The sequence below is a fragment of the Neolamprologus brichardi genome, chromosome 7, assembly GCF_056152115.1.
Source record: "Neolamprologus brichardi isolate AB-2024 chromosome 7, ASM5615211v1, whole genome shotgun sequence".
Taxonomy (NCBI): Eukaryota; Metazoa; Chordata; class Actinopteri; order Cichliformes; family Cichlidae; genus Neolamprologus; species Neolamprologus brichardi.
The window spans coordinates 13568745-13628953 of NC_142110.1; the positions used below are offsets into that span (position 1 = coordinate 13568745).

At 39.2% G+C, this 60209-nt stretch overlaps 8 protein-coding genes across 10 annotated transcripts; 4 read left to right on the top strand and 4 right to left on the bottom strand.

Annotated features, from left to right (window-relative positions):
- The first annotated feature begins 3637 nt into the window (after window positions 1-3637).
- On the top strand, window positions 3638-22284 carry LOC102780768 (transient receptor potential cation channel subfamily M member 1). Its single transcript, XM_006789305.3, has 27 exons — window positions 3638-3763; window positions 10246-10322; window positions 11026-11221; window positions 11518-11731; window positions 12039-12163; window positions 12245-12416; window positions 12743-12917; window positions 13011-13134; window positions 14624-14696; window positions 14827-14927; window positions 15404-15580; window positions 15677-15811; window positions 15932-15982; window positions 16100-16240; window positions 16335-16364; window positions 16457-16749; window positions 16868-17096; window positions 17183-17314; window positions 17403-17534; window positions 17623-17751; window positions 17846-18097; window positions 18192-18366; window positions 19027-19047; window positions 19128-19272; window positions 19369-19574; window positions 20060-20192; window positions 20284-22284. Exons 1-27 carry the CDS (start codon window positions 3704-3706, stop codon window positions 21626-21628), a joined length of 5043 nt encoding a protein of 1680 aa, XP_006789368.2. The 5' UTR covers window positions 3638-3703; the 3' UTR covers window positions 21629-22284.
- LOC102781056 (ras-related protein Rab-8B-like) lies at window positions 21792-24801 on the bottom strand. The gene is made up of 8 exons (XM_006789306.3): window positions 24565-24801; window positions 24026-24086; window positions 23863-23923; window positions 23690-23767; window positions 23450-23539; window positions 23269-23334; window positions 23125-23175; window positions 21792-23029 (listed from the first exon to the last, which is right to left on the bottom strand). Exons 1-8 carry the CDS (start codon window positions 24686-24688, stop codon window positions 22937-22939), a joined length of 624 nt encoding a protein of 207 aa, XP_006789369.1. The 5' UTR covers window positions 24689-24801; the 3' UTR covers window positions 21792-22936.
- Window positions 24802-25368: 567 nt separating this feature from the next.
- On the top strand, window positions 25369-27502 carry rps27l (ribosomal protein S27 like). The gene is made up of 4 exons (XM_006789304.3): window positions 25369-25469; window positions 25933-26041; window positions 26637-26747; window positions 27302-27502. Exons 1-4 carry the CDS (start codon window positions 25464-25466, stop codon window positions 27328-27330), a joined length of 255 nt encoding a protein of 84 aa, XP_006789367.1. The 5' UTR covers window positions 25369-25463; the 3' UTR covers window positions 27331-27502.
- A 2-nt stretch (window positions 27503-27504) lies between these two features.
- Window positions 27505-30510, bottom strand: dnaja (DnaJ heat shock protein family (Hsp40) member A). Its single transcript, XM_006789299.3, has 8 exons — window positions 30391-30510; window positions 29919-30060; window positions 29287-29461; window positions 29077-29181; window positions 28762-28989; window positions 28435-28665; window positions 28214-28314; window positions 27505-28108 (listed from the first exon to the last, which is right to left on the bottom strand). The coding sequence occupies exons 1-8, from the start codon at window positions 30405-30407 to the stop codon at window positions 27893-27895; spliced, it is 1215 nt and encodes a 404-aa protein (XP_006789362.1). The 5' UTR covers window positions 30408-30510; the 3' UTR covers window positions 27505-27892.
- acsbg1 (acyl-CoA synthetase bubblegum family member 1) lies at window positions 29803-37483 on the top strand. Its single transcript, XM_006789301.3, has 16 exons — window positions 29803-29961; window positions 30398-30457; window positions 31209-31304; window positions 31925-31992; window positions 32079-32347; window positions 32454-32542; window positions 32695-32815; window positions 32889-32969; window positions 33059-33208; window positions 33397-33573; window positions 33838-34019; window positions 34127-34360; window positions 34489-34706; window positions 34877-35016; window positions 35178-35424; window positions 35592-37483. The coding sequence occupies exons 3-16, from the start codon at window positions 31270-31272 to the stop codon at window positions 35666-35668; spliced, it is 2088 nt and encodes a 695-aa protein (XP_006789364.1). The 5' UTR covers window positions 29803-29961; window positions 30398-30457; window positions 31209-31269; the 3' UTR covers window positions 35669-37483.
- idh3a (isocitrate dehydrogenase (NAD(+)) 3 catalytic subunit alpha) lies at window positions 36595-42723 on the bottom strand. 2 transcript variants are annotated; one of them, XM_006789302.3, is made up of 12 exons: window positions 42638-42723; window positions 42246-42311; window positions 41711-41773; window positions 41499-41582; window positions 41192-41306; window positions 40704-40891; window positions 38941-39074; window positions 38753-38855; window positions 38577-38641; window positions 37725-37809; window positions 37455-37607; window positions 36595-37363 (listed from the first exon to the last, which is right to left on the bottom strand). In XM_006789302.3, exons 1-12 carry the CDS (start codon window positions 42662-42664, stop codon window positions 37280-37282), a joined length of 1167 nt encoding a protein of 388 aa, XP_006789365.1. In that variant the 5' UTR covers window positions 42665-42723; the 3' UTR covers window positions 36595-37279. The 2 variants fall into 2 exon arrangements, with proteins under 2 accessions (XP_006789365.1, XP_006789366.1); XM_006789303.2 differs by lacking the exon at window positions 42246-42311.
- A 1015-nt stretch (window positions 42724-43738) lies between these two features.
- Window positions 43739-47198, bottom strand: lrrc61 (leucine rich repeat containing 61). The gene is made up of 9 exons (XM_006789298.3): window positions 46818-47198; window positions 45756-45851; window positions 45530-45676; window positions 45358-45418; window positions 45108-45193; window positions 44962-45027; window positions 44799-44867; window positions 44527-44652; window positions 43739-44422 (listed from the first exon to the last, which is right to left on the bottom strand). The coding sequence occupies exons 1-9, from the start codon at window positions 46843-46845 to the stop codon at window positions 44316-44318; spliced, it is 786 nt and encodes a 261-aa protein (XP_006789361.1). The 5' UTR covers window positions 46846-47198; the 3' UTR covers window positions 43739-44315.
- Window positions 47199-47808: 610 nt separating this feature from the next.
- Window positions 47809-56777, top strand: cib2 (calcium and integrin binding family member 2). 2 transcript variants are annotated; one of them, XM_006789297.2, is made up of 7 exons: window positions 47809-47856; window positions 47945-48172; window positions 49433-49467; window positions 51299-51410; window positions 54169-54316; window positions 54394-54589; window positions 56483-56777. In XM_006789297.2, exons 2-7 carry the CDS (start codon window positions 48122-48124, stop codon window positions 56502-56504), a joined length of 564 nt encoding a protein of 187 aa, XP_006789360.1. In that variant the 5' UTR covers window positions 47809-47856; window positions 47945-48121; the 3' UTR covers window positions 56505-56777. The 2 variants fall into 2 exon arrangements, with proteins under 2 accessions (XP_006789360.1, XP_087700485.1); XM_087844359.1 differs by lacking the exons at window positions 47809-47856; window positions 47945-48172 and having other exon boundaries at window positions 49292-49467.
- The last annotated feature ends 3432 nt before the right edge of the window (window positions 56778-60209 follow it).

A 60209-nucleotide genomic window follows, 5' to 3' on the forward strand; every position in this document is an offset into this window, starting at 1 on the left:
CCTCAGAACAGGTACATGTTATCGCCTTCTACACACGTAATCTAGAGCTCTTTATTTAATTTATTTTGTATCCAACTGTGTGCATCAGCCGACTGTGTTTGTCCTCCTCTGCAGTGCTGAGAGACTGAACACACCTGCAGCAAAAAGGTCTCAGGTGAGGGTGTAGTCTATTGCCTGGGCAACCGGGAAAAACACTGGCTGTTTGGAGACTCACAAACACTCAAGTTTTATCGCCTTGTTTGTGCAGGTCGCCGAATATTACACAGAAATGGCAACAAAAACACAGAAAGGCAGACACAAGAGGAAGGAGAGGCAGGTTGGCTTTGTTTAGTGTTTTAAACCTACAGGTTTCTGCAGAACTCTTCTTCCGTGCATGAAAATGTTTGGGTTTCCTTGCTGGGGGTAGTAAGCACGTTTAGGAAGAAAGAGGGATTTCCACAGCTGAAGTCTTCAAAGTGAAACCTCTCTTCTTCTTTAAGTGGTGTCTCCTTCCAGAAAATCACATGTGGAAGCACTTTAACCCTAACCTTCTTTACCGCTGCTGGCCTCATGCCATCTGGCTTAAGTGATGAGATTAGTCACATGAGACATTTACAAATTATCAAGTAAAACAACTGAAGGTACATTGAGCCTGATCTGAGGCAGTTGGCACGCGAAACGTCAAATGTGTAGCATGTTTTCTTTACCGCTCATGTGACACTTAATGGGAAGTGAGGACAGGTTTTACACGATCAACAGGGATTATACAACACACACTAGAAAGTGGGCATGTATGCTGTATGTATACTTATATGTATTCAGCATCTTTGTATTACAAAATCAGGGTATCTCTCTTTTTTACTGATTTGATAGTCTTAGGAATAAGGCAAAACTTTCCTGTATATGTTTTGTGAGATGAAATTTAATCAGAAACTCATTACATCAGAACATAATGAGCTTGTGTTTTACATATAACTGTGCCACTTTTTTAACCTATTGTAAAAATTTATTGTAACTCTTTGCACACAACTTTTTTCTTTTTTTTTTGGTGGGGCGGGGGGGGCACAGAAATATAATTACCCCAGAAAATAAAAGACAAATGTCAAATATTTGAAATATACACGGTACTTATTTAAAGCACACTTCAGCATCCTTTATATGCCATAAAGGCCAAGTTTACATGGGTCATACTGTCAGTGAGTGTCTTTATAACATTAGCATTTGTGTTAGATTCAAACACAGTTCCCAAATATTTTACACCCTTTCACTCATTATGTGTTTTCTGAGAGGAGGGGTCTGAGGAGAAAGTTAGCTCTCGCATAGATGGAACTAATGCTTTCTTTCGTCCCATGATTTTGGTTGTATTGATGGGTCTGATATATAAAACATACAAGGAAACAAACAAAAACATTTGACCCAATTAAAGTGATAACCACCTTGACTACTTTGAACTCTGTTGTTGTGCCTATACGAGGGATCAGAGTGCCCTCTTGTGGCTAAAGCTGGCACCTGGTTGCTGCAGAGAAATGTAATACATTGTGAGATACTGTTGCTTGTTAGATTAAAATGATCAGAGAATCTACTGAAATTTCATCACATTATTTGTTTTCTTCTCAAGTTGGGTTTACTTTGGATAGTATCAGCATCTTGTTGACACTCTTCTAGGGTCGTGCAGGGGAAACCCACGAGGTCCATAGTAGTCTAATTGTGATGCAACTGAGTAATCATCAACTGCAACATTATCAAGTTCTCAAAAAGCATATATGGGTCTTTAAAGTAGATAGTGATTGACTACAGAATTTGTTCAACACACACTTTTAAGTTGTGCTATGCAAGAGAATATCTATTTTTATTTTCTTTTTTTTTTAATCCAATCAAAGCAGTGGAAGAGTCTTATCAAAGATTAAAGATGAAATTTTTCTGTTAGGTTTTGTAAAAGCTTGCATGTATGTTGAGGGAACCTCTGATTTAAAGAAACTAATAGTTTAAAAAATCAATTTAAAGAATCCCAGATATCAAAATTTGTTGTTTATTTGGAGTTCTGTCTGACTTCAGTCGCATGTCTAAGTAATACATCTGGTTTGGGGTCTTTCATCATTCCTTCTTTCTTCTGCTCCATTCAGTGCTACAACTTCTCTCGGAGACAAATAATCTCCCCACACTGGCCAATACAAAGCCACCAGGAGAAGATAAAGCTCATTTGTGTCTGCTTACAAGGAGAAATTACACATAATCCATTCTAAGAGGCAGACAGCACCTAGACACATGGCTGGAGTCGAGCAGAGAAAAAGTAACCATTCATTCAAGGTTCATGTTTATTGTTTGAGATTATGACCTGATGAAGTCATCCAGCTGTCTTCACTGACACCGCAAGGTACAGTCGTTTCCCAAAGCTCATAGTTGTAAGAGTAAAGCAGATGCTTGGTGAGTGCATGCTTTGGATTAGCTGATTAGGTAGCTCATTACTTCACTCACACTTGTTGCAGTTTCCTGTGTTGCAATGTGTTTCTGTGGGAGGCCACTTCACTGTGACAGGGCTGTTTTGTTTTGGGTTTTTTTACATTAACAGTTTATTTTACTGTAAGGTAAACATTGAGTTACACAGGCTGTTACATCCAGCCTATGTGCATCATTTCTTGCCACTTTCAAATCTTGGTGAGCTTGGTAATCCTTTACTTATTTATCACCCTTAAAACTGTTCTATTTAGTGTCCAGCAGAGGGAGGTGCTGGACATGAAATTCACGCTCCTAAACTGGTTTCTCTTGGGTTTGACTTTCAGACCGTCTATAACAAAGTCAACTTTTTTTGTTTTGTTTTTGCTACAAAAAAGTGTTGGATTCTGTATAAGACCTAAAGGCTTTTGATTTTGTCGTCCATATTTTGAGCCATTTTAATGAATACCCCAAAAATATTTGCTCAGGGTAAGCTAAATGCAGTGTTTTTTTTATAGTGCTGACAAGTGATAGTTTGAATTTCCATTAATTTTTAAAGTCTTATATAAGAGGTCAAACTCTTACTAATACTATGAAACAAGCTGCTCCACATGTGTTGCACAACTACTTAATGTGGTGGGAAAACCTAAACGTAAGATGCTGAGAGATTAAATGTGTTGTTTTATTCAGATCCCCAAATATAAAAACCACTCAAGAGTTTTTATCCTTCCTTCTGTTTATTATTTCTTAATGAGTCTAAGTACTCTCTGCTTATGCATACCTATGTTTTTGCACCCTGATGGGACCCTCTTGTCTCCCTTGTCAGATCTCATCTGGTGGGATATCTTTTGGCTTTCTGTTGGCTAACTTTAGCTTCACAGCTTGCACGATCTCTCTCTAAGCCTTTTTGGGGGGTTGTGGTGTGCCAAAGTAGATTTACCTTCAATAACCATTTATTAAATCTCTATCCATTAGACTCTGAGGCTTCGTAAGAGCTGGCTGCATTAAGCCTGATTATGGGATGTTCGGCAGTGGAAAAGGGTCTATGTGTCAAGTGTGTCATCGAGTGATTTATATCCCTGGCAGGGATCTCTGTCTTGTCAGTCGGGAGTAAGCCGCATAGAGGAGAGAGAAGCATTGAAACCTTTACTGAAGTGTAAATCCAGGGCTTGGTGCCATCACCTGGTGCTGTAGTGGCTCTTGAGTGTTTCTGTCTGTCTCTAATGTCGACGTTGCTGGCGTCCCCTGTTGCCACTCTCCAAGGGTTCCTCTCTTGAGTTAAGTCTCCAGCATGGACACTGGCACCTTTAAAAGGTCCTCCCTCAAACGCAGCACATCTGGCTCGCAGAAGGTAAGATGAAGCATGCAGGCAACAATGTCACATTCAACAGCTATTCATTTTTATTACCTTTCAGACTTTTTTCCACTCTGGGATTTTAATTAGGATTAAAAAAAGTTTTAAAAGATTTTTTAAAATTGAATTGTAATCTATTATTAATGGAACTTTTATAAATGATGTTGTTCTCAAGAAAAATAAGTTTATCTTAGCTTTTTAGCAAACATTTTGCAAACACAAACTGTATGATTACTCAAGTCATCACTTTAAGGATATACAACATGGTGCCAACACTGGCATCTAGCCTCAGCCCTTCTCGTCTCGTTCCCCAACTTTGATAACCACTGACTTTTATATCTTTGTAAAGTCTTAAAAAAGTATTTAAAAGACCCTGAAAGCAAAAATATGTAATCATTCATACATTTCTCTTCCCAATATTTGAGCAACATATCCCAGAAGAAGAGCATGTGAACTGCAAATTAAGAGAGTTTGCACTATTTTTGTGGAGGCTTATGAGCACAGAATTTTCAAGGACAAATATAATTCAATTTAAATTTAAATGAAGGAGAAAGTTGGATTAAATAACTACAATGATTGTGGCATGGTTGTGCCAGACAGGCTGGTCTAAGTATTTCAGAAACTGCTGATTCACGGGGATTTTTCCCACACAACCAATGATCCTAAAAAGAAAAATTATCCATCGAGCAGCTTTTCTCTGGGTAACAATGTGTTGTTGATGCCACAGGTCAGAGGAGAATAGCCAGACTGCCTCGAACTGACAGGAAGGGAAAACTAACTCCAATAACCAGTTTTTTACAATGAAGATATGAAGAAGACTATTGCTGAGTGCTCAGCTAAGAACAGAAAAAGAGGCTACAATTCTCACAATCTGACCACAGAAGATTGAAAAGATGTTGCCTAGTCCGATGAGTCTCGATTTCTGTTTTAACATTCAGATGGCAGGGTCAGAGTCTGGTCTAAACAACATAAAAGCATGATGTTCAGGCTGCTGCGGCTGCTGGTGGTGGTGTAATGGTGTGGGACACTTAGGGCTCCTTAGTAGCAAATGAGCATCACTTAAATGCCAGACCCTACCTGAGTATCATTGCTGATCATATCATAAAGCTGAAATCATGGTGAACGCTGGCCTCTAGTCACCAGAGAGCACATGATATTCATGAATTCTCCGCAGGTTAACGGGGGTGACTAATTTTTGATGAGTTCAGACACTTAACATTAGTAATAAAAACTGCAACAACCAGTAAAAATCTGAATCTGTATATCCTACCAGATTCACTCTGGGTTTGCACCTCACATGAGATTGTGATGTATGAGTCACCCAGCCACCCTTCACATTCAGTTGTTCTTCTCTGATGAAATTAAATGGCATTTATTTAAGCGCACACCAAAAGAAAAGCAAAAAAGAAATTCTTTGAATACATCCCTCTCAAGGCAAAAACATGTAGAAACAACATCTGCAGCACTCACATAAAAACAAAGTTTTTAATTTATATGGCAGCTGATAAATTCAGAAGATAAATTTTAATGACAAAATCATCCTATAACGGCTACAAAATAATGTGAATTTTAGTGACGGAAAGCATTTGATCCCCTTGGAGCACAAGATTTAGTACTTGGTGGAATAACCGTTGTTGGCAAGCACAGTCTCTGTAGAGATATTCGACCACTCTTCTCTTCAGATCTTTTCCTAATGCTCGAGTATATGAGGTTGCTTGGATACACAAAAGTGTGGCTGTCTCTATAAGTTTTTGGATTTAAGGTCCAGAGACTGTTTAAACCACTCCGAAGCCTTAATGTGTTTCTTCTTGAGCCACTCCTTGGCTGTATGCTTTGTCTCATTTTCCCTGAGACTAAACCCATGATTGATAAGGTTAAAAGGTTCTAGTTTAGTGCTTTCACTGCAATAAAGTTATCTTGTACCACTGACGGGAAAACACCACCAAAGTTTAATGCTTGCACTGCCACGTGTGACAGTAGGGATGATGCTCTTGGTGTCAAAGTCAGCATTTTTTCCCTTAAGACACTCTGAATGAAGTTATTCAAAAAAGTTTTATTTCCTAACAAAGGTGGTGACTGTGGTCCCGTCTGCATTTTCCCATGCAGTGTTGGGAGTCATGCCTTGTCCTCCTTATGGTCATTAATTCTGCATGAGACAAGATCGTGGGTGGAGCAGCAGACTGAGAGTGACTGACCGTAATTTTGCGTGTCTTCAATTTGAGAATAATCACACCAACAGTTGTCAATGTGTCACCAAGATGCTTACTGGTGATCCATTATCCCATTGCAGCTTTTGTACTGGTCAACCCAGAGCTCTTTGGCCTTGGTGATGAGGTTAGGGGCTGCTTAGGGGCCCAGGTATACTTTTAATCCACACAATAGTGCAATCCATTGTGGATACTGGCTTGGTGACTGTTAATCCCCAAATTGTTGTCAATTAAAAACTTGGTATACTTGACCCAAATAAACAGAAATGCACATTTATTTCAAACGACAACAATTTTTTTCTCTTTTGTTTAGTTGAAAAGTTATCATTTACTCTTAACATGCATCTACAACTGAAATTGCAGTCAGCTCATTTCTTTGTAAGTAGTTCAAATCATGAATTCACCAGGGTGTCGAATCCCTGTAACATCTGTTGAGGCTGCTATGTATATAGAGTAAGGCTTATAAATGAACCCATGTAATCCTTAAAATCGTTGGGTAACCTGGTTATTTTTTAGTCGCGTGATTGATAATTATTACGTTACTTAAACCGTTGTAGCCACAATGACTAAGTTCCTTCACTTTCACAACAGAAAGATTTCAGATGTCGCTAGTTTTTTAGGAAAAAACTAACTTTATTGCGATTCCTTGATTTTGGTCTCTATTTCAGTCAGACTGCTTTAGGGAAAAAAGTGGAAAAACAGCAGCCTTAAAACATGTCTTATGACTCCCTCAACTCTCGGGGATAATCAGTGACATGTTGGACTCGTGATGGCTAACTGGATTTTTCAACTCAGGAGGACAAAGAGTGCATTTACAAACAGGGCTGACTGAAAACAGTTTGCTGCACAGTTAATGCAAATTTGCCCATCCAGACCCTGGAAGTGGAGTGTGCCACTTTGACGAAATATCTTTTCTCCTCGAGTAAAAACAAGTAAAAGGCAGCTTTATATTCAGCCCATGTGGTTTACCATGAGTCTGAAACCCTTTTTTTTTTTTTTTAGACAGTTAACAGAGCCTACATGGGTTTTCTTCCTGTCACAATGCATCAAGCTCTAACTAGCATGGCTATTCAATACCAATGAGGAGCAATTAGTTGCTTTGATCTTCAACCCGGGTAACATCACATTCCTTATAGGAACCCAAAATCCTTTCTTTCACTTGTGCTCACAAGGCTTTTGTTGTATGAATTCCATTGTTACTGCAATATTGTGAATATCTGACACGTTGATTTTCAACTGATATAGCTACAGAATTTAACCAAACACGTGCTGCCAGTCAGATATCCACATACAGATATAAAGTCATCATTATACCTTCTCTATATGAGCCTTTGGAACTGCGTAGTGTAATTAAAGCTTTACTGGAACAAATTAGCTGTGGTCAAGTTGTTGCTAAGCTGTGGATCAGGAGACCAGGACCATGTGATTCCAGTATAAAAAGGAATGAATGTATGGTATACTGTGAATGTGACCTTTGTATATACATTGTTGCTCTGATGTCCAATGTATTGTATTAAAGTGCTAAGCATGGTCAAAGTTTGAGAGGAAAACACTGCATCAGTACAGCTAATAATAAATATTTTTTTTTTAATTTCCGTCTCATATAGCTGTCTTTTGTTTTAAGCACTAATTTTCCAAAGTCTGCATGTTGGAATGAATGTTGTTGATTGTTCTGAGGCTTGTCTTAAGTCCTGTTAATTTGCTTGGTGTGATCGGATCCTGCATTATCTCATTCTTCTAGGGTTTTTTAAAATGTTTTTTTTTTTTTTTTTTCTTTGTTAAGTGCTCAAAGGCAGCTCTTAACGAGCCAGCTGGTTGCTGACTGGATTTTGGTTTTAATTGCTATGGTTAATGAGTTTAAGTAAGCTGAAATAACTGCGTCACACTGCCCAAACCCTTCTGGAAATGCGCTTTGTTTTGTCCGGCTATAATTAACATTGGCCCACGTGCGTTTTTTACTGGAGCACGAAGAAAAGTGGGAAACTGGAGGGGGATGCTAGGATTCTCTCTTTGTCTTTCTGTCATCTACCACCAGCCTCTGCTGTTTTTTTTTTACTGGAGCTAAAACTGCTCACTTCAACCATAAAAGGAGTGCTTATCAAATCATTCACATGAGAAAGGCTTTAAGCAGACGTCTGCTACTTAGTGCCAGTTCGCTCCATCTCTAGTTATTAAGAATGCATCTGCAATCCCTTTATAACTTGACGACTGTTTTTATTAAATACCCAAACAGGAGGATAAATATGATTACAAAAGGGCACTGGGAGTCTCTTTTTTTATGAAAAAAGGGTGTTTTTAAATGTAGACCAACTTAACATACCTGACATTAAACAGGAAGATTAAGGGAATACTGAATATCTGGACTGCTGCCTTTTCTTTTTCTCCACAAAAACATAGTGGGTGGAAATAAAGATTAACTGCAATTAGCACTGACTGACCCCCAACTGGAGACCAGTCATGTCTTAACAAGGCGCCTTCCAAAAGAATGCCTGCATCCAATTCTCTCAATTATGCAAATTGGGTTGAAATCAAAGTACTTGGAGGGGGTGAAAATTTTCAAACGAGAAGTTGGGGACCCTCTGAACGAGGCTGCAGAACTTTTAGGTTAGTCGCTCTTCTCCATCGTCTCACACTGGCGAAGTTCCTCCAAACTGTGAAGCGAGTACAAAGAAAGGAGTTTTACACAAATTGGGAGATTAGGAGCCGGTTATCAAAGTAGATTTATTGTGCCTTGTTCAAGCGAATGATGAAAATACCCTCTGGGCATGGAGAAAGGGTCATGGGACTCCCAAAAGGATTACCTTGAACTGGAGTCATGAGACTTGGGCGAACAAAGACCCTGCTCACATGCTCATCATATTAACTGGCCCTCATAAAGTGAAGAAGTTTCATGTCCTGTGGGATTCAATGAGGCCACTTCACTGGGAGTGCAGCACCAGGAGAAAGCTCTGGCTCCCCTGCACTCCCTAGCCTTAATTTCCAGCAGCACTAGGACCTCGAAGCTCCGTCAAGAGGATTGTACGTGAGTCGAAACCCTTTAAAAACTTTATTTAGTTGCATTATTAGGATTTTACCAAGCAGCGGCCGATGTTGTATTAATCGCAGACCGTGAAAAGTGAGTTCAGATGAGGTAAATGTGAGCAGGCAGCACTGCAGGACGTCTAGGTGCTTATTGATGCATGATGACACTGAGAAATAAAGATGGGAATATTTTTTACAAAAACTCATGCTAAATAAAAAGTAGTTGTTTTGAAGCTATGCCAAAACACCATTCTTGAAAGAGCACTGTAGTAACAGCAGATAATATATGTAAGGCTGATATCTATGTATTTGTATAATTTTAAATAATTTATACCAAATGTTTACAGTAGTAGTGTTGAACTGAAAAACAAGCGTTAAAAAACCCCACGAAGAATTACTGGTGGAAAATAGTCATAATGGAAAATGGCATACATGCAATAAAAACAGATTAAAAGTAATATGCAAAGAACATGCATCTATTTGCATTCGTGTATATTTTTGGTTTGGATGGACCATATGACATCTGCACAGGCAAAAAAACAAAAATAAATAAAGGCAAAGGTTTCCCTTTTTCTTAAAGCGGAGGTGAGTAGACACTCCGGGAAAGTCTGTGGTTTTGCGGTCCAGCTGCTCTCAAAGGGGGTCATTTGAGCAGAAAAACAGGGCGAGAACAGTAACTGTTCTGTGTTATGGCTACTTGTGATTATCACAAGACTTCAGTGAGGTTTATATAAGGTCTTTCATACTTACTCATCTGACCTCAGGCTTATTGGTAAAGTCTAAACAGATTTTTAATATGTTTTTACACAATAATGCTGTCAAGGGTTCAAATTCTGTTTTCAACCCCACTTCCTGGTGATTTCTTGGAAAGCTTTGCTTCCCCTGATTCGGTGTTAATTGGGCTTCCACCATCAACAATAGCCCTCTGAGAACCTTCGCTTTGAACTCGGGTTATTTTTGATCGGCAACTGGAAAAAGATCAGAAAGCAATCAGAACAGGATTTGACAAAGTGTGGGGGAATAGTACTTTTGTGCTTTTCACTGGCTGCTTATGAAACTTGAACAAACAATGGAGGCAATTTTACCAGCATCAGCTGTGGCGCAATAACATGAGAAATGACAGAGCATGCATGATTTTAGTGCCACAGTTCACCATGCTCATGTCTTTGTGCATATCAAGTACAACTTCTGGATTCTTCGAAAAACTGCTTTTGCATAACACTTTTGTTATGTTTCTTTTTGTCTTCCCAGGCACAGAAAGTATGGATTGAGAGGACCTTTCTTAAAAGAGAATGTATACACATATTTCCCAGCAAAGACCCAACCAGGTAATTACTTCAATTCTTCAAATTTACCTTGAAATTGTACTTAAAAAAATTACAAGTCAGAAATATAAGTCCTTAGATTGTAAGTGCAGGTATGCTGTTATTATCCACATCATTATTCCAGAATTACAACAGCTTTTTTTCTAGCTTGAAGCAAATTCATGCAATGTTCATTTTGCTTAAAGTGTATTTTAGCATATTTTTATAAAATGTATTGTTGTTGTTGTTGTTTTTTAAAGCTTTCCATATGCAAATTAATATCCATTAAATTATGTTAAAAAGTAAAAAAGCTGAAAACATTAAGAATAAAATGAGATCACATGCATCGGTGTACATTTTTCTTGTTAAATGGGCTATGTGAGTTATGACAGTGGTGGTTATATAAATAATGTCCTGTAAATAATATAATAGTATTTGAAGCTGGTATTCGGGTCTATATTAACTGACAAATATTTTCCTTATTAATTAATTAATTTCTGAAATCATGACACCCTTGACTTCATGCTATCCCGCATTTATCAGGATTTAAACAATGCGTCTGTAAGTCACGGGGAAAACTCCAGGGCTGCTAGAGCAGCCAGGCAGTGAGCCCTTTGTCTGCCAAAGCACATATTTGCCAGAAATGGGTAGAGCAATGAAAGTATATGTGCAAGGTGTGTGTTACTGGCTTCTTCAAGTTGCAGTTCATACCCTCTGATCTGTCTAGATGTGCCTGTGGTCAGCTGACAACTCAGCACGTGGCCATCCCTCCTGGTGCCAACTCCTTAGAGGAAACCCACCAGCTGGTTCACATTGATACCCCAAAGGATAAATGGAGTGTGATCAAGCACACCAGGACGTACCCGACGGACGCCTTTGGCATCATTGAGTTCCAGGGAGGAGGATTCATCAACAAAGCCATGGTGAGTCTCAGTCAAAAAGGTTCTGCTTCAATCTTCGATCCTGTGGATACAAGCGGTGCCTTAAAAACAGAATGTAATCATTAAAGTAGAATCTTAAAGTGTGGGGACCTTTCCTTTGTAAAGGAGGATTATTTATTCACATTTTTATACCGTTAGTTCTCTCACATCAGAAAAGTGAGTGGATACGATGCAGTGTTAAGGAGCTTTTCCACATCTGAACTTTTTAAATTGTACTTAACGCACACGACGTAGCTAGAAAAAAGTGATAATTAACCTCCCAACTTTGTTTTTTCTAGTATATCCGGGTTTCATACGACACCAAGCCTGACAACCTACTGCATTTGATGGTAAAGGACTGGCAGTTGGAGCTGCCCACCTTGCTCATCTCTGTACACGGGGGTCTCCAGAACTTTGACCTCCAGCCCAAACTCAAACAAGTGTTTGGCAAAGGCCTGATTAAAGCGGCCGTCACAACCGGAGCCTGGATCTTCACGGGTGGAGTTAACACAGGTAGGACGCTGATGGTTTAGTATAATGCTTTTAATGTTCACTTAATAACAATCAGCTTGTGACATTAGAAGATTACCTTTGCCCCAAATTGTTATTACGTAACACTACTCTGCAATTTCCTGGGGGAGATTTGACTAACCCATTGTCACAGGTTTAGGCACTATAATTAGAGCTTTAGTGGAAAATTCATTGCAAATGATTGATATTGCGTGAGGTTACCGCGATATTACCACAGTATGCTCCATAATTCAGCCCCATCACAAAAGAGCTTTATTTGTATTGCTCTGTTTTGCCAATTTTAACTTAGGGGTCATCCGCCATGTTGGAGATGCCTTAAAGGACCATTCCTCTAAGTCACGTGGAAAGGTGTGTGCTATAGGGATTGCTCCATGGGGGATCCTTGAAAACAAAGAAGACCTCATTGGAAAAGATGTAAGGATATTTGCACCAGCATGTGGTCTCCTTAAAAAGAAGACCTTTCAAAGTAATGTCTCTTCTTATAACTTTTTCCAGGTAACAAGACCCTATCAGACGATGGCAAACCCACTGAGCAAGCTGGCTGTGCTCAACAACAGCCATTCCCACTTCATCCTCACAGACAACGGAACCTGCGGGAAGTACGGCTCTGAGGTCAAACTCCGTAGACTGCTGGAGAAGCACATCTCTCTGCAGAAGATCAATACTCGTAAGTTGTTTAGTGCGCTGCATTTTTAAATAATCTGCCCACTGTGATGTGCATATGTGAGCTAAAATCTTGTTGGACACATGGATGGAGAGCTCCTCTGTGACATGTGGGCTTCCCTTTGTCATCCTATGCCTGGAACTTGGATAAGGCAGGGACAGCAAAGGGATGCTCAGCTGTCACCATTGACGTCACTTCCTCCTTCCTCTGGTTTGTCTGTTCACACATCGCATCGTAGCACAACATAAGCTTCATCATATCACTCTCAGACTGTTTTACAGAGAAAAGAAAGGATGGAACAAATGATTATTTCTCTCTATTCATTCCAGGTTTGGGTCAGGGGGTTCCTCTGGTGTGTTTAATAGTAGAGGGAGGTCCCAACGTTATCTCCATTGCCCTGGAGAGTCTGAGAGATGAGCCCCCCATCCCTGTGGTGGTGTGCGATGGCAGCGGCCGTGCTTCTGACATCATTTCCTTTGCGCACAAGTTCTCAGAGGATGGAGGGTGAGGTTTCAGTCGATTTGCCTTTTACACTGATATCAATCCTTTAAAAAAAACCAAAAAACAAAAATGTGCTTTTTTTATCCTGTCATGCAGCCTGGTTAACGACGATGTCAGAGACCAACTTTTAGTGACTATTCAGAAGACATTCAATTATAGCAAAAGCCAGTCGCAGCAGATCCTGCTCATGGTAATGGAGTGCATGAAAAAAAGGGAATTGGTAAGTAGAGGAACAAAGTGAGTGAAACCATTGTAGGAGTGAAGCCATGTATTTTTAAAACAACATGTCTGTGTCAATCAATAAATATTTCTGAGTTGTGAAGCATCTGGTCTCCATCGTCATTCATCGCCACTCCACTCATTTGTGTATGTCCATTAACATACTGAATAAACATAATCCCCGCTACCTGCATGTCATTTCACCTTCTTTTGTGGTCATGTGCGTTATATCGTAATCCGGGACTTTTACAGCTTTACTGTAGGATATTATTAACTGTTAAGGACGCATGCAAGTGCGTAGCTGTCAAATGGTGGTACTCCAACTCAGTTCAGCACACACCGGGTAAAAGTTTTCAGCAGAAAAAAAGAAAAAAAAAACAGAGCTGAGAGTAATTCTTCAAGATGAATGCCTAAATAATAGCAGCATTTGTGCATCTCTTGCAGATTCCCGAAGGCATAATTGATGCGATAAACAGTTTGTAACGCTACATAATCTCTATAATCTATACATTTGAGAGGAAAAGATCAACACACACTATCAACTGCTTAGCTCGTACTTCATCTACTCACAGGAAGCATACAGCACACAGATGGAGGAGAGGATCCAGCTCCCTAATCCTCAGCCAGGTTGCTCTATCCACTCCGCAGGCTTTCAGTCCCCAGAGTGCTATCAGTTTACCACTTCACTCTGAAACTCTCTATCCCAGATGTATTAGACTGCCTAATGCTCCAAAACACTCACATAAGCAACTTAAACTGCTTTTTGAAAGATATGAAAACATACTGAATTGTACTGTTTTTTTTATTAAACACTATTTAGTTTTCCTTGATTCTCTATCGAGACAAAGTGGCAGAACAACCAAGTTGTCTGAGCTCTTTATGTATAAATCTTAAACTAAAGGGCGGTAACTAACCTACAGGTGAATCAGTGTCACTCTCTAGTCCACACATAATCCTTTCATCCTAAGTGCATCCAATGTGAACATCTGGCCTGAGCAGATAAAAACACTGATTTAGAGGGCTACATTTTGCTGTGATGTAACACCAGGATGCAACATTTAACCGAATTATAAAATTATTATCATAAAAGTGTCCGCACGCACACAAACAAGGCAGGCTGCAGCTTCCTGAAAGAGAAACAAAAGTGTTCAGTGTTCATGCTGATGCAGACTGCTCATTATTAACGCATCCTGAGGCCGGCGCTGGAAAAACTCTGGCACCGCGCCACATATTCATGCCAATCTAATCCCATTCACCGTGGCTGCGCATGTGACAGACCCGTCAGCGTAATTTCATTTGATATTGTCAAGTCTGTAACAAGGAAAGCGCTATCGCCGTGTCTGACGATTAAATTGGCTGTTTGCGCTCGAAAGGTCAGCCACAGGGCGCTGGAGAAAGAAGCCCTGCTGAAAATCAGTGGCAAAAATTCATTCTTTCATCAATCATACAGTGTAACATTCCCTCGCTTCCTTTTTTATTCTCACATATAGATTACAGTTTTTCGAATGGGGTCTGAGGGACAACAGGATATAGAAATGGCCATCCTTACTGCTTTGTTAAAAGGTATCATCAGACACCAACACCAGTGGTTATCCCACTCGAAGCTTGCCTCCTTGTATATTTCCAGTAGTTCTCTTACGGCGTGCCGCACATGCCGGCTCTCGTCATGTCTCCGTCTTTTTTCTTGCATCAGGAACGAACGCATCGGCAGCAGACCAGCTCAGTTTGGCTCTGGCCTGGAACAGAGTGGATATCGCACGAAATCACATCTTTGTTTACGGACACAATTTGCCAGTGAGTGTTCCTCACTTTTGAACAGTGTAAATTATTCATTTCACATCAGTGCTTTGTGAGTACATGGATTCAAGACTGAAGGAAATAATTTGTTTTTGAAAATCCAATAAAAAAAAGAAAAAAAAGTGTGAAACAGAGTTGATGAAAGTTTAGAATGACGCATTTGCAAATGCTTCAAATTCATCTGCTGAAAGAAGCAGCCTACACAAGTGTGATGTGAAAACCCAAAGCAATCAGCAGGTATCCACGGAGAGTGAAGTTTATGAGATGAAGAAATTGTGAAAAGAATTGACTGAAGACCAAAGGAGAGTTTTCAGCTTGGTGATATCAGTTCTTGTTGGAAAAAAACACACCTCACATGCAAATACATATATAAGCACACATAACAAACACAAAAACTGGCAACTGATATGATCAAGTTAGAGGCATAGTAGAAATTGATGTTTGATATTTTTTTTCTATTATTACTCGGTCAGCCGGCTGGTGCTATTGCCAACACTACAACCACTGCAGCCCCGTCTCAGGAGAAACAGAAGAGCCCTGCGAGCGCTCCTCGCAGCAAGACTCGGGCCAAGAAGGGGAAAGGGAAGGGAAAGGCAAAACCTGAACCACCAGAGGAAACAGATCCAAGGAAGTTGGAGTTGATTCGCTGGGTAGGAATAATGACGTTTATGCAAATGTTACATGTGGAAATATGAGACAACAGAGTGAACATAGAGAAAATAATTATATTATATATATTCTATCAGGTGAACTCACTGGAGCAGGCTATGATGGATGCTCTGGTGCTGGACAGAGTGGACTTTGTCAAACTGCTCCTCGAGAATGGAGTCAACATTCACCACTTCCTCACCATTCCCAGGCTGGAAGAGTTATACAACACGGTGAGAGTTCTACAATGCTGAGCAACACCAGCGAAAGGGAAAAAAAATATTAATTCACAGAGTTTTGATGGATAAAAATATACAGAACCTACTTCTCCTTCTTCTCCTCACATCTTTCAGAAACTTGGCCCGGCAAATACCCTGCATGCTGTGGTTAGGGATGTCAAAAAGGTAAGACAGTCTTTGCTTATAACAATAAACATTCAGCAGAATCATTTCAGTTTATTTCAGGTTCAATATTATTTTAAAGCAGTTAAGGTCGTGCTTTTTTATATATGACTTCTGCAGGGAAATCTTCCTCCAGATTATCAAATTACTTTGATTGATATTGGTCTTGTGCTGGAATACCTCATGGGCGGAGCTTACAGAAGCAATTACACCAGGAAAGCTTTCCGTAACCTCTACAACAATCTATATGGACTAAAAAGGGTACGCATGGATGGAAGGAAATAAATGACAATGGTTTGTCATCATATTAAGTAACATTTTACATTAATTGCAACGCTTTGTTCTCTTCTTGCAGCCCAAAGCTCTGAAGCTTCTAGGAATGGAGGTAGGGTTTTCTTTCGCAACAACTAAAATAGTTTAACCCACACAGAAGCACAATCTATCTAGCTGTTGTTGTTTTGTTTTTGTTTTTGTTAGGATGATGAACCTAGGTCAAAAGGCAAGAAAAAGGCAAAAAAGAAGAAAGAGGAGGAGGTGGAAATTGATGTGGATGACCCTGAAGTCTGTCGATTCAAGTATCCCTTCCATGAGCTGATGCTGTGGGGGGTGCTGATGAAGCGCCAGAAGATGGCACTATTTCTCTGGCAGCGTGGCGAAGAGGCTATGGCAAAGGCTTTAGTGGCTTGTAAACTGTATAAGGCCATGGCTCATGAGTGCTCTGAGAGTGAACTGGTGGATGATATCTCCCAAGATCTGGAAAACAACTCCAAGTGAGTGATGCAGAATGGTTTTTATACTTTCTGTAACGATGTATGTCTTTTTCTACTTGCTTTAAACTACTTTGATAAGTGCTATATAGAAATAATTGTCGTTATGTCCCTCTCACAGAGAATTTGGACAACTGGCCTACGAATTATTGGACCAGTCCTACAAGCACGATGAACAGGTGGCCATGAAACTCCTAACATATGAGCTGGTTAACTGGAGTAACTCCACCTGTCTGAAGCTGGCTGTGGCTGCTAAGCAACGTGACTTCATCGCTCACACCTGCAGCCAGATGTTGCTCACTGATATGTGGATGGGCTGCTTGAGGATTGGAAAAAGCCCGGGCCTGAAGGTTAACTTCAAAAAATTCTAAAACAATAATATTTACAAGAAGAATGTTATTAGCGGAAATACTTGAAAAATGATTATCTCACTCAGGTTATTCTGGGAATCATCTTCCCTCCTCTGATTCTGCTGTTGGACTTCCGCCTTGGAGACGATGCCTCTTATCAGGCACCTGCACGCAAAGAAGAGGGAAAGGACAAAGATGATGACACAAAATCCAGCAAGGTCCTTGTTCATACTTTTTTTTTTATTAGACATATGCCTAATTTAAGGGTGAATGATTGTAAGCTTGCTGTTTGCTGTGATGCTGCAGGATGCCAACACTGATGCAACTTCCCGAAAAGGAGACGAAGAAGAGGATAGCACCAAAATCCATAAAATCCCAGTTGGCAAAAGATTCTTTGAGTTTTATAATGCACCTTTCACCAAATTCTGGTTTAACACAGTAAGTTCCCTTCTGATGCGTGAAGCATGTATTTCAAAAATGACTGCCAACAACAACAAACAGCTTTATGACCTTATTGTTTTGACAGATCTCCTATCTGGGCTATCTGATGCTGTACAACTACATAATCCTGGTGAAAATGGAGCGATGGCCATCTATACAAGAGTGGACGGTCATAGCATACATCCTCACACTTGGCACTGAAAAAGTCCGACAGGTATGAATCTTTACAGAGTCGGAATATCTTAAATTCCAAACGGTTTTATGGGCTTGCAATGAATACTGTGTGATCTCCTAATCCTGGTGTCTAGATTCTGATGTCAGAACCAGGGAAGCTGAAACAAAAGATAAGTGTGTGGATGGAGGAGTACTGGAACATCACAGACCTGGTTGCCATATCCACGTTCCTTCTGGGGCTAATGCTACGGCTACAGCCTGAACCATACATGGGCTATGGCAGGGTTATCTACTGTATAGACATCATCTTCTGGTACATTCGTGTATTGGACATCTTTGGAGTCAACAAATACCTGGGACCTTATGTGATGATGATAGGGAAAATGGTAATAGTTCAACGAATCACAGATGGCATGCACACACACAAAAAGAAAGAGAACACACTGAGCTTGCATGTTCTCTTTGTTTGATTCCTTTCAGATGATTGATATGATGTACTTTGTGGTGATCATGCTGGTGGTGCTTATGAGCTTTGGAGTGGCTCGACAAGCCATACTTCATCCAGATGAGGAGCCAACATGGCGCCTGGCCAGAAACATTTTCTACATGCCTTATTGGATGATCTATGGGGAGGTTTTTGCAGACTCGATAGACCGTAAGACTAGAATTCATAGTAAGATTCTGTTTCCTGATTCTGGGCAGATGATCAGTGTATTATTTCTCTGTTTTAAAATCTGTCTTAGCAATGTCACACACTTTGACATACTTTGTCTCCCTCTGCTGGCACATTTGGAATAGCACTTACTACAATACATACATTCAGTACAACACAATGTTTCACTGCTTAAGAGCAGAATAGATGCCTGTATGTCATCTCCTCTGTCATGATCATCTGCCTCCAAGTTTTTCTTCTCCTGTTAATGTTTCTTCTGTCAAGGTGAAGGCAACAAGCAACTATTTAAAAAGCCTCAATTGGTATTGAAGATGGTATTGAATGTTTTCTGGAAGGTGCTGTTAAACACGTGTTCTAATTCATACTGAAATTCGGATGTTTGTCTTCATTCATTTTTGATTTTATGAAAAAGGTTATATAAAAAAATTGAAAAATGTAAAATATGTCAAGGATATAAAGTATGCAACTAGGTATGTTTGAGTACTTTTAAAAGTGCAATGAACAATTTGATAAGACCAGTCCACCCTTTAAAGCAAAACAGCTTGACCTTGACAGAAATATGACATAAAAGTCTTATGTCTATTGATGTTAACGCTTTCTCCATTTCCCTGCGGAACTGTGGTTTTCGGGGATTTTTCCAAGTCTATGCAATGGAAATCAACCGTAAGTCATCATGAATGGTATTCTAATTATTTACATTAAAGTCTATATAAATGTATAACTTTAACCTCCCATTCTTGCAGCTCCATGCGGTGAACATTTATATGATGAGGATGGGAAGAAACTCCCCCCATGTATCCCTGGTGCCTGGCTCACACCTGCCATTATGGCCTGTTACCTTCTCGTAGCAAACATTCTTCTGGTCAACTTGCTCATTGCGGTCTTCAAGTAACTATACTTCCAATGTCTACTTGTTCTATTGTTTCTAAGAAAATATCTCCTCTTACAGTTTTTACTCACTGGTCTGCATGTCCTGTCCCACAGCAACACCTTCTTTGAAGTCAAGTCAATTTCCAACCAAGTGTGGAAGTTTCAGAGATATCAGCTGATCATGACTTTCCATGACCGCCCCATTTTACCGCCACCTCTCATCATCCTCAGCCACCTCTATATCCTCTTCAACAGGATGTTCAAGCGATGTGCCAGGAAGAAACAGGAGGGAGAGCTAGATGAGAAAGACCGTGGCCTCAGTTAGTCTCCTTTTTTAAACCAAAACAATTTTATCATTATACTTAATACTTAAGTGCAATTAACTCTTTACCCCTTGAAAGCCTCCTAGGAGTATCCTTTGAATCTGCCTTCTAAATTTCTATCAAATGTCAGGCGTGCTTGTAGAACAAAATGTATGTGTGTGTGCATCAGAAGTTAGTGGGGATGGTCTCTGTCTATGCAAATACCTATAAAAAACAGAAACTATTCTAATGGTCGACGAACCACATCTTTATTGATATACACTGTGCTGTTAAAATTCATCACTAAGGATACAGGTGAGGTTTTCAAATGCCATCTTTATGAGGGTAAAGAGTTTATGCAGTTTTTCAGTGGTTAATAATATACACTAAGTGTTTAAACCACATCAAAATATTAATTTCATGATTCTGTAGCCTATAAACATGAAGAAACTGCTGGAACTGATTTTTTTTTAACAAAAATTGCTGTCATGTGTTTTCTTCAGAGCTCAGGCTGAATCCAGAGGAGCTAAAATTCCTGTACGAGTTTGAAGAACAGTGTGTCGAGGAATATTTCAGAGAGAAAGAGGACGAGCAACAGTCTTCCAGTGACGAACGCATCAAGGTTACTTCAGAGAGGTACATCACTATCCTTTTAAAAGTAGTTCAAATATTTCAAATTGGTTCCTGTTTCCATAAACACTCTTTTTCTCTCAACTCTTCTTGGCAGAGTTGAGAATATGTCAATGCGTCTGGAGGAGGTAAATGAGAGGGAGAACACGATGAAGGCCTCCCTGCAGACGGTGGATCTGCGTCTGGCCCAGCTGGAGGAGCTCCATGGACGTATGGCAACCGCCCTTGAAAAGCTTGCAGGTGTGGACAGGTTAGAGCTGACTCGAACCTATTCGCGAAACTCATCGGTGTGCGACCCTTCCAATCTCCTTCGCCAAGGCAGTATTAACAGTGCTGACGGTTACAGTCTTTACCGCTTCCACATGGATATGGAAGAGTTTGCATCCAGGCAGAAGGACCCAGAAGACACAACAAAAACCGGCCTAGAAAGACAGCGGAGTTTGCGACAAGCCTCAAGTATGTGCACTCTCAACACCAAGGAAGGTGGTCAGAGCTCAGAGTCCGGAGGTTTCGAGAGACCTCCGCCAAGCTCAGTTGTAGATATTCTCATATCTCCGTGTGAACAAAGGCCCTCTTCTGCAACATCAAGTCAAGAAACAATAACAAACATAAAACAAGGCAGCACAATGTTTCTAGACAGACTACCAGACAAAAACAGACTGAGGCCTTTGTCCCCTCCGAAAAGGACAAAATCGTTGAAACACTATCCAATTGAAGACCAATTCATTTCTCCTTTGACAAAGAGGAGGTCTATGAGCACCATCGTTATGAACCCCCCTGATGAACCACAGAAAGCTCCTGAGCCCATAGAAAAAGTCCAGAGTCTGCTAGGAAACTCCTCTTCGCCAAAGAGGACTAAATCTCTGAGGTACATCCCTACTGAAAACCAAAGCCAGACTTCTCCCATCACTAAGAAGAGGGCTATGAGCAGCATCCTCTACACTCCAGCTGAGGCTGGTGATGATATGATGCAAACTGCAGAGTACAGGTCACTGGTAGAGCACATTAATAAAACTCCAAATCAGTGGCCATCAAGTTTAGCGTATCAGGTGCATCCTACCACTTTGGGTCAAATGCCTAAAGTATCAACAGTCAGAACACTCACCCAGCAATATCAAACTCAGACTGAGGCAATTCCTACAGAAAGTACGAGGACTCTTTCAGGAACAGAAACTCCTGAGGATCCAAAAACGGTCAAGAGAAACCTCTCGAACACCACAGAGTATCTGATAGCTGCTGATGAAAAATATTTACCCTCTCACAGATCACTGACCTGGAACGCTAGCGACAGGAGAGCCAAGTCCATGATGGTTAGCAAGCAGCTAGCTGCATCTAGCAGCGAGAGAGTCCTTAACGAAAGCAGAAAGGTGTCAACTTTTGGACAGGCAGATGAGGAAACAAAATCAGATGCAGGGAAGACAGAAGACGATGTCCAGGAGTAAAAATGAGAGCCTTAAAAAGAGAAAATAAACCAGTGAGAAGTGAAAAAATAGCAAGAAGACAAACAGAAAGCTATGATTAAAGTAGTGGACATGTAGCCTGCCATCAGAAATCATTACTAAGTGAGTTTCTGATACAAAGATACAAACAAAATGACAATGATGGGGAAATAAAAGCTTTACCAGAGTTTTTTTTTTTAACATTTTCAACCATGCAGTGTAGTTGTGTAAAAAAAAAAAAATCAACATTCCCATAAAGATCCACTTTCTTTTCCATTTTTACTCTTCACTGATGTAACATACAGTAGTTTACAAGGACTATCATTCACATTACAGCTTTCTCCAGTCGTTGTGTTTTCATATTGGACGCGTGAAGGGAAAGTGCTCTGTGTCTACAGTCTCAAGAGGAAATAAAAGCAAGAACACAACTGCTACTTGTGATTACACACAAAATATGTGAACAGCAAAAACTTTCACTTCCTATATATGCTCAACATTTTTCAAATACTGCCTGTAAACATTTTCTATTTCAGATACTGTGTGCTTAATAGTCTGAGGTCTCCCTACAGCTTTCATGCAAATACTGACAACTGCGTAACAATATGTATTAAGTACAAGCTTCCAAGAAACAAACTCTTTCACAGCTTTGTTTTGACACAGAACCCTGTACAAATAAAGGTTCTATTAAAAATAAGTAAAAAACAGTAGGTTGTTTTTTCTTTTGTTGTTGCTATTTTTTCTTTACATATTTTTGTCTTTCTATTGCAATACTGTGACTTTAAATAGGCACACATGTGCAATTAGAAATGATGGCATTAACACTGGATACCACAATCGTAACATATATGAATTCACACAGACAATTACAACCAATTCTGAAACTCCATATGATTATCTTACAGCATCGTCATAGTAAATGTAACAATAGGTAGGGCGTATAAAATGATGCTACGTTGTATGAAATACTCTATTTTTCTTCATTTACCATTTATGAGACCAATATTTGTAACACATATTTTTTAAGAGATCCTACAGACATGTCCAGAGTCAGCAGGCACTGCAGGGTGAGCTACAAACCACTGCTGGATATTCATGCATCAGTCTTTTTGCATGAACACATATAAAGCCTCGTTCCTCATTGATCCTCGTCTGGTCAGCAGATCAGGGTAGCATCTCAGCCTCCCCTGAACCTGTAAGTCCAGCTGGCAATAAGGCCCCATGATTATATGACCACGGCTGCCTCCGCAGCGAGGAAGGCCAAAAGGCGGAAACCCTCCAAAACACCAATGTCACGCCACATACGTGAGCAGCTTAGAGGAGCGAGCACTTGAAGAATTTAATTCTCTTCGACTTTTTCTCTGTGATCTTGACCGGTTTGCCTGATCCTCCAGCACTGTTGTCAGTCTACAAGAAAAGAGTTGACGGTGAAGAAATGTAAATACAGACTGTGACACAAAGTACGGGATAGCGACTAATTAATGAAACCTTCTTCAACTTACCGACTTTGAGCTCAGATTATGCAGTATGTCTCTTCCCATGGTATAAAAAGCCTTGTGTGACATAAAAGACAAAAAGAAATATTACACATACATATACTGTGTGTAAGTCATGCTTTATGGTAAAGGGTAAAACATCCAGCTTACCTCTTCAACATTCAAGCCAGACTTTGCACTGGTTTCCAAGAATTTAACTCCATAATCAATTGCCAGCTAGGTGAAATAAAAACATAGATTTATATTTATGCCAAACGCTGAAAATTGCAATAACTTCAACTGAATTAGCTTGATTAGCTTGCTTTTTGGTAACGACTAGCTTCAGACTCACTTTTTCACCTCTGTCTTTAGACACCTGTCTCCTGTCAGTCATGTCGCATTTGTTGCCCAGGATCATCTTCTCCACATCAGATGAGGCATGCTGGCACAATTAAATAAGACTCATTATTTATGGTTATTTAAAGTATGATACTATGAGTATTAAAAACAACTATAATTTACTTATAATTAACAATCACAGAATTTAAATTACAAAAAAAATACTAATAATATAACTAAATTTGGAACTCACTTCTTCAATATTTCTAATCCAGTTTTTTATGTTCTCAAAGGACTTCTCATTGCAGATGTCATAGACCAGCATGATACCCTGGGAAGGAAAATAATAATAATAACAATTTATGAACCCCCGCGTGTAAGGGTAAGGTAGATATATAGCAACATGGTGAGAAATAAAAAGCTAACCATTGCTCCTCTATAGTATGCTGTAGTGATGGTGCGAAACCTCTCCTGGCCCGCAGTATCCCTAATTACACATCAAATCAACAACACAGGGAGCAGGTTAAAGTGCAGGTCAGTCAGACTTTCCCATAAAAAAAGGGAAAAAGCTCAGTCAAATTACACATACCATATCTGAAGTTTGACTCTCTTTCCATCCAGCTCTATTGTCCTGATTTTGAAGTCTATTCCTGTATTAAAGCAAGTAAGAGCCACATAAGCTTAATTAGTTACATTACACCGTCCAATTTGTCACATGCCTCACATACACAGGAAACCAGGCATTTCTGCAATTAATGGTAAAATGTGATCTCGTGTCACGTTTTAGAGGAACATATTTTGAGGAATAAGCAGAAATAGCTGCAGTGTAAATTTGCAGCGCCGATCAAAAGTCTTGACTGTGGCTTTGATTTCATTCTGTATTTAACCCTGCTAGGGCATACGAGTCTTCAAGGACAGAATAGCATCATTCATTAGTCTCACACTCCTATTGTCTGGTTCATATGCAGTTATTTCCCTTTTAGGTCGTTTGTCCTTCTCCTCACTTTCATGAAAAAAATTCACTAGCTTCTATTACTGACAGATCAATGCAGCAAAACGCTGGACTATGTGGATGCCGGCATTCGTTTTATTAGATTTATCCTTGGGGGGCGTCAGCAGAATACTCACCTATTGTAGATATGAAGGTGGTATTGAAGGAGTCCTCGCTGAATCTGAACAGCAGACATGTCTTGCCGACTCCGCTGTCTCCGATAAGCAAGAGTTTAAAGAGATAATCGTACGTTTTCGCCATTGAAATAAACTTCAGACTTCTGCGTTTCGATATTATAAGGCCGCAATGAAGCTGGGATCCCCCGTCTGGAAACCCCTCAGCTGTCTGTTGCAGACCCGGGCAGACTAGCGACAGCCCGGTGCCGAGAAATGTGACGTCAGTTCCCGCTTGGCATTGTGGGGCTTTGTAGTTTAAAGGGACAATTCGATTTTAACCATCACTTCTGGACACAGACTTCCAGTTTTGGAAATGCTCCTAATGCCCCTGGTACTTCTCTGATTTCTTGTGCGCCTTCTTCCTGATATTGCTGTCCGGTGGGCTTACATATCACAACTGAGGCGAACTGATGGCCTCTACATGCATGATTCCCACCATGAAGCACAGAGGAAGAGGTAGGATGGTGTGGGGGTGCTTTGCAGGTGAAACTGTTGGGTATTTATTCAAAACTGAAGGCACACTGAAGTGAAAAAATAAAATAAAATAAATGGGAAGGTGTTCCCAAACCTTTGACTAGTGTATATATAATTGTATTTTTTTAAGTGATAACCCTAATACGAAGATATTATAAATGTTTAGTATACTAAATATTATATATTTTGGGGGAAAATAAAAAATATATAGTATATTTGGAAACCTCAAATCAAGTTTTATTTTTTTCTGTTTTTTATTTTATTTTTCTACATGCTCTTCACCATTTTCAGCACACTGTATGATTTCGAGTCATTCCCCGCTGCTCTGCTCTGAGATGCTATCTGTTTAATCGGCGCACGTATGCGCAGAGATTTGCACAGCGAAAATGCCTGTAAGTTACAAAGTTTCGTATTAATTTGTATGCTTTTTTCAACATGGTAGGTCCATATGTGCATTTCAGAGACGATGTCCTACCGTGTTTACACCGTGAAACCTCGCAGTTGTGTTGTTGACATTGTTGCAGCAGCAACACATGGATTGGGGGTTAGCTAGCTAACAATAGCTGACGACGGGTGGCGACTACTTGCTGAAACACAGTGGTATGTAACTAGTAGTTGTGTGATGTAACTTATAACGTAGTCATGTCGGACCAAAAAGTAGTCATCGCCTGCAAACTTTCACGACTGCATTTTTTGCGTTTAACGAATCACCTGTAGTACACAAGAACAACTGTGGTGCTTACTTAAGATGTAAATGCAATAGTTAATGTTTAAAAGAAGGTTTACCAAAGTGAGCTAAAAAGTTAAAACACGGTTGATCCCACTTATTTGACTGGACCTTTCCCTTCATTTCAGTTAGCCAGAGACCTTCTCCACCCGTCACTTGACCATGAGAGACGACAACATAAAAAGAAAAGACTTGTTCAGAGTCCCAACTCCTACTTTATGGACGTGAAATGCCCAGGTATACAATAAAGTTTATACTATATGGTCACCAGATGTCCCTCTTTATGTGGGTCTTAACAGCATTTTATTATTTCCTTTGATCCTACATGTGGACATAGTGTCTCACATTTTGATTGGATCTAGTTTTCAAAAGGCAGTTCTATAAAGATAGCTACTTCGTTAAAGCAACTGGGAAAAAAGTAGCACACTCCTGCAGGTTTATATGTTACAGTCTTTTGCTGCCTACTACGGCCATGGTAGAAAATTGCAAGTCACCAAAAAACACAAGCTAAGCAGATTTTTGTGAAATTGGCAGAGATAAAAGGAAAGGCTCAGAAACCTCTAAAAACCCAGTGAAACTGGTGACTGACGACTCTCGGTATTTGTTTTTTGTTTTTGACTATAGCTCAAAATGTCATGAGCCAGTTGATGATTCATTTGCACTGAAAGGCAATTGATAACTATACAGAGCAGCAACTGAAATATGTTATGCAGCTGCTGTGATTTTAAGCCATTTCTTATTCACACGTTCCATGGCTGTCTTTTAATCACGTTTTACATATATGGCAATCACAGAAATGTAACAGTAAATATTTAACACCATTTCTTTGCAGGCTGCTACAAGATCACCACTGTGTTCAGTCATGCACAGACTGTGGTACTTTGTGTGGGATGCTCAACAGTGCTGTGCCAGCCCAAAGGAGGAAAGGCCAGACTAACAGAGGGTAAAACATCCAGAACATTCTGTACCAATAGAGATGTAAATACTTGATCGTAAGTGTATGGGCACCATTATACCTGCTGTGTGGCACCTGGCAAAACGTACTGTACAACCAAGACCAACCATTTCCACCAGTGGTGCTTTTTGTAATCTGGAATATTGTCATCACCCCTGCAGCCGGGTTGAAGACTAGTGCACAATTGTGGTAGTTTTTACTGCTGTTTTAATAACAGTAAAGGAGCTCAGATTCAAAGATATTGCAACAATTTGAAAAACATGATTATGGAAAAAAAGAACCTTTGAAAGAAGACAAGTCTTATATGTCATACTTTTTTGGTTTCCATATCAGCTCTGATGTGGAGGTATTATCAGGTAGTTATACTATGGGCTCAGTATACTGCAGCAGATACCTGCTGTCATGGTAAGTATAATTAGATGCAACAGTAATACATTACCACTGCTGTGCAATGCAACAAGTGGCAGGTATACTGGGGCCTTTGAACTGCGCATAAATGAGATGTGAAAACAGATCAAGTAATTATGTTTTCTGTTCCACAGGTTGCTCTTTTAGGAGGAAGCAACATTAGATGGACATTGGAAACTTAATGACAGACTTTAAGCAGTGCCTTTTTATAAATCTTCCCATTGATTAAATGGTGTCCAATGACTAGTTATCATACAAATTTTAACTTGTAGACAAAAAATTACTGGCAGAATTTGATACGCAAATCTCAGTAAATAAAGACAGCAATAAAAAAAGGTTTAAGCATTCTGGGTATTTATTGTACAAAAAAAGCATTTGACTTGAATTTCACCTTCACAGAAAGCATACAAGTCATCATTTAGGTTCATATGAAGACATTTGTGCTGTAAATTTCAGAAAACAAACAAAATACACACTTAAATAGAACATAACACGCACAAAACAAACAAACAAACCACTGACAACTTTAGGTGCACCCTACTCCACTTGCATATTTGTGTCCCGAGTTTAATTAAAAAAAAAAAAAAAAAGGATTGGCAACAGTTTTAAATGTGATGTCACAAATTTACAGCGTATTACTTAATGAAAGGGACCGAAGGCATGGGTTAAACCTTTCCTTCTGCAAAACAAAACCCACATGCTCTACATATAGACTTTGACTACAATCACTGTGTCTGACATTGGACGCCACCTCTGGGATTGTCATCGTCTTCCTCGTAAGCTTCACCACTGTAGTGTTTCTGTTGTGACTGCAAATCGGCCTCGCTTAGTTCTACCTCCTCCATGTCATCTGTGACCATCACATCCTCTCTGGGCGGAAGAAGTCTTTCCAGCTGGAACATCAGATGTTCTGGGAGCCAGTTTTTCTCTGGGAACTCCACCTGCAGGATTAAATGAATTCAAGTCAGCTGAAAACGTTTTCCCACCCCGTAGCTTCAGTTTAAATCCAGAATTGTGTTACACTGTTGAAATGATGTTCAACTTACCTGAAACTTAATAATAAGCTGTCCCCTTTCATAAGGTTCTTTGTAAAGTGGCATGCCCTCATTCATAACACATTTGACGTCATTGTGCTTAATGACTTCACCTGTTGATTTGAAGGAAGAAAAAAAATATATTAAAAAAAAATTGTAATCTATATTACCATTGTTCACAATCGGTCACCAGAAAAGCCAGCACTCAAGGCCAGCTGAATTCAAACACTTACCTGGTTGTGAGCTGATAACAAGCGTTCTGTTGTCTAGAGTCTGAACGGTATTCCGGAATCCACACAGTGCCTCGACAAGTTTGATGTCCATCCTCAATATTAGGTTATTGTCCCGTCTCCGGAAAACTGGGTGATCCTTCTGATCTAACACAATGATGACATCCCCAGGTTCCAGGCCAGGCTCCTGGTCACCTTCTCCATGAAATGTAATTTTCTGACCGTCTTTCATACCTGCACAAGAGACGTATCATTAGCTAAACTTGCTTTTGAAAACAACAAGAAAAGCAGTTTTATAATACAAGTGTCTCAGATAGGTGAGGGCTTTACCTTTGTCAATATGAACTTCAAGGATTTTCTTCTTGCGTTCTACTTTCTGGCCATTGCAGTTCTTGCAGCGATCCTTTGAGTTAAATTTCTCGCCCTGTCCCTGACAGTCTGGACACATGCTTTGGATCTGTTGAATCATGCCTGGTCCCACCTGCTGCACCCTGACTTGCACTCCTCTTCCTTTGCAGTTTGTGCACTTCTCCAAAGCACCCTTCTTGCCACCATAGCCTATGATGCGAAGGAAAAAAGGAATTAAATATTCTGTATTAATCCAAACACTGGTATTTTTGTTTCTCCAATTAGGTTGGTACTCACCTTCACATTTCTCACAAATGACATTCTTCTGGAGTCCGAGCTTTCTTGTTGAACCATTGTACATCTCCTCTAGTGAGACACTAAGCTGATGAACCACATTCTTCCCTAAAGGACAAATAAATGAAAAAGCACAACATTCATATTATAAATGCCAGGAATACACATCACTTCAAACTGCATCTAGCTTGAAAACTCAATGAGCCACCTCACCTTTTCTCTCCCTCTGCATTCGTCCTCCACCCCCAAAGAACATATTGAAAATATCCATCGGAGAACCTCCGCCACCCATCCCTCCTTCTTTGATAGCTTGTTCCCCTCCTTGGTCATACAAGTCTCTCTTCTTTGGATCTGACAGCACCTCATATGCTTGAGAAATGTGCTTGAACTGCAGATATAAAACAAATAATTGAATTACTTTTAAAAGCCAGAATGAGTGACTCCACTAAAGCTATAACTTGAGTTTGTGTAGATTTTCAGTCATTCAGGTCATAGTAAGTCGATTATAACTTGTGTTAGTTTATTTGCTTCAATCCTTTATTAGGCTTACTTAACGTACGACTTGTGTTGTGACAATGCTACTTAAAAAAGTCACATAAATGATGAATAAAATAGAATACAATAACAGCACATTTAATGTTAAACATTACTTTCGCACAGTAGCAAAAAACATCAAGTCAGTTCAAGCGTGCAGGTCTTCCTGTAGCCACACACAGTCAGCTGCGCATAGATCATTCCAGAAAGTTCCCACTGGTCTTTAAAGTAGCCGGTTTAAAATTAGAAGCGGCTTTAACAGTAGCACGTAAACGGCTGAACTGCTACAATAAAACACGTTTAAAACTCACCTTCTCTCCTTCGTTTGGATTCTTGTCAGGATGATATTTCAAGGCAAGTTTTCGGTAGGCTTTTTTGATTTCATCCTGTGAAGCATTGGGTTTGACACCCAGAAGATCGTAGTAGTCGGTTTCGTGAACCATGCTGTCTGTCCTAAAGAGGAAATAACACACACCACGAACACGTTACACACAAGGTTACAGCTTGAAACACACTGACAGCTGATATTAAACAAATAGCAAACCTCACGCTAGCTGCAAAACAGGGGCTAACCTCTGTTTTATCTCGTTAAACCCAGCGTTAACGGACTGCTAAATTTCAGTATGCCTCACACGTTACGGGAAAGCAATACAACACCGGCATTAAAAGACACATGGAGGTCGCCCATATTTGCCTTAGCTATAGTCAACCATAAATAAAACTGCTGGTATTTCTTTGTGACAATGATAATTATTATTCTAAATTGAAGTCTTTATGACTTACTTTCCAGATGCTGCCATACCAAGCTTTGAGTCGCCTTTGCTGCGAGAGTGCGGAGCGAAAGTGGGAGGTACTTATAGCCGCTTTGCAGTGCAGAACTTTCTGGAGAGCTTCGAGAAGCGGGACCGGATGTTTCGTTGGCGGAGAGAGAGGAGTCTAGAAAGGACCCGAGTAGGGGGACGAGGGAGGGTGGAGGTTACTAGATCTCCTTCTTATATAGCGTGACCTACTTTTTCGAATGGTTACATTGCCTTAGATGTCTCTATGAGTCCAGTGGGGCAAGGGCAAGAAAAAAAGGAACAAATATAGCATGGATGATCTCTAATAAGATACAGCCTGCTTTGTAAATGTCATATAACCTTCTCTAGAATATTCTTTAATCACACCCACACGTCTGGCAAAACAGAAACAATACTCCATCCCAAATAATTGCAATATTTGTTATGTAAGCTACAAATGTGTATACTTGTTGTTTATTATTGACAGATTTATTGCAGATTAGGTGCTCCTAAATTCCACATTTTATTACATTTTTAGGAGTGCTAAAGCCTGTTTCACCCTGTAACTCATGTGCATTAAGCTTGATTAAAATTAAATGCAGAGTGGTGTGATTAAGTTTTGAACGTGTCATTGTGTGAATTGGGAAAGGCTGTTTTACATGTGAAAAGCGAAGGTGATTTGAATTCAGGACATGTTCTTGAGCAACTGATTCCAATGCACTACCCACATGGTCTTTCCTGTTTGTTTCACAACCTTTATCGACTTGGAAAGGCTTGCTGAACTGCAAGTTTGTTTGGTGTTTTTTTGTTTTCTTAATCCAGTATATTCCCATAAATCACGTTCGTCCAAGTTTTGAAAGCAGCATTTTTGAGCAAGTTCAGAATGGAAAAGAAGGTCGATCATCAACTTGAGGACAGGTAAGCAACTTAAGATGAACTGTTTTTTGGTTTCTTTCACCTGCCTTCACCTTTTTTCTAACAGTTTAACTGTGGGATAGCTTCTAATACTTTCAGCAGCATGCACAGTGCATAAATGTGGTGATGGTTTAACCACTTAGTCACTTCTGCCAGAGTTATTGAATGAATGTTCCTCATATTATAATATAGTTTTGCACCCAACCTCGGCACTGAGTCCACAAGTCCCAATTCCTCAAAAAGATTTTACTCATGTGTTTTTATTATGGTGATCAAGGATGTGCTGTTCCAGAATCATCCAGATGTGTTAATTTGAGTTGATTTTGATTATTTTTGTCCTTTGAATACATTGACCTCTCAATTGGGAGAGAAATGTGATCAGTGTTTGGATCAGTCTTTATATTGATTTGCAATGGCTCCTCCCCATCTACCATGACAACAATATTGACGAGTGGGAGCAGACAGTTGTTGTTTTTTTTTGACAAACAAAGCAAGGGGCTTTTCCTGTGGCAAAGCCCCGACATTGTGTTGGGTCAACAAAGCTAAAATGAAACCCCTGCCAGAATTTGAGGTGGAGTGCGTGCGAGTGTGCTTGTAGCCCGTGTTTCCTCTGTGTGTTTCAGTGTGATGTTGCCAACTCAGAAAACTACGGAACACACGCAGACAGATAGTGAAGAGCCCACCTTTAGAGGTGAGTTATGAGCACTGAATAAGAAGACTTCTAGTGCCCAGTGATTGCATTTGCATTTCAGATTTGATTTTTTTTTCTTATCACAGGACAAATAGATGTAAGTCAGGCATTTTCCAGCACACCTCTTGCTCCAGCCCATTCTCTTTGGACCACTGATGCTAGAGGTTCAGTCAAGCTGAGAATAGAAGAAGGATGTGCAGAGGAACCCAACACAGTTCACCAGTTGTTTAAAGCCTCAGTTGAAAAATATGGAAACAAGCATGCACTTGCCAGCAAGAAGAACAACAAATGGGAAAAGATAACTTTCCTAGAGTATTACCAGTTGTGCCGGAGAACAGCCAAGAGCTTTCTAAAGGTATATTAAACAAAAGAACTAATTACATTTTAGGTACGTGCTAGACTACACTGTCAATGATCAGACTTTTACAAAGAAAAGTCCAAAACTTTGTTAATGTGTGCAGCTGGGTTTAGAGCGATTCCATGGAGTGGGAATACTAGGATTCAATTCAGCAGAATGGTTCTTCTCTGCAGTCGGTGCAATCATGGCAGGGTGAGAAGCGCACATTACACATCAACAACTGGACCTGGATTAAGCACTAAGCGAACTCAGCCAATCACTGCACATAAATACCATATAGGTGTATTTCTCCTGTTGCAGTGAAACATTAAATAACTTCTTTGTTTCTCCTACATCTGTAACAGAGGAATAATGACAGGAATTTATGCCACAAACTCACCGGACGCGTGCCATTACGTGGCTAGTGACTCTAAAGCCAACATTATTGTGGTAGAGAATCAGAAGCAACTGGAGAAGATATTGCAGGTACTATACAATGATATGCACATGCAGTGGGTTTGATTCCACAGCGAAAACATCTTCTCCCTTGCTATTACAGATATGTGACAGACTACCCAATTTAAAAGCCATAGTGCAGTACAGTGGACAGGTTCAGCAGAAGATCTCAAATCTCTACTCTGTAAGTCCTCAGGACAGCACATAAAATGATACAGACCACTATGACTGTTGAGCCTGTGTTCCAAATGGTATATTTCTGCTTTTGGGTAGTGGGAGGAGTTCATGGAGCTGGGTCTGGATGTTTCTGAAAAACAATTGGATGACATTATCAGCAGTCAGAGAGCTAACCAGTGCTGTGTCCTGATCTACACATCTGGCACCACAGGCAAGCCGAAAGGAGTCATGCTCAGTCATGACAATGTAAGCTTTCGTGTGGCTATCAATGTGTGCTTGTATGCCTAATGTGTCTATTAACAAATCTTATTATTGTAACTATGACAAGCTACTTGAAAGCAAAGAAGATCAAATGCAAAAACTTAGAAATACCTCAGAAATGTGTTGTTGTTTGAGGTAAAACAAACAATTTTCTGCACTGAATGAATTTACAGATCACATGGACGGCCATTCATGCCAGCAGGGCTGGAGAAATGCAGCCAGCCGACACTAAACAGGAGTCACTAGTGAGTTACCTGCCTCTCAGCCACATTGCTGCTCAGATTTATGATCTCTGGACAGGCATCCACTGGGGTGAGCTGGTATACTTTGCACAGCCAGATGCCTTAAAGGTAAGTAGTTAAAAATATTTGATCATGTGATTCTAACATGTGTCACAAGAATATGCATTTCGACAACAATCAGTACTACAAGATGTTTAACATGAAAATAGGTGCACTTTCATGGCTCAGATAAAAATAAAAATTTTAGTAATTGTGGAGGCAATAATTTGAATAAGATATTGTAAAAATGCAGTATTGTGCAGACTGAATTCCCACACCCACAATGGTGTTCCCCCTTCATTCTTTTTCACATTTTGCACATTTGCTCTGTAGGGAAGCTTGATAACTACACTTCGGGAGGCTCGCCCAACATCCCACATGGGTGTCCCACGGGTATGGGAGAAAATGATGGAGAAGATAAAACAGGAGATTAGTCAGTGTGGATATTTGAAAAAGAAACTGGTTACATGGGCAATGTCAGTCAGCCAGGAAACAAATCAAAAGTGTACGCATGAGTGAGTAGAGTTTTGATTCTCAATAATTATTTATAAAATGTGCATATACATGTAATTTTCCCAGAAGAGATGTTTTCATTCAAAAGTTTCATTTGCAATTTTATTAGGGATGATGAGAAACCGTTCCTTTTTTACGTGGCTGACAGCCTTGTGCTGCAGAAGCTTCGGAATGAGCTGGGCCTGTCTTGCTGTCAGAAGTTCTTTTCAGGAGCAGCACCGATCAGTAGTGAAACCGTGCAGTTTTTCCTGGGTCTGAACATCCGCTTGTATGAAGCCTATGGCATGAGCGAGAGCACAGGACCTCACTTCATGTCAGGTCCAAAAGCTTATAAACTGCCAAGGTAAAAAAAAATAATAATAATGTTTTTTTCAAAATCATGAATTGTAAAAAATTTCTTGTGTTTGTGGTCCTCATGTTTTGAATTGTAATAAAGTTTAAGACACAGAAAACTCCTTTTTTGACCTATAGCTGTGGAAAAGTGGTGCCTGGCTGTCGATACAAATTGGCCAGTGTAGACTGTGAAGGGACAGGAGAAATTTGCTTTTGGGGACGCAACATTTTCATGGGTTTCCTCAACATGGAAGACAAAACAAGAGAAGCTTTGGATGAAGATGGATGGCTGCATTCTGGGGACTTGGGGAAGGTTGATGAAGAGGGTTTCTTGTACATCACAGGAAGGATAAAAGGTAGCATAATCTCATCAAACCAAACTATTGTGAGAGTGTAACTGGACATTTTAGGTCGCTGACTCACACTGTGGAAAGAGCATGGTGTCCTGGGCAGAAATAAGACTTCTTTCTCTGTGAAGTGAGTCACAAACAGCTGAAATGTCAGGTTGTCTACGCCTTGCATTTAGAGTTGATCATCACAGCTGGAGGAGAGAATGTTCCACCTGTTCCCATAGAAGAAGCAGTAAAGAAGGAGCTACCCATCATCAGCAATGCCATGCTGATTGGAGACAAAAAGAAGTTTTTGTCCATGCTTTTAACCTTAAAGGTAATCTGCTGTAATTGTTCTGATTTCTCCAGCAACATAGCATGAATAGTGACAAGAGAACTGTTAAATGCTTTTCTCACTTACAGGTGTGACAATGATCAATTTAACCCTATAGTCACAATTTCTATGTATATGATGTTGGGATTTATCCCGTTTTTCAGTGTTGTAGCAATACCAAAACCATGGAGCCAACAGAGGAACTCAGTATGGAAGCTGTGGAGTTTTGCAGACAGCTGGGCAGCCAAGCAAGCAAAATGTCTGACATAACTGGTGGAAAAGACAAAAAAGTGTACCAGGCAATTCAAAAGGGGATTGACAGAGTCAACTCTGCAGCCACCTCCTACGCCCAACGCATACAAAAATGGACCATTCTGAGAAAGGACTTCTCTGTTTCTGGAGGAGAACTGGGTAAATTCAGCAGAACACTGTTAAAAAAAGATTAATACTATACAATAAAGGTTTATGCTGGTATACCATAATATCAAGACCATGTAACACAATACAGGTGCAAGTTGTATCGAATCAGTTGCACATTGCAGAGAATCTATAAATGATTTAGTATTTTCTTGTTCCAGGTCCTACAATGAAGCTTCGCCGTCCAGTTGTCTTAGAGATGTACCACAAAGTTATAGAGAGCCTTTATCAAGGATAAAGTCACTTTCTACTGTGTAACTCTTAGTATGAAAACATGTGTCATTTTCCTTCATCTCATCCCCTGTGAACTAGCATAAAATGTAATTACAGTACAGCACAAAAGTCTTGAGCCAACCCTCATTTCTTTTTATTTTGGTTCCAATGAGTCAAACTTTCTTGTCATTTTTTGAAGTGTTCTTGAGTGGTCAGATTATACAAGAACTGCGCTGACAATTTGTGGTTACAGGTGTTATGGTATGATGAATCCAAATTTGACACTTGTGGTTCAAATCATCACAATGTACAATGAAGGTCAGGAGAGAGGTGCAACAGTGAGTGTCTGCAGCCATCTGAGAAACACGATAGAGGCTCTGTCATGTTTTGGGGCTGCATTTCAGCCATTGGTGTTGGAGGATCTTTCCAAAATGGATGGAAATATGAATGCAGAAGTGTACTATTGGAGTCTGATTCACAATCCAATAGCATCTGGAAAGTATTTGACAATGGCTTCATTTTTCAGCATGACAATGATCCAAAGTAGTAAAAGCATTCCTACAAAAAACACTTTTCTATTGGGTTTGGCCTCCCAAGGGTCCGGTCCTAATCGTTCTTGAAGCAGTGTGGGATCATCTTGACACAGAATGAAACAAAGAGATCAAATCTGAAGAGATTTGAGATATCCTTCAAGAAGCCTGGAGAAATATTCCTGAAGACTATTTAAATAAATTACAACATGTACAAATTACAAGAACGTTGTGGCCATACCAATTTGAACTGTACAAACTGTTTTTGCCTTATATCCTGTATTTCCTTGTAAGTTTCCACATTTCAATAAATAATTGAACCTATTATCCATTTTCACTGCATACTATAAAGAAATGAGGGGTGGCTTAAAACTATTGTATCTATTCTGCAGAATGAAAAAAAGAGAACCACACATAGTGTTTAAAGGATATTTTATTTAATAAGTTTAAAGTTACACCATTTTAATGCAACTTTTACCTTGCCAACACTGATTTTGACTTCTTTAAAATGATACCAATCATCTTGCCTGACAGGAAAATTGGTGGAAGTGCTTTATAACATTGATGAGAAAGACATGCTTCTACCCAGAAATCAGTTATAACAGCTATCAGAGTCATTTGAATAACACTGAATAAAAATTATGGCATTTCTGATGTCAGTGTAATACCAATTTTACAATAATTACATAAGCAAACAGTAAGTTTTCAAAAAACATTTAGTAAAAAAAATCTCTAATGTGTTTACAGATGGATTATCTAAGCAACTAAATGTGAAGCAGAGTTTGACTTCTTAGCATATGATTTGTTTGTCAAGTGGAATTTGTGGCTGTGTCTTCAAATACCATTGTCAAATACATTAAACACATTTCACCAATAAATAGATAATATTCACCACTGATACACAGGAAAATCACGTATGCATATTCCATATACACAAACCACTGTTAACACAGTTGTTTGGATTGTGCAGAGAGAAAAATTAAACATTCAGGATCTCAAACTCCTGAGTAGATTTTTCTTTTTTGGTTGAAATGTGCGGATACAGCATGATATGGTCAAGTGGGCAAAACCCTAACAATTAATAAACATATCTCATTAATGTCCTTTTAGTCCATATCCTTCATTTTCTGACATATTGCTTCTGTGAATTCTGAGCACTTTGAGTTCCCTCCCAGGTCTTTGGTCAGAACCTTGAAGATGAATAACATAAGCATTATAAATTAGAAAACAGGTGTACACCATATAACCCAAATTGCAATTCTCCAGAAAAGAAGTAATTACCTTTCTGTCTCGAATTGTGTCAAAACAGGCAGTTTCAATCTTCTTGGCATGCCCATGAAGACCCATGTGCCGCAGCATCATGACTGCACTGAGCAGCAGGGCGGTGGGGTTAGCCAAGTCTTTTCCTGCTATATCTGGAGCAGTTCCATGAACCTGATTTTACAGAAGAAGGTGGTATTTTTAAAGAACAACAAACACAAATAGACTGGATTTTCTGTGCAACTTGTATGTTGATCATGTATCTGAAACCTTACAAAAATGACCCCATACCGACTCAAATATGGCCACACCATTTGCACCAATGTTTCCACTAGGAGTCACTCCAAGACCTCCAATTAATCCGGCACAAAGATCACTGTAATGGTAAACACATAGGGTTACCTTTAGATTTCATAAAACATATACTGGATAACATAAATTTAACATAAATTCATAACATGAATGAGCAATCACATTTTTAATATTGTGTCAATATTTTTGTTGCTTTTTTACAACTCCAGACAATTTTGCTGTCGCCCATGTGTGTTTCAGCTCTCTGTTTTGTATGCTAACTAGTGTGTGCAGGGGTATTCTTGTTCATAATGAGTACCTCCATGGATTGCTCTTGCTCCACCTAACCACTGTTGACACAGGCTGGACAAGTGTCTGATCTTATGCACCACCAAGCTGCATCACGAATCATCACAGCTGTTTAAAGGGATATCCAATTTTCATTCAAGCAGGCTGTGACTTAGAGTAACTCCTCACTGTTTTGTTTGGTGTTGGCTACAAGAATAGGGTTTCCTACATTTACCATACTGCCTCTGTAAGGACCAGTTAGGAGTTAGTTTAACACAGTTAGGTTGTAAGTTTTTTGTTAGAGACACTAGGTTAGAGGTGCTACTACTACTGTATTTTTGGTATGAAAACATAGGATTTAATTACACTTTTTTCTTCATTTAGAACAGTCAGGATCCACCTCCTCAGCACTCTCCTGTTCATTCTGTTACCTCCCTTTTTCCTAGTGAACCACAGTTAAAAAATGTCGTCTTTGATTGATAAAGTGCAAAAGAAAAGACTCATAATTTGTCTTGTTCTTATGAGTATTTTAACATAAGAGATTTACTGGTGACAGTTGTGTACCTTAAGATATCTCCATACAAATTTGGCATCACTAGTACATCAAACTGTGTGGGATCCTGCACCATCTGTAAGTTTGGATGAATAAGGAATTTAAAACAAAAATACAGCAAAGCATTCTTTTATAGCCATCTAAAACATATTCGGACTAATTTACCACAAAAGCTATTGGGACATACATTAAGGCACACGGTATCCAAGTACATCTCAGTGAATTTCACATCTTTGTACTTTTCAGCGGCCTCTCTACATTTTCGTAGGAAAAGTCCATCTGACATGCGCCTAAATGAAAAAAAGAGAAGCAAAAATGTAGTTTCATGCAGCTTCACAATGACAAATGACTTAACTTGTGCTAAAATATACTTACATGATATTTGCCTTATGAACAGCTGTAACACTGGCTCTCTGATTGTTTCTTGCATATTCAAAAGCGTACTCTGCAATGCGTTTGCTGGCTTGTTCGGTGATGAGCTTAATACTCTGTACAACGCCATCAACAATCTGAAATAAAAAGAATGAACAGTGAACACGACTACAGTGCTGTGCAAATGTCTTGAGCCACCCCTCATTACTTGGAGATAATTTATCCAAATTTCAGGAGTGGGACCACACCTCATATATAAACCGCCTGCACTGAAAGCTGTTTGTTATTGTTTTCGTGCCCTATCCTGCCTCCTGTTTCAAAATTAATTCACCTCTCATTAGTGGCCTGGGACCCACCACCAATCCCTGCTGAGGCCTTCCCCAGTCTCAATTCACGCTTATGCCATCTGCTGTTATCTTAAAGAAATGCAGTCAAACCTAAATGAAGATGTGGTCCCTGCTAGGTAATTTATATTTTACTTCAGATTTTTAAAGTGGTCTTGACCAGAAGTTCTCTAAGTTTTCTGAAGGTCTTTCAAAGTATATCTTTGGACTGAAAATGTGTGAAAAAGCAGCCAATGTTCAGTCTTTGTCCCCAACCATTTTCAGAGGAGTGTTTTGTTGTCTTTAAACTTTGTTAAGAAGCAGGAGTACCCAGAAACAGCCCACACATGAAATTAGTGAAGTTAGGGTAAGTGGTGATTCTAAATTGCCCTTGGGTATGAATTTGATTGCGAATGGTTGTCTGTCTCTTTGTGTTTGCCCTGTGACACACTTGGGACCCATCCAGAGTACATATCACCTCTTGGCCTATGACAGTCGGGATAGCCTCCAGCCCACCTGTGACCCTGAGACAAGTTAAATATGAGCACAAAAGTAACCCATGGAGTGTTTTCCCAGGAAATGTAAAGTATAAATAACTGCTTAACACTTTAGTTTAACAACAACTAATGTACCAGTAACTAAACCTTGTAACTCATGAGTAGCTGCACAATACTGTCAAATAATAAAACTGAACAATATTTTCTACCTGGGGTGATGTAGCTGGGCTCGAGTTTTTTAACCACTTGCTTAAGGCCTTTTTTTTTTAACATGTTTGGACTGGCATCATAACTGTGGCCTATTAAGAGGTAATTTCAGTCATTTCTCTTTCTATCATATGGAGTGTAACTAGCAAGCAACGTTCAGTTGAGACATTTGTTTACTTTTGGCTTGCAAAAGTTACCTTTTTCTCATTTGTATTCAAGTTGTACTCAAGTGGTGAAATGTGTTTGTTGCTTCCAACATTAGTGGAAACAATTTTCAGAAATGTTTTTTTCTACAGTAAATTATAATCAGAGGCCGAGACTGACTCTTTCTCTAACGTGCCCAAGCGTGTCTCGCAGAAGCCCACACCAGGGATGTTATACAAGTGTCAGTGCTTTAGCAATGATATCATGATATAACATTTTTATTTGATGTAAAAGCTTTTTACCGGTATAATTGCAAATGATACGATATGTGAAAAATCTACTCTAACACACCGCCAATGCAGTGATTGTATACTGGGTAGGAAAAAACAAACAGTGGAACACTATTGGTTATGGACTGGCCTCTTCAGAGCCTGGACCGCAACATTTCTGAAGCAGTGTAGGATCATCTCAACCAACATCCAAAGAAAAGGTTTGAATGTTCTTCCAGAAGCCTAGAGAACTATTCCTGAAAACTGTTAAAATAAATTACAAGAAAGCTTGTCAAGTCAAAAGGTAATGTTAATAAAGGTCTTACAACATGTTCAATTCCACTGTATTCTCCCTCGGTGTTCTCCCTGATTGTGACCAGGTTCACATCAGTGTAGGGGGTCTGGTAGCCCTCAATGGACACGCAGGGCCGCACATTAGCATAGAGGTCGAAGGTTTTCCTCAACAACAGGTTCATGGAGGGATGGCCAGCAGCTATTGGTGTCTTCAAAGGGCCTTTAGATTGTTAAAGAATTCAAAAATATTTCATGTCAAACCAAAAGAATATGTCTAAAAACCTGGTGATTGGTTTGGAAGTTTTTCTCTCTTAAGCATGCCAAATTTAATTAATGCCCCTAATAAAATTTAATTTCCAAGCTGCTGATGTGGGAACACATGAGGGTGAAGTTCCTGGAATAAAGAGATTAGTACATATTCCCAATATACACACCATTACCTAGAACTGTCCTACTGTTTAACTTTGCCATAAAAAAAACAAAACAAAAAAAAAACATATAGATAAATCAATCAGGTTACCTTTCAGGCCAATTTTGTTCTTGTCCATTGATTCTTTGGCATCTGGAGGTATCATCCACTTTCCACCAGGTCCCCGAATGGCTGTAACATTTCTCTCTTCCCACCGAATAGGTGCCTATATCAAAAGGACATTCAATTCATTCTTTTTTCCCAGAAACTTTGTTATCTACAATTATACTAATCATATTTCTATTGTTATATGATTTATGTGGTATCAGTGCTCAAACATTATATTATTCTCTGATAAAATCTGAAAAATAAATATGCATGTTAATGATTTTTTTTAAAACTGTTTTTCAGTACTAACTTTAGCTGCTTCAAATATTTTCATGACAGCATTGGAGATCTCTGGACCAATCCCATCACCGGGGATTAAAGTGACAGTCTGAATCTGTGAGGCAGGACAAACACAAGTTTTATTGCACACTGATGAGGTAGTTCAAATTTAATATAACCTCGAAGTTACAGAAAAAACCTTCACACAAAAAAGTCTGTAGTTTTACAAGGAAAATTAAATACCCCACGGGTGAAAGTCCTGGAATGTGGGGTCTCATTCTTCAAAGCCCCAACTACCTGTGACAACTGAGAAAAAAACAAATCGATTTTTTTCCTCCCAACACTATTCTGCTGTTTATTTATGGAAATAAGAAAAAGCACTGAAAACATGTCTGTGTATAGTGTGAGGTGAACTGAACAGATGTCTTGAGTAATGATGATGACCAAATTTGTGCATTGCTGTGTTTAACAGTACAACATATTTGACTGGTATAGCTGTTTGGCAAGTTTGTATTGGTTTTGCAAACGATTACATTGTCAGTGTAATCTAAATATGTAAAACAATGCAACTGCATGAAGCTCCTATGTGAGCAAGCAGAGAAACAGGAAGATAGGCAGACAGACAAACAGCTGAAGGCAACCCTGACTTGGAAAAGATTACAAAACAGAGTCTCTATTCCAGATGTGGTCACATCAGAAGCGAGAGTAACTGCCTGCGAGCTCTTTTTCCAGTGCAGCAAGGATATACAGTATTTAAAGTTAGGTACACTTAACTTACTTCCTGTGGTTTGAGTTTATCCTTGCCATTGATCGATAAACCCAACTTTGTTAGTAGATTAAGAATCTGTAGATGATAGACATGTGTTTCCATAACGCATCCTTAATAAAAACATGTTCAACTAGAGCAACGAAGCCACAAATTGCTTCTACATTGCATTACACGAGACTAAACATACACTTGGCTAAATAGCTGCTAGCTAAACGTGTCAGGTTGCTATAGCAACTACGGGCATATAGCCTGTGCATTAGCGGTCAGCTAAGTAGTTAGCAGTGGATGTTCTGCCTCTGGGATGCTGTCAGCGGGACAGACAATAAGTGTTCGCTGATGAACTGAAACAAAATTGATCTAGTGCAACTATGACACATTTCCATAAGTTTCAACGTACATACCGCTGACCTCCACGCCTTCCCTGCCATTCTGAACGAACCAAGGTCGACACAGCAGATGTAGCAACTGTCGAGCTTCTTCTTCTTGTTATTTTGTTGGCGGTATTTTACACCCCCCGAAACGGTGCATTACTGCCACCAACTGGTATGAAGTGTATATATATATATATATATATATATATATATATATATATATATATATATATATATATATATATATATACACACACACACACACACACACACAGGTTTAAATACACAATTTAAACTAGTGTGCCCACGTTTAAGTCTGTAAGTCGTGATATGACTCGCCTGTTCCCACTTGAGCTTCTCATTTCTCCTGCCTTCATTCAGATTTTGTAAAAACAACTTCCTTTGCTTTCTTACTCCCATTATCTTTTTTATCCCCCTTCCTCCATTTCCACCGTATTAAGCCCTTTATCTCTGTCCTACTGACATGAAAGACGTTTTCTGGCCTTTGTCATATGTGCAATTTCATTTCCTTTAACTTCATAATGTGCTGATAGCCATAAAGTGTTTGCTGACTATCAAAAGTCAGAATAACTGTGCTGTAAAGCGGCCAATGATGAAGCTGAATCTGAACTTACTGTTATTTTTAATTGTCTTATGATTGCATCGACTGAACTACTAAAAGTATTGAAAGTATTTCTCCTGTGTATGTTGATCACGTCTTTATGTCAAATGGAATGTAAAACTCAAAGACAGGATCTCTCTTGGCTCTTACTTTTCTAACTTCTGGATAAAGATAATGAAAAAAGACTAAATTAAACTAAAACTAAATGCAAGCTTCTCATATGGGCTATATTGTAAATAGCATAATAATAGTGAATGCATCCGGATGTTTGCTTAGCGTTGCAACACTATTACCGCCTGCAGGTGGCGCCAGTTGACCGCTTCTAACACGCCGATGAACAACTTCTGCAGGCTATAACCTTCTGCTTTATGTTTTAAAATCATGTTCATTGGTTCAGAGTGAGCAAACATGGGTCTGTATGAATATATGTATGAGATGTATACATATCACACACATGTTTTGTTAATATATACAGATATATTAGTAAAAATAAAAGCGGGGGTACACCATTAAAGCTTCATACGCACTGTATTTTCCACATTTTGATTGCACATATAATAAACTTTATGGTATAAAACAAGTAGAAACAGCTGAAGCAATCATTAAATCACCTTTTTCTTTTTGCAGAAATTGAACTTGCAAAGAAAGCACACAGCATGGGACACAATAACTTCCCGAATTCTCCAGCAATGCAAAATGGAAAAAAGCTATAAATTACTGAGAACCAATAGAAAATCTTAAGCAGCATAAAGCAGCTCTCAGCATAAATGGAGGCTACAATATGGTACAAAATGCACACTGTGCAAGTAAAAGACATCTTTGAACCAAACTGAGGGCTGTCGGTACGGGTAAAGGTTTTCACACCACCTACATGTTTTGTCCAATACCCAATGCATAGGATGAGTACAAGGTCAGCAAATGCCACACACGGCAAGACAGCGCACATGTGTCAGGCAATGGTAAATGTCAAGCATTTCGATACAGAGTGGTTAATCTGCAAAAATCTACAGTACATTAGCCATGGTATATCACACAAGCAGAGAAGTTGATAAATGTTGCCCACGAATGTGTTCGAAATAGGCCGGCTCAGATGGCATATTGTTTTGGTTGCTTCTTCAGGCTCATGGATCGTTCAGTTTGTGAAATCACATGAGTGGCTCTGTTGTTGAGGAGTCTGCATTCATGAAGAACATCTGTACAAAGAAAAATACATAAAAAGTCAAGGAATACACTATGCATCTAACACTGTTAGCAACCAGCTACATATCTAGGAACAGGTCTGCAGATATTCTCTTACCATTAAATTGCTTATAGGCTTCTTCAACAATGGCGTTATTAGATCTCTTTATCTCCCAGTAAGTATCTTCCACCCATGGCTTGCAATCAGAATGTTCAACAAGCTGTCCATTCTTGTACAGACCAGCTGATCATCATTCAAAAAAAGTAAATATCAGTCTCGGTATATTATACAAGCAAAGGCAAACACAAATGCATCACAACTGTCAGCGGTGCCACAATCCCCAAATTAATCCAGTAAACAAAGTGTGACAAAGTGTCATTAAAATATACCTTTTATGGTATCATCAATGTCCTTGCATAACTGATACAGATCGCTTCCACGCCCAACAACTCTTTCACCTGCAATTTAAGCAGATTAATTCATTAAAACACGAAACTCTTACAAGTTAATGTTGAGCAGTTAAATGTCCAAAGAATGGGGAAAAAAACTTACCATCCAGCACTTTGATATTGGGGAACATCTCGAGAACTACCGCTCTATATGAAGAGTTTCTGCACACTGCCATAAAGAAACTTAACATGAGTTCATTAATCGAGAATTTCCATCCACTGGAATATGTTCAAAGTCACCAAAATTACCTGGATTAGTGTAATTATATGTGTTGTCTTTCAGACGTATATTTTCTAGCTTTCTCAAAGAAACAAGGCAGTGTAGGTTCTCAATACTGTTGAAAAGCAAAACAGACATGCTCTTAAAATGCCTAACAACACAGTAACTTATGCATAAAGCTTTTCTGCTTTTATGTCAGTAACACAGCCGCTTGTGACATATTCACATTTTTAATCACCTGCAGGAAAAAAAAGACATTCAGTGGTTATTTAGTGTTACCTGGATATAATATTACCAGCCACATTTAAGTTCTGTAAAACGTCACAAGTGCGCAGGGGCTCTGGAAATACAAAAGCAGTGACCAATTTATGAGAAATTTTAAAGGCTTTTCATGACATTAATCATCTTAATAATGCAAGAAATAAATAATATTTTTCTTCTAAAATTGTACCTAAACTGGAGACCCTGTTGTTAGACAAATTGAGGACTGAAAGAAGCCGTAGAGATGCTAAAGGAGCCAAATTTGTGATATTATTTCCAGAGAGGTCCAGTCTCTCCAGGTTTATACATTCCCCAGTGCATCCAAGATCATGTATACCTACAAGACATACAATTTAAATCATAAATGAAATGCAAATTTTGCAGAATGAAATGCTAATATATTATTTCCATCTTACCGAGATTTCTTAATTTGAGAAACAATATCGACTCCAGATCAAATTCCCCGGTACGTGACTTGAGCAGCACGGCAGTTATCTTTTCATGGTCTGCATCTGAAAGAATACGAGTCACAAGACTTCAGCAGAGCAAAGCATATTTATTTTTCTATTTGCACGCACCCACTCTGTCATTGTTCGTGAGTCAGCACTGCAAAAGAAAACGCTAGAAGCACAGTGTCTGTTCTGCTTACAGTATAAGCAAATAATCCAGGCAATCATCTCTAATAGGGGACAAAAAAAAAAATTCAGACAAGCAGTTTCTGAATTTCATATCTGGCTGCACGCTGGGATGTCCTCTTGAGGATAGGGTCACAAACAGATGTGCTGCTGGGTGGTATTATCTCGCCAGTTGTATGCATAAATAAAAGAAACCCAGGGAGTTATATTTGGCTTGATTCCCTGAGGCAGTGTCAGCCAGCTCTTATTAAGAGAGGTAAAAGGAAATCACGGTTGACCAGAGATGATGATGATAATGATGCTGATATAGGGCGCTGTTATTTTCTTGGTCATCCTCTTATTATATTTTCAGATATGCAGCACAATTTTTATTTACTTATTTAATAAAAACTAAATGAGCACTGACAGACATGGATTCATATTCTTAAATATGACAGAGAATGGATTGGGTGTAAGCAGGGACTAATGTTTTGCACTGCACCTGCAGAAAGAAAGGTCACGGTGTTTAGATTACCGCACAGTCTGCCAGCAATAACGTTACAACTTGTTAGCAGAGGCATTAAAGGGACTTTGTTAGCCCATGTTAGCTATATTCGTGAGACAGCGGCTGCGTGAATTAAATCATGAGGCTGATTCAGCCGGATGAAAGTGGGTGGGTTCTTGAATATAATTAAAAACGTTCCCCGTCTGTTTTATTTATTTATTTTGTCATGAGATGATATAAGCAAAATGTTGTGTAACAAACAAAAAGGGGTTATGTTGTAGCTGAAAGCACAGCTACCTAGCATAAGCAGCTAGTGGCTAGCAAAGCAACGTAGCAACAAGCTACCCATCACAACTTACCTTGGTCCTTCTCTCGCTTGGAGTCCATCCTGGGCAACTTTGCTACCGTCAAAGCTGCCTAACCCGGTAAAGAGCGACACTTTTAACCAGTGTGGTGGTTAGGAGAGGTAGTGGCTCTGTGGGGTGAATGTGAAATTATCATCTGTCCTGGTGTGCAGTCAGGACACGCTCACTGTACTGCCGTGCTGTAAATAGCACGCAGGTGGATGAGACGGACCTCAGTCTCCGCAGCCGGCAGAGGGATGGGGGAGGCGATCATCTGCGGTGCAGGCTGCTGAAAGAAGCTGCACACCTGCTTAATTAAATATATAAATAAGAAATGCACATATATTAGATGCCTCTTCCGTGCAACAGGTTCTCGGGTCAATTAAAAGTTGTCGTCTTGCTTCTGTGCCGTCGATAATAACTATGCTGGGGTTTCTGCATTTGTGGTATGCTACTACTATATAGCATATAGCAGAATAGTTATGCATTGTACCAAATGGTAATTAGCAGCGGAGCCAAAAAAAGTTTTTCTCCTTGTAATTACTATACATATAAATATAATATTGGGCTTGTACTGTATTAAATCCGAGGTGGACATATTGTAATATTAAATATCATTGGCATAGCCACCTGTAAGATAACTTTTATCATTGTATTTACTGTACATACTGCAGGTTAACAATGTGTGTATATATATATATATATATATATATATATATTAAAAACGAGCAAAAAAAGTGCCCAAATTTTACAATTTAGCAATAGCAAACTGGTTGCAATATTAAAGCACAGATTGCATCTTATCAGTGATATCAGTAATAGCCTGTTCGCAATATTGTGTAAGATAGAAGAAGAAAAAAGATGTTTAATTAGTGTGTAATTAAGTGGCCCCAAGGTGAGGTTACATCATTCCTGTTGCTAGCAGTTTCTAGTTCACAAGTAGGCCTTTTTATTTATTCATTTCTTAGCTCCGGTCCCATTGGTTTGTCTGGACTCCGGTGGACACCATCTGGGTACTTAAGGAGGGGAAACAGATCACTTTGCACTCCTTGGGGTCAGCAGACAACATCCACTGGCTCCGACTTAAACGAAAATCTTTATTACTAAGATATATTCTTGACGCACTTCATCTACTTTTGCAGTCGTGGAGGACATCGTCTGGAAGGACACCAATACCCTTTGATAGGAGTTTGCAACGATATAAATTCATCTTGTGCGGAGACTTTGTCTCTGCGGACCTTCTAAATGCCTTTCATTGAGAAAGGGCTTCGGACATTCAGTGCTGTGAATGTGTACAAGCAACAAATTACTTGATCAAGATGGGTAATAAACAAACGATATTTACCGACGAGCAGCTTGATGCTTATCAGGTAAGCTTGTGTCCATACCTGTGTTTGGAATCTGGATGTCAAGCAATTCATTCAAGTGAATAATGTTTTAATGTCTTAATTATGTGCAGCCAATTAAACACATTACAGGAAAACTTTGAAGGCTAAGTGAAGTAAAAATCTCGGTAAAATTAAACATGTTTTTTTTGTGATTATTGCACTCCTGTTGTTAGACTAACACAAATCATCATTTTATTTATCTTTTTATTTTCTCACATATTGAAAAAGGGAAAGTCACTTTATAAATATTGATTATGAACATCTAGGGTGTTTCGTTGGTCCTATAGTTCCCCCATCAATTTAATTTATGACAGACAAAAAACAATTTCCTACTATAGTGTCGTCAGCTATGGCCACATTTTTATTTAAATATTGATAAGCAGATAGCAAAAGGTCTTGATTTCATCCCAAACTGGAGGATATCATGTAAACTGATCATCTAAGAAGATCTGACCTTTTGTTCCCTGTAACAAAAATCCAGGTTTTCCCAGGGAGAAAGACATCCTCATATGCACAGGTTTATCATGTGATTCGCTATGGGCTTAATAATTGATGCCAAAGCCAGCGATGATGTGCCGTGAAACTCTACTCTCAGGACACAGTTTCTCAAGAGCTTCTCTGGTTACTTCAACTACTCCTAGAGTACCGTTTCTGTTTGTCTAACATTTGTTATCTCTAGAGTATCACTTGAATTTATATCTTTCTTCAGCTCAAATAGATCATTGGATACTGCATCAGCTTGCTTCATTCAACGGGGAATCTAGAACAGCATGACTGTAATGGCATTTCTAAGTGTCAGCACATTGTTATCTCGTGTTATGGAGCATAGCAGGTAAGGTTGACTTTAGTAGGTGTATCGGTGAAAGCAAAAGGTGCAGTCCCTTGAGCTCATCTGACTGCACTCTGCTTCTAACACCCAGGGGAGTAGCTCAGACAGAATTCATACAAAAGACAACTGTAAACTGAGGTGCCCCCGGTAGAGTCGTTGGATAATGCGTGTGCCAGCACATGCATGTCAGACAACAGCAGATTATGTTCTCATGTACTTAAACGCATCATCGTTTAGGAGAAACCAGACACCCCGCTCAGTGTTTTACAGTAATGATTCTTCACAGATGTGTCATTGTGAGCATTTTATGCAAATTTCGATTGCACCTTAAAGGATTTGTCATCATGTGCAGTGCTATAAAACCTTCAATTCAAATTATTTGTTTTTCACATGCTGTTTTTCTCTCATTGCAGGATTGCACGTTTTTTACTCGGAAAGAAATTCTGCGGTAAGAGTTTGATGGGGTTTTTTTTTTTTTAAATCGCTCGCAGATATATGTTGCACTGTCATTCATTTAAACCACATAAATTCACCACTTACACCGACCATAAGAAGATGCAAATATGTTGTTATAAGCCTTTCTTTTATTTTCCTGGGGTATTTTTGTGGCTTTCAGACTGCGTGTGCTTTAAATGGGTCAGGATTTGGCAATTAATACTGTATGTTAAGTTCTTTCATCCATTCTTTCATTACATCGCTTTGTATAAAATAGATCACCACACTACAGCTAGCATACATGACCAACATTACCTTGGTATTCCTGGAGTTGGTTGGGCTGTTTGCTTCTGATTTGCTGATTTACAGTAAATCAAAAGCTGAGTTTTGGCCTAGAGACACCAGTAACTTATCAAGTGGCATGCATGCATATATTTGTGTGTGCCGTTGTGTTGTTTTATGTCATAAAATTGTTTCCAACTATGAGTTTGAGTGTTAATGGTAACTTATGTGCGGTGACGTATGACCCCAATTATATATGTATATTTGTTAACATTATAAGCTTTCACTATATTGTAAGTTTTCACTTCCTTTCGTTGCAATATTTTGGTTTGAATCATAGTAACAGACCTAGAACAAGATTCAGAGACTTGCTGAAATACATGCAACTTGACAGCTGAGCAGCTAGAACAGACATACAATGGATATACAGATGTTTCACTCAGTAAACATAATGTGGATTATGATTCATTTCATATAAAAATGCATATAAATCTGCATAGTGTAGTACAGTGCTGCTATTTATAGTGTAATGGCTCCATTCCCTCCTTCATTCACTATCCAACCCAGTCGAATGTTGGTCTCTTTAAAGTATGAAATCAAATACAGGCAAATATACCATTTAGTCAATGAATGGAAAAGTATGTGGATTTATGATTTGTAAACAGTGCTGTTACATGCAGGTGTTTGTTAGTGACGATTTAGAAGGTTCTGTCCAGTAGCTGTAGCTGTAGTATGTTAGGTAAACCTTTTGAAATTCATGTTGACCTTTTGACTGCCGTATCGTTTTCAGAGCCATTCAAAAAGAGTGTCACATTTCTACTTAAACATTAAAAAAACGAAATCAAATAAATATAATTCCATCTAGTGATAACACTCGTTGTCACGACTCACTGGACAGCTTAATTTCTCTCCTGTTGTCGCTTATCCACTTGATGACAGGCACAAATGACTCGCTTTTTTCGTTAACGGAAGTGAGCACTTACTGTACCTTTGCATTTCACTCTCTTTTGGCTGTGGTTTGTTCTAGATGTTAGATTAGATTTTTTCTTTTCTTTTTTTCTTTTTTAGCAAGACATTCTTTACTAATTTGCATTTATTTTTTACAACAAAATAAACAAAATAAGGCATTTGAGAATTCTTTGTGTACTTGGTCCTCCTCATTGACATCAATTTGACCAAGGCTAGTAGTGCTGGATACTAAAAAGAGGTCATAATAGGGTGCTAAAAAACACTTTAGTTTCTTCAGATTTAACTTTATTGACATTGCACAAAAGTATTCAGAAAACAAAATGCAATTTGGAAAAGAAGATATAGTGTTCATTTTTATTAGAGGAAGTATGTGACATATATGAAAAAACAGTTAAATTTAAACAGGTTTACTTGTTTCAGTAAACCTCACTTGTTCCTAGCAGTCTACCAATGAAACTCAGTCACCTTGACAGGTTTATCTAGTTTAATTGTAGTAAGTTTGTTCTCAAAGACTAGCGTCCCTGTTGATGAATATCTCAGATATGCCCTGAAAGTATTGACTTAAAAGTCAAAGGTCTATTTTCTTTTCCTAGGCTGCATGGCAGATACCATGAGCTGGCTCCACATCTTGTACCAATGGACTACACCAACGAACCTGATTGTAAAGTCCCATTAGCCTTAATAGTCAACATGCCAGAATTAAAGGTAAACCCCCCACCACTGTTTTAAAGCTCTGTTTTGTCAATGTGAGCAGTATGCTTGTGTGTGTAGAACTGATTGTTAACACCGCACATCTGGCTGTACTCCACTACATTGTGTGAACTTTTGAAAGTTTATGTGCCGTGAATTGCTCTGACTGATTCTAAAAGTAAATCAAAAATAAATTTCAAATGCCATTTTGCACACTGTGACATCTCAGCCACATTTACCTCAGCTTTTCTCTGAAACAAGCATGAATGCCATACCCTTTAATATGAAGCCCCTATTCCCTGCAGAGTATTACCACAGAGACTCACGATGCACCCTTCCTCTCTGCATGATTGGCCCTTGTCTGTAAAACTGTCACAATAAGGCTGGGTTATAAGGATAGCAGAAAAAAGATGGAGAAGACTAAAGCCACAATTGGTCCTCTACAACTTCATGACCATAAATTTGTCATCCTATATTATATATTTCTATTTAGCTGATTATTTATTGACCTCAAACTTTACCCTGGGCAATAACACTTTCTTATTTGGACTCACTGAACTACAAACTCTGATTTAATAGCATTGTCTTGAATATCGTGAATATGCACTACCAGTCAAAAGTTTTAGAACACCACCATTTTTCCAGTTTTTTATTGAAATTTATGCAGTGTAATGTTTCATTGCACTCTGAAATGAAAGCACCAGAATGTATTCTAAACTTTTGCCACCTTTGGCAGATATAACAGCTGAACACACTTGTGCCATTCTTTCTACAATAGAAATCAAATATTCTTCAGAAAGTTCTTCCCCATATCTGTTGCAGATGTTCCCATAAATGTGTGGCACTTGTGGGTTGCTTTGCTTTCACTGTTCTGTCCGGTTCATCACAAACCAGCTCAATGGGATTTAAGTCTTTGGACTGTGCTGGCCATTCCATGTTTTTAAGCTTACCATCTTGTTCTTTTTCCTTATGTACTTCTGGCATAGCCCAGACTTATGTTTTCGGTCATTATCTTGCTGTAGGTTGAAACCTTGACCAACTAGGCGCATACCAGAAGGTATTCCATGGCGCTGCAGAATGCTGTGGTAGTCGTATTGGTTCAGTGTGCGTCTCACTCTGTACAACTCACTGACCCTGGATCCAGCAAAACAGCCCCAGACCATCGCACTTCCTCCTCCATATTTGACAGTTGATTTCTCAGAGCACATTACTCCGGTTCTGGCTTCCCTGCACTGGCTTCCAATTGAATTTAGGATTCACTTTAAAGTCCTTTTATTGGTTTTTAAATCCTTTAATGATCTGGCACCTGCATATTTGTCTGATTTGCTGAAGCCCTATGTCCCCACTCGTTTGCTCCAGTCAGCTGAGGAGCTGTTGCTCTCAGTCCCCAAATCACGGCTGAAACTGAGAGGAGACCGAGCGTTCTTTATTGTGGCTCCAAAGCTTTGGAATAATGTTCCTCTTCACATTAGGTAATCGACATCAAATTTTGATTCATTACTCCATAATGGCTGTGTTTCATTGGCCCAGGCAAGCCTCTTTGTCTTATACTGACATCTTAGCAATGGCTTTTATGTTGCAACTCGTCCTGTCAAACCTGCAGCTCGAAGTCTTCTCTTCACAGTTGAAACTGAGGCTTGCTTACTACGACCACTTAAAAATGTTGTCGTGTGAGCCACCTATCACGGAAGCTGTTGTCCTCTGATTTAGTTGTGGGTTTGGGTCTGCCAGACCTCTTCCTGTCAGATTTTGCTCCAGTTTCTGAGTGCCTTTTGATGGTGGAGAAAACTCTACTTACTGACACTGTCATGATCCTGGGTCCTTTTGACCCAGCGTTTTGTGTTTTCTATTAGTGATTTTGGTTCTGTTGTTCCTCCTGTTTAGTGTATTCTGTTCTGCCCATCTATTCCTGTGTTAAGTCCGCGTTTCCTAGTCTGTGTCTTTGCGTGTGTGTGTTTTCCTGTTTTATTGTGAAGGTCTGCGTCTTATGTGAGTGTTTTCAGTTTGCCTCCCTAGTCTCGTCACGTTAATCACTCCCAGCTGTGTCCCCCACCTGTGTGTAATCTCCCTATTTTTAAGTCGTGTCTTCTGTCTTAGTCGTTGCTGGTTCGTCTGTGTTGTTTCCCCTCGGTCTCCCTGCGTTTCTCCATCCATCTCTCTGTGTATATTTCCCCGGACCTCCCTGCATCTTTGTTCTGGTTTGTTTTGTTAGTTTGCCCAGTTTAGGTTTTCTGTTACAGCTTCACCCGTGCCATTTCTGTTGTATTTTCTTTTGTAAATAAATACTCACCTGCACCAGAGCTGCCGCTTCCGGGTCCTAAATAATTACCACACGGCTTGCCCCCGGCAGACCGTGACAGACACCTTGACTTCCTTTGCAATTTCTCTGTAGAAAGACCTACATTTTTAAGTGTCATCAACCCTCTTTTATTGTTAATTGCCTTTTTTCTCGTCATTTTTGTTAACCCATTTTGTGTTCCCTTAAAAAGGACTTTTTGTATAATTCTGAAACATACATTATTTTTCATTATTTTACCTCTGGCTGTTCACCACTTGCCTTTGTACCATTTCAAGCTATTCATTGGACTTGAACGACCTGAATTGCAATAAATAACTGGAAAAATTGGGGCGCTCTAAAGCTTTAGAAATCGTTTTCTTATTAAAATGTCTTATGTTTGCCATGGTAAATGTGTAGGGCTTTTTTGATGAATGATTTTTATGTTTAGATGTAAACAAAATTCTGCAGTTAAACACAATCATGTTTTCTCTCCAGGAAAATCCATTCCGCAACAGGATCGTGGAGTCATTCTCAGAGGACGGGATGGGAAATCTTAGCTTCAATGAGTTTGTGGACATGTTTTCAGTCCTGAGTGAAATGGCTCCTAGAGAACTCAAGGCCATATATGCCTTTAAAATATACGGTAACATTTCAAAGCATCTGTACGTTATAGAACTTCATTAATTAAAATGTTCTAATTCTAACTTCTGTTGCTGATAGATTTCAATGTGGATAATTACCTGTGCAAAGAGGACCTGGAAAAGACTCTGAATAAGTTGACAAAGGAGGAGCTGACTCCTGAAGAAGTTGAGCTGGTGTGTGAGAAAACCATTGAGGAGTCAGATTTGGACGGAGACCACAAACTTTCTTTTGCTGACTTTGAAAATATGATATCCAGGGCCCCAGATTTTTTAAGGTAAATAAATTCATGTTATTGCAACAACATTTTAGGATTATGATAAATGAAAAACAGAATTGGACTCTGGATTCCTCCCACAGTCCAAAGACATGTTTGTTAGGTTAAAATAAAACAACTGGGTGGCATGTCATTACTTAAACCATGTCATGCAGACATGTCGTAAAAAGAAGAAGGCCTGGATTTCAATCAAAATTGAGGTCATTATAATTGGCCCTAGAAATCTCACAAACGTGCCTAATCAGGTACTTAATCTGGATGGCATTACTTTGGCCTCAAGTAACACTGTGAAGACTATTGGAGCCATTGTTTGACCAGGATTGTCATGATCTGCTGGCGCAGACTGCGCTTTGAACAGAGGACTGAACTGCAGACATTTATAGACAGGACTGGGCTTAACAAAAAGTGAGCCGTTAATTTAGGCTGGGTGAAAATCAAACAAAAACGCAAAACAAAAGGCAAAATGAGACTCAGACTAACAACAACCTAAACTGTGAAGTGCATGGAGCATGGAGCAAGGAGGGAGATGAAGTTGCGTTCCGGCAAGGGACAACAGGGAACTGACACAATGAATACACAGGTGATTAGAGAGCGGAGACAGCAAGGAAACATAGCTGAAACAAATAAGACACAGAAACAAGAAGCAAAACTAAACACAAGCACATGAGACAAGGGCCATCAAAATAAGACAGGAAACTTATTAAGGCGCAGGCTAAGCTACACAACTTGACGTGGGAAAACAATAGCACACACAGCAGACATACATGAAAGAGCTGAAAGACAGAGCGAGCCAGGGAGCTAGAGATGAGAGAGAGACAAAGAGAGAGAGAGACCGAGCGACGGAGGCAGAGAGGAACAGAGCGAAAACAAACATGACAGAGAGAGAAAATAAACAGAGACATAACCGGGGAAACGGATAAATAAACACAGGACAAGAGGGATGAGACGAAGACTAAAAGAACAGACAAGAAACCAAAACTACAAATAAACCTTAGAGGCAATAAAGGAACTAAACTCAAAACTAAACTGTACAAAACTTGAACTTAAAACAATCTTCATCATGCAAAAGAAAGAATCATGAATCCAAAATAAACTCAAAACGCTGGGTCAAAAACAGGACCAGGAAATGGATATGACTGCTTTCTTTTATTTGTGCAGTATCTCCAAAATTAGAACTATCCCTTTACAGAGAAATGATGAAAAACCAGTTCATGTATTCATTACTGCTGTAATTTAATCATGCTGCTCTAAAACCTCTGTAAAAAGCCTTCAGTTTATCCAAATTCTGCAGCAAATGTAGAAACAGGAACAAGAACCAGAGAGATCACATTTATTCCATATTGGCTTCTCTTCACTGGCTCTTTGTTAAATACAGAATTAAATTTGAAATCCTTCTCACTCCTAAACAGTTTTGAATAATCGGGCTCTATCATACCCCTCCCCAGCTGATCAAGCTGATTGCTGCCCCTTACTGAGCCTTATTCTGCTGGAGGTTTCTTCCCATTAAAAGGGAGTTTTTCCTTTCCACTGTCACCAAGTGCACGGTCACAGGAGATTGTTTGAATGTCGGGGCTTTCTCCAGAATACTTTAAGGTCTTTATCTTATTTGTTGTTGTGATTTGCTGCTAAAATAACTAAACCTGAATTGAATCGAATCTTATGTATATGCTTAAACTTATTTTGTGTATTTTACATTGTGTTTAATTATGTGTCTATTAATGTCTATGTCACCACTGTTGATTAAACTGTTATCTTGTCTGTCTTGGCCAGGACACTCTCGCAAATGACATTTTAAAAATGAAGAATCTTATTTCTCAGGTTGAGTAAAGGATAAAAATGTTTCATGCACAGTAATTGTTACTTTTCTAATAATCAACTTTATTATTTTTTCAGTACCTTTCATATAAGAATCTGAGAGGGTTGGATGGACAGTTTCTAAGTTGGCTGGACCTCAAGACTTTACCTGAGCCATGTCCTGATCACAGCACAGTAGTTGTCTGTCACTCTCCATCGTACCTCTCTGACCTTTACTGCAGTCGGAACTTGAGAAGATGGATTCTGATGATAGCAAATTTTCTAAACCCTGTAATTGTTTTGAAACCATGAAAAGGCAGCATATCAAATGTTTTAATTTGATGCTAAAAACAAGAAGAAGGGCTAAAAAAAAAAAGAAAAGCTGACTAAGACAAAAAAAAATAAAATAATCACAGCTACCAAGTATCATAGTTAAATAGTAATGTGACCGGGTATAATGAAAAAGAGCAACTCGGAGAAATGCATTAGCTATTAATTGTACTACATAATCTAATCAAAAGTTCAGAGAAGATGTTGTCTTCTCAAAGAGATGTCTCTCTATGCAAGAGCAAAACTAAAAACCGATACTGAATGGCACACTGTATTAAAACCAGACATATATCAGCAGTGAATATCATTGCTTGGTCTCAGGAACACTTTCAAAACCATTATCATTGAAACTACATTGCACATGATTCCCTGTGAAGTCTTTCTGCAGTGGCACCTCCAGAGACATCCAGTATTTATAGAGCTACAGATAAAACTTGAAGCACAGCAGCAGGATTAAGGGATATTTTATAGCTATGCAATAAATTAAGTATTTATGTTGTTATTGTGGTCGTACTTCGCTTAAATATAATGACAGTCATGTTGTACTGTTCTCCAGTTAGATGAAGGGCTTTGTCATCCAAACTCTTTCATCATCTGCCATTTACACAAGATGTCAGTTACTGCCATGTTTTGGATATGTATTTTATAGGACTTCATGTAATGTCTTGTATTTGTCTTCCTTTGAATAAATGTGGTTTTCCAGTGTGCTCTGACTTAATGCACTTGTAATTTACTAGTAACAAGATATGAAGATGTGTGCACATTAAAAATTAGGAAGCATGTGCTTCAGCTTAGCCTCTCATGTGAGCTATAATACATTTTTAGGGAGGATGTGATTAAGACAGAGCTGCCTCGCGTTCACCAGCCTGTGAACATCCTGCACATTCGGCTAATTTCAGCAGAAAGCTGGAGGAAATGGTTTTGGCTATGTTGGTTGATGATTAACATGTGGTGGTTTCTTGGCTGGAGGATACAGATTTGCATCAGTTACACATGGTGTATTGTGTTTTAGATTTCATGTTTAGCTCAGTAGTTCTTATGAGTCATACTGCAGAATTGGTTGATAGGTATAGCCATACATGCAGACCTTCACAGTCTCTAAGGAGTTTGGGTCGGCTGAGGCTTAATCTGATTTTTCCTTCTTTTTGGCAAGTGCAATGATTGCAAAATGGTCTTGACAAGTTGAAAGACGGCCTTGGCCAAGTGCTGAGGTGCTCAAATACAGAAAAGTCACACGTAGAGATACCGTTTGATGTTGTGTGTTTTGTGGAAAGCATTTTGGTATTGGTAACACAAACTCTAAAGTGTTGTGAGCTCCTATGCCACCACAGGCCCAGACAACAGGCAGAAAAGGTTGTGTGTGGTGCATCTGAGCAAACTCCATGTTTATGTGCAACACCTCATCTGGATAAAACACAAGTGCAGCAGTAAATGGAATGAATTCTCCTCAACTGTACTCTGAAAAATGAAGAGAGGGGATACTGAGGGCCTTATTTTAACTGACAGTTAAAATCTGTTCAGTTGTTGTGTTCAGTTTAATAAGCAATCACCAGAGCAGCTAGTTAATTCTTCAGTGCCTTATCTGAAGATTCATTTATGAGGACAGCATCAAATATTCAGGGCAGTAGAGAGCTGATTGCAGAGCTTCATTAATGACGGGTGTCACAGGGAACATCTGTTAGTTATGATCTCGGCAGAGCCACTTTCTGCTGCAGTGTGATTATGATGCTGTAAAACAGCCATTACTTTAAGCAACTGTTTCTGAGGGTGAGAGCGGCCCAACAGGGTGTGAAACCCACGCTGGTTTCGCTGCTTGAGAGCTCAATTTGATCTGATTTAAGCTCTCTCGTTTTGCTTCGACAGCATAGCAGTGAAGATTTCTCGCTTTTCTTTAAAAATGAAATAACTTGTGAACAATTTCAAACACTTCACTTGAGCCAAATATACATTCAAAAGTGTACATAAACCATAACAAATAATCAGTGACAGCGTTAAGTGAGTGAGCTGTGTGTTTGCGATTGTTTCGAATATTCTTTATGGCAACTGAGAAAACTTTATCGAGATAAAGACACTAATGGCATGTGGGTGAAAGCTCTCACACTAATAGGTAGACCTTAAATGCAATTTACATTTATTATACGATCAACAATAAACCTTCAAGCTTCAACAATTTCACAAATTTTACACACAATAACAATTTGTTTACACTGTGCTGTTAGTAACGGTGTAATATGCAATGCCTGTCAAACACATCAGTTACCCTTAAGTGTTTCTTAATGCTACATAGAGTAGTTATTTATATAATTGTAAGAATGTAATGCTTAATCGCTGTCAACCTTACACATTTTGTTATGTCAGTGTGCTTTCAGATGTGCAGAAATACAGTCAGGCAGTTATGACTCTTGTCTTTGATAAGTTTTTAAAATCATTACCCCATGTTTTCCAGTGACGCTTTATCATGTAGATCTCAATTGTGAAACAGAAGGCGACAGAAATGCCACAAAGTTAATGATCTGCCGAGCTGAATGTTTGATTATCAAGAGCTTTAGCATACCCTAGTCTGCACTGCCTGACTTAAACCAGGAACTGCTTATTTCCTAACATCTGTCACACTGTCCTACATGAAATGACACAGTAGCTCTACTTTTCTCCTCCTTTTTTTTTCTTTTTACTGCTTCAGAGGATAACCATGAAAGATATACACTAAGTATTCCCTTTATTGTACGTTTACTGGCCCCAGTAAAAGTATAATTAACAAAGTAAAAGCAAATGATAGAAGATAATAAACCTTTAACCCACTTCCCTGTTGGTGTCACAAACAGACGTTTGAAAACTGTATGCAAATAAAGTTTCCTGTGAATGTGCAAAACTGACGGAAGCAGCATGTAACATTTTTAAAGATCAACTGTAAACACGGTGCCATGAGATGAATTTCCACATATGGTAATTTTCTGTCACAACATGATTTAGTGTTTTCAGGGAATGCTCTTGGAGTGAGCGATGGAAAAACCATAATCAGAGTGCATTACATGGCCAGGGCACGCAAAAGGTGGTAGCATTTTCATAGCGGTGATAATAGTTGTACGTTGTTGTATCCTGATTTATTTTTATTTATTACTTGCATCTCGAGCTCCACATGTGGAAATGCTGTCATCGCTCCACAGCAGCTCTAAACCGCACATCCCCATTTCTTCACAGTTATCCTCTTCTCCGTTACCTACAGCCCGTAGACACATCTGCATACATATATGTATCTACAGGATACATGTTGACAGGAAAGTGTAGCATATACGCCCAGGTTTGTGTGCACTGATGAGAAGTAGATGAAAACAGTTCTCCTCAACATAAGCTGCAGTTCAAGGTGAATCACATGCTGTGGACTGAACAGCAGGTTTTTCCCCCTTTACAGTCATACTTTCATTGGGGCCCCTGAAACCTGCTGTACATTTTCCCCACCCTAATGATCACCCCGAAAGTAATTATTTAGTAATATTCT

What these genes read in the sequence shown, in the direction of transcription:
- rps27l (XM_006789304.3), top strand. An exon ending in TATGGACGTGAAATGCCCAG is followed by an intron (nt 26,042 to 26,636) that starts GTATACAATAAA and finishes ATTTCTTTGCAG; the next exon opens with GCTGCTACAAGATCACCACT. An exon ending in AAAGGCCAGACTAACAGAGG is followed by an intron (nt 26,748 to 27,301) that starts GTAAAACATCCA and finishes TCTGTTCCACAG; the next exon opens with GTTGCTCTTTTAGGAGGAAG.
- lrrc61 (XM_006789298.3), bottom strand. Translation starts at nt 46,845, where the DNA reads ATGGACTCCAAGCGAGAGAAGGACCAAG. An exon ending in GCTGGTAATATTATATCCAG is followed by an intron (nt 45,194 to 45,357) that starts GTAACACTAAAT and finishes GCTTTTCAACAG; the next exon opens with TATTGAGAACCTACACTGCC. An exon ending in CATTGATGATACCATAAAAG is followed by an intron (nt 44,653 to 44,798) that starts GTATATTTTAAT and finishes AATGATGATCAG; the next exon opens with CTGGTCTGTACAAGAATGGA.
- cib2 (XM_087844359.1), top strand. Translation starts at nt 49,292, where the DNA reads ATGATTCTTCACAGATGTGTCATTGTGAGCATTTTATGCAAATTTCGA. An exon ending in ACTCGGAAAGAAATTCTGCG is followed by an intron (nt 49,468 to 51,298) that starts GTAAGAGTTTGA and finishes TTCTTTTCCTAG; the next exon opens with GCTGCATGGCAGATACCATG. An exon ending in TCAACATGCCAGAATTAAAG is followed by an intron (nt 51,411 to 54,168) that starts GTAAACCCCCCA and finishes TTTTCTCTCCAG; the next exon opens with GAAAATCCATTCCGCAACAG.
- LOC102780768 (XM_006789305.3), top strand. Translation starts at nt 3,704, where the DNA reads ATGGACACTGGCACCTTTAAAAGGTCCTCCCTCAAACGCAGCACATCT. An exon ending in TTTTGCAGACTCGATAGACC is followed by an intron (nt 18,367 to 19,026) that starts GTAAGACTAGAA and finishes GATTTTTCCAAG; the next exon opens with TCTATGCAATGGAAATCAAC. An exon ending in TTGCTCATTGCGGTCTTCAA is followed by an intron (nt 19,273 to 19,368) that starts GTAACTATACTT and finishes CCTGTCCCACAG; the next exon opens with CAACACCTTCTTTGAAGTCA.
- dnaja (XM_006789299.3), bottom strand. An exon ending in CATTTGTGAGAAATGTGAAG is followed by an intron (nt 28,990 to 29,076) that starts GTGAGTACCAAC and finishes TTCGCATCATAG; the next exon opens with GCTATGGTGGCAAGAAGGGT. An exon ending in AGCTTATTATTAAGTTTCAG is followed by an intron (nt 28,109 to 28,213) that starts GTAAGTTGAACA and finishes TTAATCCTGCAG; the next exon opens with GTGGAGTTCCCAGAGAAAAA.
- idh3a (XM_006789302.3), bottom strand. Translation starts at nt 42,664, where the DNA reads ATGGCAGGGAAGGCGTGGAGGTCAGCG. An exon ending in TGGATACCGTGTGCCTTAAT is followed by an intron (nt 38,642 to 38,752) that starts GTATGTCCCAAT and finishes CCAAACTTACAG; the next exon opens with ATGGTGCAGGATCCCACACA. An exon ending in TTGTATGGAGATATCTTAAG is followed by an intron (nt 37,810 to 38,576) that starts GTACACAACTGT and finishes TTACCATTACAG; the next exon opens with TGATCTTTGTGCCGGATTAA.
- LOC102781056 (XM_006789306.3), bottom strand. Translation starts at nt 24,688, where the DNA reads ATGGCGAAAACGTACGATTATCTCTTTAAACTCTTGCTTATCGGAGAC. An exon ending in AGAGTCAAACTTCAGATATG is followed by an intron (nt 23,924 to 24,025) that starts GTATGTGTAATT and finishes ATGTGTAATTAG; the next exon opens with GGATACTGCGGGCCAGGAGA. An exon ending in ATAATCTGAGCTCAAAGTCG is followed by an intron (nt 23,030 to 23,124) that starts GTAAGTTGAAGA and finishes CTTTTCTTGTAG; the next exon opens with ACTGACAACAGTGCTGGAGG.
- acsbg1 (XM_006789301.3), top strand. Translation starts at nt 31,270, where the DNA reads ATGGAAAAGAAGGTCGATCATCAACTTGAGGACAG. An exon ending in GATCATCAACTTGAGGACAG is followed by an intron (nt 31,305 to 31,924) that starts GTAAGCAACTTA and finishes TGTGTGTTTCAG; the next exon opens with TGTGATGTTGCCAACTCAGA. An exon ending in AATCAAAAGTGTACGCATGA is followed by an intron (nt 34,020 to 34,126) that starts GTGAGTAGAGTT and finishes CAATTTTATTAG; the next exon opens with GGATGATGAGAAACCGTTCC.